This window comes from Ipomoea nil, unplaced genomic scaffold (assembly GCF_001879475.1).
Source record: "Ipomoea nil cultivar Tokyo-kokei standard unplaced genomic scaffold, Asagao_1.1 scaffold3169, whole genome shotgun sequence".
In the NCBI taxonomy this organism is placed as follows: Eukaryota; Viridiplantae; Streptophyta; class Magnoliopsida; order Solanales; family Convolvulaceae; genus Ipomoea; species Ipomoea nil.
Window position 1 is genome coordinate 1,680,249 of NW_017619597.1, and position 72,089 is coordinate 1,752,337.

Sequence of the window (72,089 nt, forward strand, 5' to 3'; positions counted from 1 at the left end):
TGAATGCTCTACTTTAATTTCTTGCTTTCTAAATTTGTGTCACTTATGAACTATATCTTATCACACTTTATCGTATATCTCCTATCATCTTTACCAGCTTACTCATTTTTATTTTAAAATTTCAATTTTTTTTCTTGAGGACGGAGACAAATTTGAGTTGCACAATTGTAATATTTTAATCTATTCAAATTTGATAAGTGTATTCTTTTGCCATATCTTTGTGTATAACTTGTTCATAAAATTTGACTTTTATAAGTCCCAAAGCAACTTTACAGCTTTACTTGATTGGACGAATATCTTTTTTGAATAGTGTGCCAATATATTGTTCTTAGGAATAAATATACCCCGTTATATTGTTTTGAACAAAGAATGTCTTGATAATCATTGAAAATAACATATGCTACTTTCATTCTCCTCTATTCATAAGTCATACTGCTTATCAAAACATCTGTTGCTAGAAAACTCATCCAGCTTTTGCCATCAACTTTTGCTATATATATATATATATATATATATATATATATATATATATATATATAATATATAGAACCTACACTGTAACAATATATGCAACATGGTCCTTTAGGAGTTAAGTCTATATCATATATGAAATATATATTTCCTATGTGTAATTAATGAAAATTACTATAAACATTTTTCCAATTTTAGTTAAATTTAAAGTTCATTCTAGAAAAATATCATACTATAATTGATTTTACTTGTAATTTCTTAAAATGGTAAAGAACTATCTATTTTCTCATTTAACATTACTTTAATGAAATAGCCGATTAATTATATGTAAACTTGAAAAAGATATTAATCTCAACTTGATAATCAATTGTGGCATTATTTCAAGTTTTTGTATGAAAATTTCAAATAATTATTATTACATACTAAAAAATATGATAATAATGCTACACCTCTCTCGTAATTTTACCTACAACAGTATTCGTTATTTTATTTTTTATATAGTGCCGTCGAATTTGTTCACGTACAATTTTTTTTGTTCTTAATGTATGTATGTATAATGTATTGATTATTTATTTTTATTATATTATTAGACATTTTACGTGAACCAAATACATAATTTGGAAATGAGTTATGCGATGGTGCAGGAGTGAATTAAATAGTAAGGTGGATCCAATACATTGACCAAATATGGAATGATGGCTCATAAAAATTTGGAATTTTAAAAGAATTGATGGTACTATATAAAAATTAAATTATGAATATAATATAATGTCTTTTTTCCCTCCCACGACGTAATAAATATCTATTTATTTATTTATTATGGTAAGTAGGTTGAAATTACAAGTGAGGTGTAACATTATTCTAATATAATATAATGGTACCAATAAAAACATTTGTGCTATAATATATAATTATTTTAAAGTTGAAAATTTCATACAATTCAAAAACTTGAAATAATGGCAGATTAATATATTTTTCAAATTTACATAAAATTAATCGGTTCTTTAATTAAAGCAAAATTAAATGAGAAAATAGATATATTGCACAAATGTTTATAGTAATTTTCATATTATTGGATATAATATATCAATACAAAATGTTCGGTTCATTTATCATGTCGAGACTAATTGGTTCTTTCTAAATGAGAAAATAGATAGATTTTTAATTCCAAATATTTTTACCATTTTAAGAAATAATCAAAAGTCATATCATCAATTAAATATAGCATAATATTTTTCCTAATGAATTTAATTATTAACTAAAATTGGACGACTGAATGTTTAATTACCATAATATTCATATTGGAACAATTGCACAGAAAACATACGTTTCGTATCTGGCATAGATTTATCTCCCAAAAGAAATTTCAAAACCAATCAGTCAAAACGTTGGATATATGATCGAGTTAGGGTTTTCGATCATTATAATCATCAATTAAAATAAAAAAAATTAAAAAAAAAATAAAAAACACAACATAAGCAAATGGATATGGCTGTGTTTGAAACTGGATGGAATTCTTGAGAAGTGCATAGAAAATGTTGCAACGAAACACGAAACATAAAATTTTAATGGAAAAACCCTAAAAAAAAAAAATGTAAAACATAAAACTTGCATGCATGAAAGACAATTGAAATTTAAGCAAAGAACACCCCCAAGAACTCCGATGCTTTGGCCGCTGAATTATTCTGCGTCAGGCGGGGGCGGCAAGTTGAGATCAGGGAGGATGAATTCTTCCACTGGCGGCGCCACCTCCTCGTTCAGATCGACGTCCAGGACCACCCTCTCGGCGGCGGCGGCGGCCGCCCTTTCTTCTTCCTCAATCTCCCGGAGCTGCTCCTCCTCCGGCTTCACCAGGAGTTCCCGGTATTCAGCGAACTCCTCCATGGTAAAAGTGGGAGGGCTGAACGCCCCCCGCCACCCGCGGTCTCTGTGGGACCGCAGGTGCCCAAACATCGCCTTCTCCGTCGGGTACCTGGCGCCGCAGATTTCACACGCGAAATCCCCGACTGCTGGAGGGGCAATCTCCCCACCCGCCACCGGCTCAAGAGGAGGCGGCGGCGCATCACCTTCCACCCCTTCCATCGCATCCGGCACATTCTCCAGGGGTGGCGGTGAATCCTTATCCTCAGCCACAACAATTTCCTTACCCCGATCTTCCACGGGTGCAGGAACCGGTTCCGGCTGGGAAGACGGTGGGGGCGCAACAGCCACCGTTACACCCTCAGCCGCCTGTTGGGAACCTCCGCTTCCCTCTCCCATGGAGGAAGAAGAGGGGATGGTTTCCTTTCCGGAAGCCATTGTAGAATAATTAGGGCGCAAAAGAGTCAAGAAGAATGGAGTTGAATGTTATAATCAGTGTGGAGGTTAAATGGAAGATTGAAATGAAATATATAGAGCAGTGGGAATGAAATGAAGGACGTGTTGTTTGAGTTTAGGCGCGTATTTTCTCTTTTCCTTTTTTTTAAAAAAATTTTTTGTTACTTTTATGTAATTATCATATTTTGGTGGTTAGCGAGATATGTTACCTTAACCGGAAGAGTGCCACCGATTGATTATGTAAATTCTTTAAAGGTTGTGTCCGCACGTGCGTTTCCCGTGCGATAGATTCAATTCAAGTGTTCTCGATCAATATCGAGTTGGCTAAAGATATGAAATGACTAATATGACCTTCTATCACCGTAACATGTTTAAACCCAACCCATATACTAGCAGGCTAAACAAATCAACACACCAACCGGCCGCTTATTTTTAAAATATATTTTTATATTATAATAGTATTTATATCTTAATTTGTATAATATAAGAATTAAACATTTAACCTCACACATAACAACTAAACTCTTTTTCAACTAATAAGCAACTTGTGTTTTTGAAACAAAACATGTATATATATACATCTATATATATAAATGTATATTATATTGATTCAACTTCTTATTAACTTATAAAGTTTATAAACTATATATTTTATATAAGAAATATATATACTTTATGTTAACTATATAATTATATTTATAAAAAATCACTCGAGACTATTCAATATGAAATGACTATTCAAAACATATGAATCATTGATAAAAAAAAAAAAAAAAAAAAAAAAAAAAAAAAAAAGTAAAATGTGCGATTAAAATTGATTTGAAAATTATAAAATGATATCAGGTACGAAAACTTGATATACTTTATGCTAACTATATAATTATATTAATATTTATATAAAAATATAATTAATCACATAATTAAAGCATGTAAACATAATATGATTAATTTAATTATATATAATTTGATTTATAATTATTTATATGTTACGTTTATGTTATATATATCATGATATTTAATTTTAATTAAATATCTACCCAAAATTTAGTTACATGATAATGAATCGTACAAATATATAATTATGAAAGATGACGCATGTAATTATAAAAAATAGGAATAAGGGTCAAATAAGCCATCGGTTAAACCATTATTTCAATTTGAAGGTTCCTAACAGGTCAACAGGTCATCCTCCCAAATTAATTATTTTTTTAAAAAAAATAAATTTTAAAAATTAATTATTTAAAAAAAAAAAAAAAAAAAAAAAAAAAAAAAACTGGACTCCTGCCATGGTTCTTCGTCTTCGGCCGGAGTCCTGTTTTTTTTTTTAATTTAAATTTTAATAATTAATAATTAATTTTTAAAATTTACTTTTTTAAAAATAATTAATTTAGAAGAATGACATGTTGGAAACCTTCAAATTGAAAGAATTGTTTGAAATTGATTAGTTTAGGGACTTAATTGTTTATTTTTTAGGTTCAATGGCCTACTTGAATTATTGTGTGCAGTTCGATGGCTTATTTGACCCTTATTCATAAAATATATATAATGCTTAAAAATGATTTATACGGGAATATATACTCATACAATGTACATACGACTAGTACTAATAGGTTAGTTGGTTGTAAACTTGTTATAAGAGTAATTAGATTAAGAGTTTATGAGTTCAATTTCTTATATGAACAAATTTTTTAAACATTAAATTTATTAAATTAAAAAATATATTTAAATAATTTGAATTAATGCGGGCTAAAGGGGTTAGCCGCGGGGTACACGGGTTGTGCTAGTGTAACTCATGGATTATACGGGTCAGACAAAAAACTAGATGGCCCAACTAACCTAAAAGGGGGTTAAATGTGCCAAGGCCAATAAGTTGCAATCGTTATGCTGTGCAACTGTGTGCACCATGCATGGTGCACACGGTTGCAAAACGATGCCGTTCCATTTAAAAAAAAAAAAATATATATATTCATTCGAATTGTCATTAACGGCGTTAGGCGGTTTCCTTTCGTATTCAAACAGTAGGATATATCAATAACTTCATAACTATATATCCAGAATTACATAACTATATATTCATAATTATATATTCATAATTTGACAACAGTACATTCAGAAATTAATAATTACACATTCATAATTGACCTTATCGATTCTGAATGTATAGTTCATTCATTCTGGATATATAGTTTATTCATTATGGATATATAGTTCAAATTATGCACGGTATAACGCTGTTAACGGCAACCAAAAATAATTTTCTTTTAAAATTGGACACATAATTTTTAAATAAAACGACGCCGTTTTACATGGTGCACACGGTTGCACGACATAATTTGCGAATAAATTATGCCTATTTTGACAACTCTATCTGACAACTCCCTCAACATAGTCAAAAAATTCATGAAAAATCTCTATTGGAAGTGCAATAATAGTATTTTTATTTTTTTTGAACACCAAAACCAAAATGCATTAATCATTAAGTGGAAAGAAATTTACAAGAAGCTTCGGCAGAGCCCCCTCCCAATATAAGGGAAAGGTTTGAGCTGCTCCTTTAGCGGCTAGACAATCAGCTACCACATTCATGGACTGGCGAATAAACTTTTTTTTTGAAAAATCAAATCTATCGATTGTATTAATTGATGAAAGCTATAATAGCATCAGGAGGGATAGAATCTGAATACATAGAATGTTTCTGAGTAAAAGCTAACGAAGCTAAAGTATGAGCATGTAAATTAATCTGTCTAGACACATAGCTTAACGAAATAAAATTAAATAAAGACATCATTGTCTTGCACTGGTCAATTATCAACCCAGCATACGAGTGAATGGGTGTATTTTGGTGATGTATGGTGGATCGCAGACCCATACAATCCGTGAGCAGATTGGCCGAATTAATACTCCTTTCAACTAACCAGGACAGTGCCTCTTTAAAAGCCATAGCCTCCGCCATGAGTGGTGAAAAACAAACGGGTTATCTACCATTCTTAGCTGCCACAAACGAGCCACCGTGCTCTACTAACACAATTCCATACGTAGCCTCCCTGGTTTCCTGCCGATACCCCGCATCTATATAGCATCGCATGTGATTGTTGGACAACACTGGTTCGGATTGTGGCTGCACATCTTCTCGCGTGGAACGGCCGTGTACCGCACCATAGGCTTTCAGCAATGTTGCCGCCCCCTTCACAACAGCCTGCGGCCGTGACATGGCCCCTTCCCACACGGCCGCATTGCGGCTTCTCCAAATACTAGTTTTTTACGCGCATTGCGCGATTAGGATAATGCCCAATGCTTTTTTGTTAAATAAGTACTTTAAAGTATATTAAGGCAGGATTTGTTGGTGATAATGAACCACAATCGATTTAATATCCCTTAAAATAATATTTATATATATACACACGAAATATATATAAAATATTATTGGATATATATCCGAAATATATATATACACACAAATATATATAAAACGGACCCAACGGTTATATATACATGTATATCTACGAAAAAGATATACCAATATATATCAACCAAAAAGAAAAATATAATCCTTAGATTATAATTCCAAAACAACAAGAAAGAACGGATTTTTGCTTAGAGCATAATCCAAAACAAGAAAGAAGGAGAAGCAAGAAAGATTCGTACGAGTTAGGCAAAGTGTCTGTCTTTCCTTAAAACCTTATTTGTCACCTCCCAAAAGTGCTAGGAGCGTTGTGGCCTAGGTCTCCCAGGATAAAACGTACAACGGTTCGACGTTTGAGCACCCAAACGAACAAACCCGGCGAACAAGAGCACGGGCAAAACGCAGCTTCAAGAATGGAGTAGAAGCAGAAGTATTTTGAGGCTTGAAAAAGATATTTTTCTTGTGTGTTCTTGTTACTTTTTCCTTAGTAAAATTCTGCTGCACTCTACCCCTTCTTATATAGGGAGTGAGGAGTGAATAGCCTTTATTATGGCATTTAGGGGCATCCTTACAACTCTTGTAACATCCACCATTTACATAGGTTTTAATTCAAAAATTGAAATTGGAATTAATTCAAAAATTAATTCCATAACAGCTGAATTAAATCCCAACAGTCACAAATTAGAAGCTGTAGGAAAACTATGTTGGCCAACACAGTTTCGGCCAAAGCCGAAACTGGCTTTCGGCCGAAACTTTGCAAATTACAAAGTTTCGGCCAAATGGCCGAAAGCTTTGCAATTGCAAAGTTTGGGCCATTTCCATGTGGCCGAAACTTTGCAATTGCAAAGTTTGGGCCATCCATTTGGCCCAAACAAAGTTTCGGCCACTTGGCCATTTACAAGTTTCGGCCAAGTGGTCGAAACTTGCACACTAACCCCCACGAAATCATCACAAAGTTTCGTGTTTTTCAGTGGCTGTGTCGGAAAATGAATACCGAAGTATTGGGATTTGATTTGCACCCCCCCTGCGCACGAGAGAGAGCCTTTATTATACTATACAATTCAATAAGCTTAAAAAGAGCTCTTGTATAAATAGTGGGGCAAATCATCTTCCCAAACCAATGTGGGACAAAAGCTCACTTTTTCCCTTCATTTTTCCAACTCAATGGGTCTACTTTGAGAATCAATATCTCATTCACCCAATATCCGTTTTGAGCGTACAATATATCAATCTCTTCGTCTCACTACGAAGAATCCGAATCCACTTTGACCCGATCCAAATCGGAAGTGGACTCCACTGATAATTGTACCACAAAATAGCCACTTAATATGCCATTTTAAGCTATTTTTTCCAACAGGATTATATTGAAATTGTTCATGCATAGATAATTGAAGGTTGAATTTGCGTATTTAAATAGGTAATTATTCTCCCAAAGGTTGAGTCCCCAACCCCAAGGGCCCCCCACACTCCGACTGATACGCACAAGGAATCTGCCCACTTTGGACATAATTCCCGCACTGCCGCCGCTGAGGTTCAAACCTTGGTCTCTTCTCCCAAATACTACCCACTAAACCATTGAGCTAAGCCCGTGCGAGTTGAATAGGTAATTCTAAGTTTACAAATGCAAGATAATATAGTCAAGATTGATTATAATTGTCAATAAAATAATTGTATAGGTATAGTTGAAACCAAATACGGGACATAAGGGAGAACAAATAAAAATTAGGGCATAAAATATTAATTATATACTAATATTGTTTGAGGAGATTCCGACATTAGGATTTGTGGTTAAGTTCTATTAATACTTTAATATTAGAATTAGATTAATGGTGTAGTTATAATTCTATATTAGACTTTAATATTAGAATTAGACTAACGGTGAATTAACGGAAAAGTTAAATGGATAATCATATAATTAAGGATAAATTAGAAAATCTTAAAATAAAAAAATTAAAACCTGAACAATATGAACCATTCATTTGATTTAATAATTTGGCCGGTCATTTTTTCTACCCAATGTTAATAATTAAATAAATTCGCTGATCAAATCCGCTAACGCTAACTGTTAACTGCTGATTGTCAAACAAGGACATTGCGAGGTAGTTCTCACTTCAATTTGTTGTGTGATTTGAATACTCTCTTTGTTACAAAATCTTTCAAGTAGTTAATATGGTTGGCTTTATTAATTATATTTTTTTTTAATTTTTTCATGGTATTAATAAAATACTTGGTAAATAAATATATAGCATTATTTTGTATTATAACTTTGATATTTAATTAGAAAAATAGTGCACAAAAAAAGATAATAGATAATGTAGTGAATATAATCAATTGATGAATTTGAATGTAAAAATTTTTACACTTGAGGAAAATTAAGACAATATAACTAATGAAAATATTTCTTTTAATTAATTTATTGATAATTAATAATTTTTTTCACTGAATAAAGACATTGTAAGGACAATGTAGCGAATATAATCAATTAATAAATTTGAATATAAAGAATTTTTATATTGAAGAAAAATAAAGACAATATAACTAATAAAATTATTTCTCTTATTTAATTTATTGATAATGAATAATTTTTTTTTTGAATAAAGGCATTGTGGACACATAATTCTAAATTAAAGAAACGCATATGTATTATTTTTTGTTGTAACTACTAAATTATTATTTATATAATTTAATAAGAGTAAAATAGAGTACTAATTATGCCAACTTTGATTGGGATGGGGTTTGAACCTAAGACTTTTTTTTTTATTGAAATCAATGAGTAAGTTAACGGTGAACTAACGGCAATTCTTAAAATTTTAACGGAATTAGTAACGGTGTGTGGGTATTTTAAGAAATTTTAGTGTAAAATTTAAATCTGATCAATCTTTTAATCAATCTGAGCCATTCATTTGATTAAAATCTGTGACCGCCATTTTTTCTACCCATTATAGGCCTAACTCTCTTGGGCTCTTATTAGTATAGTAGATTGTATAGAACTCCCACCAAAAGCTGTGTTTGTTCCTCTGTTAGAATCGCCATCGCCCCAGTTAACCATGCTGCAAACGAATCTGTAATAATATTCGTGATAGGTAATTGTGTTATATTCCAAACTAATGCAGAATATTCACAATAAATTAATGCATGCAACACATCTTCATTATTAAATCTGCACATAGGACATGTCGGGTCAATCTCCACCCTCTTATTAATTAGATTTGTGGTAGTGGGTAATATATCACATACTGCTCTCCATAAAAAAGTCTTCCATTTTGGTGGTACTTTCAATTTCCACATCCTAACCCATTTATCAAAATCACCTGGGTTATTCTCATAATCACCAATAATACGCCTATAAGCATTCTTTACTGAATAAATTTCTTTTGGGTCACCTATCCAGTACCATGAGTCATCATAGTCAGGACTAACAGGAATCATAACTATTCTGCTCACATCCCCGAGGATAAATAAATCAGATAAAATATGTGGATCCCATGTTTGTGTTTGTGGGTCAATCAAACCTGCTACTCGTGCCTCTCTTAGCTCCTCAGGCATAATTGTTTGTACCAAGGGACTTGGGTTATCCTGTAGCCATGGGTGTCCCCAAATTAGAGTTGTCTCACCATTTCCAATCCTGCGTCTTATCCCAGCTACCACTATTGGATGTGTTGCCATTATACTTCTCCAACAAAAACTTGGGCAATTACCAATAGTAGCATCAACAAAACTAGAAGTGGGGTAATACCTGGCTTTATATATTCTTGCCACCACAGATTCTGGGTTTGTCAAAAAGCGCCATGCCTGCTTGCCCAGCATAGCTAGATTAAAAGCCCTTAATTCCTTGAATCCCAAACCACCAAACTTTTTGGGGATACATAACTTATTCCATGCCTTCCAGTGAATCCCCTTATCTCTGCCACTTCCCTACCAATATCTATTCATGGTTCTCTCAATGGATTGACAAACTCTTTCAGGCACAAGAAATAAATGAATTGAAGATGTTAAACCAAGACATTCAGAAATAACAATTCCCTCATAAGAATAGTCTAAATACCACACCATATGCCACAATATTACTCCCCTAAAGATAAGCTCCATCCGGCCACCATGTACATGCAACTGCTGTGGAAATGAAATGAGGTTAGTATGCAACGTCACACACTCGCTTAATAGCCAAACAACTTAGGAATATATGATCTACATAGTCCTCCTCTGAACCACACATAGGACAAAGAACATCAACCTTAACCCGTCTCCCAACGCTACTTTTGTAGGTAAAATTAACCTGATGCATCTCCATATAAATAATTTAATTTTATGAGGAATTTTCAAGCGTCAAAATTGATTTCAGTGACTGAACTCACCAACATAAACCACCAAATAATTTTCCACAAGCATACAATATTCCTGACGCACCGAATACACACCTTGAATATAATATCAAACCCATTGCCAATAGTAATTGTTATTATAAGTGGAGTTGAGTGTTTAGAACTTTAAAAAAAAAAAATGGTCTCTTATTTGTGATGTAATTTTATGGATAACTTATGAGACGAAATTTATATTGTAAATAATTCTTAAACTAATAAAATATTTTGAAAAAAAAAAAAAAGACTAAATTTTTGTAAGATATATTAAATATAATATATATATATATATATATATATATATTATATAATATATCTATGTATTTATATATAATAATATATAAATAGGAAGAGAGAGAGAGAGAAAGATTAGAATGAATAATGTTTATTCACAGGGATGATTTAACAAATGAAAATAACCACATATTTATACTAAGAGAAAGCTAATAAATAGGAAGCTAATGCTCCATGTACTACTCCTATAATTTAGGCATGTTCCACATTAACATACATGACTCACACATGTTTGTTTTTATTAAATTCTTTGACTTGGTTTAATTACTAATAATATTAATTATTATAACATTGCCTCCTTTAAACCAAGTTGGACATATTGGTCATCCCAATTTCCTTCTTCAATTTGAAAAAATGTCTCTGTCTTCAAGTTGGATATACTGACTTGTATTTCGTTTTGTAAACCCACTTGACTCCAATTGGCTTCTTCCCAGGAGGTAAATCTGTTAACTCCCAGGTTCCATTCTTTTCAATGGCACGTATCTCCTCATCCACCGCCTTAAGCCAATGAGTTTCTGTAGCAGCCTCCTCAAAAGTTAAAGGATCACAATCAGCAAAGAGAGCAAATTGAATAATCTCTTCATCAGACAGGTCATTATCATGACCCAAAACATAATCTTGCAAGCGAGCTGGTAAGTGGCGCTCGCGCTGAGATCGCCGAACTGACGACTCTGGCTGTGAAGGAGACTGTACATTATCTGGAATCGGTTGCTCTTCAACAATATTTTCAACAGCAAGAATAACAACTGAACTTTCATCTTTAGCTAACCAATCCCAGGCACCATATTCATCAAAAGTTACATCACGATTTATAACAACCTTTTTAGTTTCAGGATTGTATAGTTTATAAGCCTTTGAAGCGTCACTATAACCAATGAATATGCATTTCTCACCTTTATCATCCAACTTCTTTCTCAATGGATCCGGCACATGTGCATATGCCAAACATCCAAAAACCTTGAGATATTTGATAGAGGGTTTTCTCTCACTCCATGCTTCTTCAGGTGTCTTATCCCGGACACTCTTAGTTGGACACCTATTCAACACATAGACAGCACAAGCAACAGCTTCTGCCCAAAAAGGCTTAGGCAGATTCTTGGATTTCAACATGCACCTTACCATATCCATGATAGACCTATTCTTCCTCTCAGCCACTCCGTTTTGTTGTGGAGTGTATCTAGCTGTCATCTGATGTTGAATATCCTTCTTTTTCAGAAAATCATCACAGGCAATATATTATGTACCTCTATCAGTTCTCAAGATTTTAATTTCATAACCACTCTGCTTTTCAACAAAAGCCTTAAATTGTTTGAAAACATCACATGCTTCAGACTTTTGCTTCAGAAAGTAAACCCATGTTTTCCTACTGAAATCATCAATGAAAGTAATAAAGTACTTACAACCTCCATGTGAGGGAACCTCCAACGAACACAGGTCTGAGTGAACAATCTCCAACTGTTTTGTAGCTCTCCTTGACTTGCCCACGGGAAAGGGATCTCTATGCTTCTTCCCAATCACACAAATCCAACATATACGATCAGGGACATTCACAACAGGTAAATCAGAAACAAGTTCCTTTCTCGCAAGATAGTTTATCCCAGAGAAATGGAAATGCTCAAACCGCATATGTCATAGCCAATTATCATCACAAACTTCAGAATTAAAGCAATCAAGGAGAGTATGCTTAATTTTCAAAGGAAATAGACGATTTTGGGACATATTTACCTTTGCAATCAAAACTCCTTTAGCATCTTCAATGGTACAACACCCCTGAGCAATATGTATCTTATATCCTTTTTCTGACAACTGACCCAAACTCAACAAATTTTGGTGTAGTTCAGGAACATAGAACACATCGGATATAAAATTGTGAGTACCATCCTTCAACTGAATAGAGATTTTACCTTTTCCCAAAATTGGCACCTTTGACTTATTGCCAAACGTTACTTCAGACCGGACTGATTCATCTAGTTCGGAAAACAATTCTTTCTTCCCACACATATGGTTACTACACCAGTATCTAAGAACCATATGTTCTTATCAGCAGAAAAACTATCACTGGCCAAAAGTAAGGTTTCAGAATTCTCACCAGACTTTTCAGCAGTGTTTTCAGCAATGTTTGCTTGATTTCCACGATTGTTGTCCTCATTATATCAACAATCTGCAATCTTGTGTCCATACTTGCCACAATTGTAGCAATGAAATGGAAATTTACCTTGTTTGGTATTACCTCCACATCTTCCTTGGTTGGGGTTACCACGTCCTCCTCCTTGATTGAAGTTACCACGACCAATTCCACTAAATCCTCCTCTTCCTCTTCCACGACCTCTACCAGATCCTCCACCTCTTTGATTAGTGCTAGTCACATTAAGGGTGACTTGACTCTTCAAAGCTTCTTCTACTAGTGGTTCCGATTTTGACGCAATTCTGTCAATATGACTTTCTACCATACCTTTCAGCTCTGCAATTGATAAGAGCTCAGTTTTGTGTGACTCTGTGATCGAAGCCACCACATGGTCATACTTCATCGGCATAGTTCGAAGAACTTTTTCAACCACTGCACCATCTTCAATTGTATCTCCGTATAACCTCATCTTATTCACCATATCAATAAGACGAGTGAAATACACATCTACCGTTTCTGTAGAGGTCATCTCACAATTATCGTACAACCTTCTCAACGACTGCAACTTAGACTTCTGCGCCCGATCAACTCCTTTGTGTGACACCTTTAAGATGTCCCAAGCTTGTTTTGCTGTTTGAGCACGAGCTAATTGCCCAAAAATGGAATAATGAACACCTTGGTGAATCTGACCCAAGGCCAATTTATCTCGTCGTATAGCGGCTGCATCAGCTCCTTCGGGTAGACCGGGATCAACAAAGCTCCAAAGATTTTGATCTTGCAAATGTGTAGACATCATAATTTGCCAATAATTGTAATCGAGTTTCTCGTCCAATTTGGGACCCGACCATACAATATTGAAATTTGTTGCCATATTTCACTACGGGAAATATTTCGGGGTTGAAAGGTTGACTGGCTCTGATACCAAATGTAAGATATATTAAATATAATATATATATATATTATATATAATATATCTATGTATTTATATATAATAATATATAAATAGGAAGAGAGAGAGAGAAAGATTAGAATGAATAATGTTTATTCACTGGGATGATTTAACAAATGAAAATAACCACATATTTATACTAAGAGAAAGCTAATAAATAGGAAGCTAATGCTCCATGTACTACTCCTATAATTTAGGCATGTTCCACATTAACATACATGACTCACACATGTTTGTTTTTATTAAATTCTTTGACTTGGTTTAATTACTAATAATATTAATTATTATAACAATTTTGCACTGAACTAAATTTATAAGGAAGAATGTGTTTTTTATCTTTTTTAAAAAATCCATTATTTTTAATTTAAAAATTTGTGTTTTCCATTTATATTTAAAAAAAAAAAAAAAAAACACTTTTAAACATCACTATTTTCCATTGTTTATCAAGTCGCTCATTTATTAGCTACGCTTTGTAATATCACCTCCACTAAAGCTTAAACCCACAACCTCCCATATAAAAGGAGCAACTTGGTGCCATTGGACCACAAAGTCCTTGGCATAAACGCTTTGTTTTATGATAATGAATATTAGTTTTAAAAAAAAAATAGCTTTTTTCCTTTACTATTTCAATGTATTTAGATAAATATCGGTAATGATTATTGGTAATTGGTTAGTATAATTAAATAAATGATAATAAGAAAGATAAATATCGGTGAAAATAGTAAGTGGTAGGTGAATAAAGGTCATAGCATATGGATCCAAAGATTTAAATAGATAAGATAAAAATCTACATCTAAGATCGGGTTTTATTAACGATTGATTTTTTTGTCTTTTTGTGGGGTCTCTTTGCCAATTAATAGGTTTGCAAAGTTTTAGAGAGAGAGAGAGAGAATGATCGTGATTTTTTCTTCTTCATTTTCTTTCTCAAACAGAAATTTCAATAGTAGATGAACTCCTCTCTACCACCTCACTCCCTCTCTCTTCCAACATAGCCAATAAATAAATAAATAAAATAAAAACAAATCATGAAAAATCTTCATCTGAAATGTCTTAACCGTTATTGTTAGGGAAAAGTGTCAAATTGGCCCCCTAAGTCAAGTGGATAGTGCAATCGGGTCCCCTAAGTGAAAAAATCTACATTCAAGTCCCCTAAATCTGTAAAATTGTTCAATTAAATCCAATATGACTTGTTTAACAGGTTAAATCGATATGGTGTTGACACGTGTCTTTCTTATTTTATTTTTTAAAATAAATACTTTTTATTTATTAAAAATATTATTTTTTTAATTAATTAATTAATTAATTAAAATAATAATAATACTTTTTTTAAAAAAAATTAAAAAAACATCCACCGGCTGTCCACGCCGGACAACCGGTGGTTGTCTTCTTTCTTCACGGACAGCCGTGGCCGGATGGCCACGGCCGTCTAAGGAAGACGGCCAGACGTCCATGGCCGCCTTCCTTAGACGACCGTGAAGAAGGAAGATAGCCACTAGCTGTCCAGTGCAGACAGTCGGCGGCTGTTTTTTTTTTAAAAAAAAATTTAATAATTATTATTATTTTAATTAATTTATAATAAATAATATTTTTAATTTTTAATAAATAAAAAATCTTTGTTTTAAAATAAGGACACGTGTCAACACCATATCGATTTAACCTGATAAACAAGTCATATTGGACTTAATTGAACAATTTTACCAGTTTAGGGGACTTGAATGGACCTTTTTTCACTTAGGGGACCCAATTGCACTATCCACTTGACTTAGGGGGCCAATTTGACACTTTTCCCTTATTGTTATTATAAGTGAAGTTTTGTGTTTATAATTTTTTTAAGGGGAAAAAAAAAAAACATTTTGTCTCTTATTTGCATTGTAATTTTATGGAAAACTTTAAGGCTAAATTTATAATGCAAATAACTCTACCTTAAATTAGTAAAAGAATTTGAAAAAAAAAACAAAAAAAAAAGTAAAATATTGCACTTTGTTTTTTAATTTGTATTTCATTTTTCATTTCCAATTTTTCTAAAAAATATTTTTTTTCTTTTATTATTCCATAGAAAATTTTAAAATGTGTTTGATAAATATCGGTAATGATTATTTGTAATTGGTTAGTATAATTAAATGATAGTAATGGGTGGGATGTTTGGTAAGATTAAATTGTAATTGGTATTCTTACCAAACTCCATGGAATTGCAATTCCATAGTTTGGTTGGAGGTAATTGCTAGAACCGTCGAAACGGTCTCGCAGGGCAGGACGGGCCAAAACACACCAAAGCCAGTCCACGGCGCGACGCGCTATAAAGCTCACCTCTTAGTGGGCTTAGAATGTGGTTGGCGTGCCCCGCCATGCCCAAGCCCGCTGGTGGGGCGGGCCAGCCCGCCAGCCAATATTTTCCTATAATTAAAAAAAAATTGTTATATTGTAGTTAGTACAATGCAACTATGAGGTGTGTACACTGATACACGATACAAACAAGTATTAGAAGTTCATGAAATCATCACCATCATTCCTAGTGTTTCATTTCCATAGCAAGGCAGAAGATATTTTAAGCTATTAATTGAAACAGAAATACCCTTGAAGCATCATCAGTTTCTTTCTTCTTTTAAAGCACCGATAGATGAATTAGTAGTTACACTTCTGTATAAGTGTGTAAATTAAAAAAATGACATGCAAACTAAGTTACGCAAAATCGCTGATGGGAATTGTTCAAATGTCGGTGAAATTTTTTTTTTAAATATATATTAGCAGGTCGCGGGCTAAACCCGCGACCCGCCTAACCCGCCCCGCCTGGGCCCATGATCCAGGCGGGGCGGGCTAAAAAGCCCGCCCCTACCTACGGCGGGACGGGACGGGTCGACCCTGCGGGTAAAACCCATTTTTTACGGCTCTAGTAATTGCAATTCCAAGGAATTACAATTTCCTCAAACCATGGAATTGCAATTCCAAACAGGGCAGTTGGTTCGAAGGAAGGAATTAGGGGAGAAAGAAATTGTAATTCGGTGAGAAAAGAATAAGGTGGGAATAAGGTAGGAGTTCAAATTACATTGTTTGGTGGGAAAGAATAGAATTATTGGGAATGAGAAGGAAAGAAGTGGTATAAAGACTAAAATGTCCTTGTGTAATAATAATGTTAATAATAATCAAGGGTAAAAAAAGTCATTTTCCTCCCTTTTCTCTTTCCTTTCCTTTCCTTTCCACATTGAATTGCAATAATTCATATGGGGGAGGGTATGAATTGCAATTCAACAAAATGAGAAATTGCAATTCCCTCCAACCAAACACTGTAATTCGGGTGACCAAAGAATTAGACTGTAATTGAATTGCAACTACATCCAACCAAACAACTCTGGGGTCCCTCTAGGAATTGAAATTTCACACTTTGTAGAATTGTAATTCCACGTTAAATTACCATTTTATCCTTCTTATGATTTATTATATTATTATTATAATATTATACAAGGATAATTTAGTCTTTATTCACTTCTTCACTTTCAATTCCCAATTATTCTATTACTTCCTACCAAACAATGTAATTTAAATTCTAACTTTATTCTTTTTCCACAGAATTACAATTCATTTCCCCCTAATTCTCTTTTTAGCCTCCAACCAAACAATGTAATTTAAATTTCCACTTTATTCTTTTTCCCACGAAATTACAATTCCTTTCCCCCTAATTCCCTTCTTCCAACCAAACGCTCAATAAGTGGTAGGTGAAATAAGCAGGTATGAATAGAACTAATAGTATATCTGAATAGTCAAATAGATGAGATACTAGTGATAGGTGTTCCTGGTACTCAGCGAACTCCTCCATGCTAAAAATGGGAGGACTGAACGTCCCACGCCACTTGCGTCTCTATAGCATCCCAGGTGCCCAAACATCGCCTTCTCCGTCGGGTACTTGGCGCCGCAAATATCACACATGAAATCCCTAGCTAGACCGCTAGGGCAATCTCCCCACCTGTCACCTCTTGACCGACGCCAGCTCAAGAGGCGGTGGTGCATCACCTTCCATCACATTAGGCACATTCTCCAGGGGTGGCGATGAATCCTTATCCTCCGCCACAACCATTTCTTCATCCCGATCTTCCACGGGTGTAGGAACGGGTTCCAACTGGGAATAGGAAGAGGGGAAGACAGTGGCGGCGCAACTACCAATGTTACACCCTCAGCCGCTTGTTGGGAACCTCCGCTTCCCTCTCCCATGGAGGAAGGAGCGGCAGTTAGGGTTTCCTTTCCATAAGCCATTGAAAATTTAGGGCACAAAAGAGGCAAGGAGTGGAGTTGAGTGTTGTAATCAGTGTGAAGGTTAAATGGGAGATCGAAATGAAATATATAAAGCGGTTTGGGAATGAAATTAAGGACGTACGCGTTGGTTTGAGTTTAGGCGCATAATTTTTTTTTTTTTTTTAAAATGTTATTTTTTTTTTGTATTTATCATATTTTGGTTGTGAGCGGGATACGTTACCTTAACAGGAAGGCTGACACCAATTAATTATGTGAATTCTTCAATGGTTGTGTCTGCTCGTGCATTCCACGTGCGGTAGGCTCAATTCAAATTTTGTTGATCGAGTTGGCTAAAGATATGAAATGACTGAAACGCCCTTCTATCGCGGCAACATGCTTAAACCCTAATTAATCTTGTTGTATCGAAGTGTGGAGAGCGATCTCAGAGCAATGGATTTCACATTTGGTGGATAACAAACCCTAAAACTATGAAATGTAATCAAAATAACTAAAACGTCCTTCTATCATCGCAACATGCTTAAACCCTAATCTTATTGGGTCGAAGTGCGGAGATATCAGAACGATAGATTTCACTTTTTGTGTGTGTGTTTATCTTTATATATATATATATATATATATATATATATATATATATATATATATATATATATATATATATATATTTCATTTTTCATTTTTCATTTATGATTTTTTTTAAATATTAGTTTTTTATTTTCTTTTATTATTCTATATAAAATTTTAAGAGAAAATTACCAAAATGGCCCTCCAACTATGGCTCTTTATCAAATTGGTCCTCCACCTATGACTTTTTCTTCAAATTGGTCATATGAATTTTAATTGAACCCAAACTGGTCCTCCAACTATTAGATTTTAAGCCAAATCGATCCTCCGTTAGTTAAGCGTGAACTTGGCCATCAAATTAGAGGGCAAAACAAGAAATTTACATTGAATAATGTTTAGACTACCAACGCCTTTGATTTTCTCCCAAATTAGCGAATGAATTGTTGAAGCCTGAACAACTCTCGGTAAATTGTAAATTGTGAATTTTGTCTAAATTTTATTTTACCCTCAGTAAATTGTGCAATTCGTTCGCTGATTTGGGAGAAAAATCAAAGACGTTGGTAGTCTAAACAATATTATACAATGTAAATTTCCTATTTTGTCCTCTAATTTGACGGCCAAGTTCACGCCTAACTAACAGAGGATCGATTTGGCTTAAAATCTAATAGTTGGAGGACCAGTTTGGGTTCAATTAAAAGTCATATGACCAATTTGAAGAAAAAGTCATAGGTGGAGGACCATTTTGAAAATTTCCTATTTTAAAATGTGTTTAGATAAATATTGGTAATGATTATTGATAATTGGTTAGTATAATTAATGATAATAAGAAATATAAATATCGATGGTGATGGTAAGTTGTAGGTGGAATGAGTAGGTAGGTGAATAAAGATAATAGCATATCTAAATAGTCGAATACATGAGATAAAAACCTAAATCTATGTGCAACCGTTGGATTTGTGACAATTTTTGTGGAGTCTCTTTGTCAAGTAAGAGTTTGCAAGTTTTTTGAGAGAGGGAGAGAGAGGGAGAGGGAGAGAGGCCAACAGTTGACAACCACTTTCTATGCACTAAGTGGGTATATCAATTGCGGTTTTTTTTTCCTTTTCTCTTCCTCAAACAAAAAATTTAATAGTAGGTGAACTCCTCTCTACCAAAGCTTTCAAAACAGGCTAGCCTCGACCCAATTGTGTCCGTCACGGTCATTTGTAAAACGGGTCAACTCTGACCCGACCCATTTTTGTATGCAATGTTGGGAACATGCACTCAACCCATATACTAGCAAGCTAAACAAGTCAACCCACCAACCTACTTATTTTTTAAAATATATATATTTTTATATTATAATAATATTTATATATTAGTTTGTATAATATAAAAATTAAACATTTAACCTCACACGCACATTAGCACATAATAACTAAACTTTTTTGCAACTAAGCAACTTGTGTTTTTATTTTCAAAAAAAAAAAAAAAAAAAGCAACTTGTGTTTTTGAAACAAAACATGTGTATACAACTACATATATAAAATTATAAATGTATATTATATTGATTCAACTCCTTATTAACTTATCAAGTTTATAAAATATATATTTTATATAAGAAATATACTTAACGTTAACTATATAATTATATTTATAGAAAATCACTCAAGACTATTCAATATGAAATGACCATTCAAAACGTATAAATCATCATTGATAAAAAGATGTTGCGATTAAAATTGATTTGAAAGTTATAAAATGGTATCACGTACGAAAACCTATAACTAGTATTTTGTATAATAAATATACTTTGTGCTAACTATATAATTATATTAATATTTATATAAAGATATAATTAATCATATAATTAAAGCATGTAAACATAATATGATAAATTTAACTATATATAATTAATTTATAATTATTTATATGTTATATAGGTTTATGTTATATATATCATGATTTAATTTTAATTAAATATCTACCAAAAATTTAGTTACATGATAATGAATCATACAAATATATAATTATGAAACATGACGTATGTAATTATAAAATATATAATGCTTAAAAATTAAATGATTTATATGAATTTATAGTCATACAATATATGTATAACTAGTATTAATAGGTTAGTAGGTTGTGACCTCGTGATAAGGGTAATTAGATTTAGATTAAGAGTTTAGGAGATGAACAAAATTTTTAAATACTAATTAATTTTATTAAATTAAAAAATATATTTAAATAAATTAAATTAATGCGGGCTAAATGGATTAGTCGCGGGTTACACGGGCTGGTTATACGGGTCAGACCAAAAACTAGCTGCCCAACCAACATAAAATGGGGGTAAACGGTACTAGGCATTGAGTTGTGCATGTTTTGACAACTATATCTTCCACGTCACTCCCTCTCTCTTTCAACATAGTAAAATAATTCATGAAAAATCTCCATTGAAAGTGCATTAATAGTGATTTTTTTTAACACCAAGACATGAATGCATTAATCTTGATTTTTTTCTTTTTCATTTTCTTTCTCAAACAAAAAAATCAATAGTAGATGAACACCGCTCTACCACCTCACACCCACTCTCTTCCAACATAGCCAAAAAAAAATTCATGAAAAACTTCCATTTGAAGTCCCTTAACATTGATTGTTATTATAAGTGGAGTTTTGTGTTTATAATTTTTTTTTTTTTAAAAAAAACATTTTGTCTCTTATTTGAATTGTAATTTTATGGAGAACTTAAAGGCTAAATTTATAATGCAAATAACTCTTAAATTGATAAAAGAATTTGAAATTAAAAAAATAAATAAATAAAATATTGCACATAAGAATTAGTGTTCTAATTCTTTATTTTACAATTTAAAAAACTAAATTTATAAAGAAGAATGTGTTCTTGAATTTATCTTTGGGCTTACTTTTTTAAAAAAAATTTGCATTTCATTTTTCATTTTCGATTTTTCTAAAAAAAATAGTTTTTTTCTTTTACTATTCCATAGAAAATTTTAAAATGTGTTTAGATAAATATCAAATTGGTTAGTATAATTAATGATAGTAAGAAAGATAAATGTTGAATATAATAAGTGGTAGCTTAAATAAATAGGTAGGTAAATAAATGTAATAGCATATCGGAATAGTCGAATAGATGAGATAAAATTCTACGTCTAAGAGCCCTATTTACTATTAAAATTTTCACTATTTTTATGGGGTCTCTTTGCCAAGTAAGAAGTTATCAAGGTTTTTAAGATAGAGAGAAAGTGGCCGTTAGTTGACAACCACTCTCTATGCACCAAGCATGCAAGTTAATCGTATTTTTTTTTCTTTTAATTTTTTTTTCTTTTTCTTTGTCAAACAAAAAAGTTAATAGTAGATGAACTCCTTTCTGCCACTGCACTCCCTCTCTTCCAACATAGCCAAAAGATTCATGAAAAATCTCCATTTGAAGTGCCTTAACAATGATTGTTATAATAAGTGGAGTTATGTGTTTATATATATATTTTTAAAAAATAGTCTTTTATTTGCGTTATAGTTGTATGGACAACTTAAGAGATTAATATTATTGTGTATAACTCTTAAATTCATAAAAGAACTTGAAAAAAAAAAAAAAAAAAAAAAAAAAAACCTAAAATTTTGCACTTAAGAATTAGTGTTCTAATTCTTTATTTTACAATTAGTTTAAAAAATAAAAAATAAAAAAATAAAAAATAAAAAAAAATTAAAAAAAAATAAAAAACAAAACAAAACTAGATTTATAAAGAAGAATGTGTTTTCTATTTTTAAAAAAATCCATTATTTTTAACTTTAAAAATTATGTTTTTCATTATTTTAAAAAAACATTTAAATAATATTACTATTTATCATTTTTAGTAACCCTAAAAAGTATCCGATATATTCCAAAAAATATATAATTAAATAATAATAAGAAAGATAAATATCGGGGAAGATACTAAGTGGTAGGTGAATAAGTAGGTAGGTGTATAAAGCTAATAGCATTTTTGAATAATCAAATAGATGAGATACAAATCTACATCTAAGAGCTTTATAAACGGTTGAAATTTCACCGTTTTTGTAAAGTTTCTAGAGAGAGGAGGGGGGGGGGGGAAGGGGGGGGGGCCTTTTTCATTTAATAGTAGATGAGCTCGTCTTTACCACCTCACTCCCTCTCTCTTCCAACATAGCCAAAAAACTCATGAACATTTTTCCATTTGTAGAATTGTAGTGCCGTGAGAATGATTATTATTATTATAAATCAAGTTTATATAATATTTTTAAAAAAAAAAAAATATCTCCCATTTGTGATGTAATTTTATGAAAAATTTAAAACGCTAAATTTATATTACAAATAACTCTTAAATTAATAAAAGAATTTGAAAAAAGAAAAACTAAAATTTGCCCTTAAGAATTATTGTTCCAATTCTTTATGTAAAATTTAATAAAAAAAATTTTAAAAAAAAAACAAAACAAAACAAATTTTACAAAGAAGAATGTGTTTTCTAATTTCAAGAAACCCATTAGTTTTTAAAAAAAAAAAATTAAAAATTATGTTTTTTATTTATTTTTAAAAACAAACAAGAGATATCAACATCTCTCTTGTGGTTTGATGGTACCCGATATAGACTTTCAAATGAAAGGTCCCAAGATCGATTCCCATCCTGAGCATAGGCTAGCATACCATTTGAAAAAATGTTCCTAGAAGGTCCCGGATCGATTCTCATCTCAAGCATGGGTCAAAATAATTTGTTGAAAAACAAGGTCCAAATAGGACTAGGTGAACTTGGAGCCAGGAACAACTAAACTAGGATCTAGGTGGAACCAGTAACCCAAAGCACAAGCAATAGAAGAAAAAGGGGACAAGAACACTCAGACTTAAACAAAAGAGTAAATGGGCAACCTTGTTTGCGGACCGATTAGCCCGATTAGCCAAACAAAAGCTAAGTTAGTAACACCTCTAGCTCATGTTTTTCATTATTTTAGAAAACCTAAAAAATATCCCTATTTTTTAATAAACCTAAAAATATTGGATATATTCAAAAGAAGCCCTGCCTTGAAGGCAAAACAGCAAATGTTTCAGAAGACCCTCTATTTGCAACATGTGTTATTGCAACGAATTTATCAACTGGAAAAACAATCCAACCTTATAGACAATATAGACTGGGATTAAATAAGGTGAAATTCATAAATATAAGAGATAGTAAGAAGCATTAATATTCAGAATGAACTTTCATGTTCAGAAAGTCGCACAAGAACAAATAGGTGAAGGAAGAAAAACTTAACATCATCGCATGTACAAGGAATTCAAGAACTTTGGTTCCACCATAATTTTACTTGAGGTCTATAGAAATGGGAATGGGGGACGACGACGGGGCTCAAGGGTTCCAAAAATCACTATTTTTTAAATTTTTTTTATTTTTAAACTAAGATTTCATATGCGTTGTGTCCAATCCCCAACAGAAGGTATATATTGTCGCACTGAACAGAATATACCAACACAGCCGAGCCTATTGACCAGGGTTTCCTAGAAGACGCTCCACTGCAGCATGAACATTCCCTGCAGTAGCTATCAGAGCCCTTATGTTTTCTTGAGTATCAAAGAACCCCATTTCTTGTAGTTGTGCTAGCTGAGAGGCATACAATTCCTCAGGTGGAACTGTGATACAACACCATTGATGGCAAAAAATTAGTAAACAGGCAAAAAAAAGAAATGAAGAGAATAGAAGACAATGAAGAAACTACGAACCATTAGGTCTGTTGGGTACACCCAAGCCACCTGTCCCGAGTCCACCAAACATATTCATCAGCATATCTAAGCCCACATTATCAAGTGAACCTGGATTTAGTCAGCATCATAAAGGAGTAAGAACCAAACAATGAATATGAGCTACCAGCCTACCAGATTCGTGGGCATCAGAATGCAGTGTCTTAAATATCTCATTATTAAGATGTCCACTAATTTACATATAAAATAAAATTATTTTATCATTCATGAAATTGCTTTGTCTAACAAAAAGTTGAATGAATGCAGCACTGACTGCATGCTTCCGTTACTACAAATTAAGAAAATATAAAAATACCTGGTCTGCCACTGTTTGGACCAGTTTCTCTGCACACAGCGAACAGTGTAGTTAGCAAATTAGTCTTAGGACAAGTATGCATACTACAAGTACATGTCAATAAAAATTCGATATAGTATCCCTTGACAAATTAGGAATGAGGTAACATCGATGGATATGTTGAAGGATTAATACGGAGTAATAGTTTAACTTACTGATTTGTCTGCTGTCGACCCAATTGGGACATAAGTGATTGCTGAAATGTTAACAGTTGCTGAAAAGGAATGAAAAAAACGAGTCAATGGTGCTAAACAGGAAAAGCAAAGAGTTTGGAAAACCTAGATGCATATTCTCTCACTTGGCCTCTAAACACTCATCTCTCCTTCCAATAGCCCCAACAGGTAACTTGAACAGAAAAAGGAAAATAGCAAGTTCGAATACACAGTATCGACCACTATTGTCTTCATATTTTGTGCGAAGGAATGCATTATATTTCTTAATTGAGCATACCTACCACATGCATAACATTAAAATTGGTTTAAACAGAACACATTCAGAATACAAAACAACAAATCAGGAAATAATGAATAGCCATACAACATAAACCAAAGTTGCGTAATACTTTATTATAATTATCATACAGGATTTCAACAATGTCAAATCAGGAGATTGGACATGCAACTGAAATGTCATGAAGCAAAGTTTTGATTTTCAGGTTTCATCTACTCTTTAAATCCAAATGAAATTAAAATTATTTTTAAATTAAGAGATTTATACTTGGTTTCTGACTATTTTAGAGCTTTTCCAAAACATATTTGCCTCCTGTCGAACACATGGTCAGGACTCGTTCTCATAGCTTATTCCCTTATATACTAAACCATTTTTTAGTTGACATTTGTGGTTAGTTTCATTGTATACGGATAGAAAAATTAGACAAATGATTTTCTATGTATGTACACTAAAAACCGTAAGTCCAAGTATATATGCTAAAAATACAATGTGATTTCATTTGATAAGCTGCTATGATTTCTCAATTGAACCACAAAGAATCAACAAAAACCTTTAGTCTTTCATCATTTAACCTTTTAAACTTGGTTAGGGTTATTACTGTCACACAAATCTCATGCAAGAATTTTAGTGAATTTCAGAGCAAGACAATATATCTGGTATAACCAGGCCATGCAGCTTGCTAAACCCAGATGATAGACTTATAGTAGCTTTTTGTTCATTTATGTCACATTTCCCTTGCAGATAACATACCTAAACACAAGGCAACCTACCTGCATTGTCTCAGGGGAAGTCAATTGACGAATGAATTCAGGGTTTTGCATCATCTCTCTCAGTTGGGAATTGGAGTCAAGCATGCTTCGCAGTTGTGGGTTGAGGCCAAGAATCTGAAAATGAAAATATAAAGTGAATACAACAAAAGTTTCAAGCATGGAGAGAAAGGGATAGGGAAAAGCAAGCTTGCAAAAAAGAAGTGATACAGTGATACACAAATCAAAATAAACCTGGTTCATGTACTGAGGGTTGGAGAGCATAGACTGCATCATCTGTGAGATAGCAGGATTCTGCATCAACTGATTTACTGCATTGGGATCTGGCATACCACCCAGAAGGTCTGGTAAACCAAGTCCACCTAAGCCACCAAGTGGAGCTGCCCTAGCTTCCCCAGCAGGGGTTGACCTAGCGGTGGTATTAGTCTGTTCAGCTCCAGCTGCAAAATCCAAATAAAGAAAAATGAGGTAATAAAGTAACCAAGAAAACTGATAAGAGCAGAAAATGCTATTAAAAGCTGTCAATCAATTCAGATATTTATGCTAAATGGAGCAAGTAGCAATTAAAAATGCAGCAGCAATAAATATCTTTAGACTTTCTCTGATAAATAATTTATTTAGACTTCATTGATAATGCAGCATCCAATTCAACATCTCAACTGAAAGTTCAATGTATCCTGATGATTTCATCAAAAAAACTCTGAAAGCAGAGAAAAATGTGACAAGAGGTAAATTATCAGGGATTGTAGATAGAAAGTCTAGAGCACTTGGCCTCCTCTGAATATCTACAAATGACAGACATGCCAACAGCATCAATACTAATAGTGTATCTCAACTTTTGATACCAAGCTTAGTGGCCAGGCCTACAGAATGATGGGAAATAAAGGTTAAAGAGAAAGAACAAAGGCCCAGGGCCTTATGAAGAGAGAATATCCCAAGTAGCAACAGGAAACAAATGAAGCACTTCTCCATTCAAATGTAGTTTCAACAAAAGAAGTTCATATGAAGACATAAGGAAAGAAAGCTTACCGCTAGCAGAGGCCCAAGGATTAGGAAGCGGATTAGTATTAGGAGCAGGAGGATTGGTAGTGGCTTCAGAACCAGCTCTTGGAGGATTACCTTGCCCACCACCCTGGACTCCCAGAAGTGCAGCAAAAGGGTTTGACCCCACATCACTTCTCGCATCCCCAGCCATGGTAGTTGCATTCAGGAATGGCTCTTGGACAGTTTCATACATACGCCTGAGCATGTTAAATCCCTCTGGGGAAGATTCAATATTGCTCATTGCCCTGTCAGTATTACGCATCATCTCTCGCATGAGCTCAGGGTTTCGTGCAGCCTCCATGGTTTGCCGTAGAGTGGCAGGATCATTTAGTATGTGAGCAAGCTCTGGATTACGATCCATGATCTCCCGCATCTGAGGATTGTTCATGATCAAGTTGCGGATGACTTCTGGGTTATTCATTAGATTCTGAACAAGAGGCATGTTCAAGATATCCCTCATCATGTTGGGGTTTTGATTCAGCTGTTGCTGTACTTGTTCAAAATCCGGAAGTCCAGCTCCAAATAATCCTCCACCACCACCACTTCCAAGTCCATTCAAATTAAGCCCAGGAAATAATGAAGCTCCAGGTCCTGATCCTCCAAATGCTCCACCAACATTTGGAGCAGCATCCCTTGAGGCATTTTGGTTAGTATTTGGAGCTCCAGGAGCAGTTGCACCTGCATTATTTGTAGAGGTAGCTGGAGCAAAGCCACGAACCAAATGAACAGTGTGATCTGCCTTCAAACCTACCAATCACGCATGAATATGATTGGATGAAATAAGATATATGTAACTCAAACAGCTCATAAAGACTTATACACGCCTAGAATTTAATCAGCAGATTCAGTACATTGTCACATAAATGCAAACTTAAAAAAGAAGCAAAATACATAAGAGAATTTGTACTGGATTTTGTTCACTCAGTAAGGCCAAGTGCCCTGCAACCATTTATAATATTTCATCATCTAAACAAAACTTCAACACATAATTTAGGTATTATATTCATTTTAACCCTCTAGGTTATGCATGTTAGGGAATGAGAGGGCATATTGAGGGAAAGGGAAAAGGAGGCAAAGAATATCAATTGAAACAGCATAACCTCATTCGGGAGGCCATTTTGGTGCTTTTAATTAAATAAACATGATTATAACTTAATTAACAGCATCTTCCAAAATTTTCTATCCTCAAAAGTTGTATACAATTATGCAAACTAATCTTATTAATGGAAAATATCTTTATGTTTTTCAACAGAATCAACATCATTAACAAAAACTAGTCAAAGTTCAAGTATTGCATTTCCAAAACTTCTAGAATAACTAAAATGCTTCCAAGTTGTTCAATTTCTTTTAATTTAGCAAAAGTTTCATCAAGTATTACCAACATAAGTAACTTTCCACAAATGAAAGCAGCCACTGCATTATGTATCAAATCAGGTAAAGAGCATTTCCATTTGTTGTTCCATGATCAACATTTATTTCTACATCAGTTCAACATCAACTAAATATCAAGCAAGTTACAAAGAAAAGCTTCAATACCCCCACTTCTACTTTTCACCTGTACAAATGGTTATTTCATATATCATGGCTATAAACATGTTTCACACAGTATCCCTACCGACAAACAGAGCACATTCCGACACCCTTAACCACTCAACCCACGAATATGTAAGAAAAAATAGCATTATCCATTTCATGAATCCAACAAAAGATAAATTAATCTCACATACGCAGAAACACCAAACAAGGCACACAGACCTGTTTATCATCTATACAATCGATAAATAAATTCAATCCGGTGGGGGGAAAAAACTTGTATAGCAGAGAAGCATCGGCAACCAATCATTTCCCGTCTACGAAAAGAAAATGAGAGATAGGTGATCATCGACGTACCATAGCTGTCTAGGGTTTGCTCATCCTTTAAGATCCGACCCTTGTAGATCAACCGCTGCTGCTCAGCGGGGATGTCGCAGTGCTGAGCGAGGAGGGACTTGAAGGATCCGACGGGAGAATCGAGGGTGGCCTGCACTGAGAATTTTGAGCCGTTGGAGCAGCGGATGTTGATATTCACAGCTTCGCCATCAGACCCGCAGGCGGCGGCGGTCGCGCTATTCTCGTTGTTCTTCGAATTGTCCCCGTCGTTGTTCCCCGCAACATTAGCATCGCCGCCCCCCATACTCAACTGGTCAAGTGGAGATTCCCCGCAACAATCCCAATTCCACCGGACGGCAATCGAAACGGAAGGATGCGACTTCGAGCTGCCGATCAATCTAGGAGAAGAAGAACACAATCGATGCCCTAGTTCTCTCAGGTGAAGAATATAGAGACACAAAGAGGAAACAGATTTGAGGATTTTTTTTTTCCCAATATGGATATATATTTATTTTATTTATATAATACCGAGTATATTATTTTTATTTATAATATTCCTATTTTAAGCGAATGAGAAATAAATGTAGGGAAACGTGACGAGTAACGACCAATAGTAATCCAAGATGCCCATTAGGACCTTGGACTTCCGAGAAGCAATTCTAAACCGGTGTCGTTAAGGTATCCCCTACATTATAAGCCGCTAATCTGCCAAAAAAAGGTTAGCATATTTCTGTCGCACGAGCTTAGGTCTCTGGTTCAATAGATGGTATTTATGAGAAAAGATTAAGATTTGAATTTATATCTTCACAAATACTCTATCGGACTGAGATGTGAGGAACCATTGGGGTTGATGATTCAACTTTTTAGGAGAAAAGGTTAACATAATTCTTTGAAAAAGTTACGGTTTTAGTATGTTAATTATGCTCCGTAGACTCAGTCCATAAATTATTATCACATACAAATTTTCCTCTTTAATTATGTGTAAAGTGACAATTTTAATCCATCACTAACAAATTATGTTAATATTAATAATGTATTTTAAAATTTTAAATAATTGAGGGATATTTTTTTTATTTATATCATTTTGTATTAAATAATTAAATAATCGTTGAGATTGACAAAATTTTTTAAAAAAATTGTCATTGCCCATTGGAGTCCAACTAAAACTTCAGGATTATTTTGGTTTTCAAATTTACTAAATATTACTTAAATATTACGGAGTATGAATTTAATTACTTTGCTGTTTTTATGACGAAAAGTTGGATTGAGTCTTAAATCATATGTCATTTACATTTTATTACAAAAAGAAAAAGAAAAAAAAAAACAGAATTGTGATTCTACCGTAATTGCATTTTCAATTTTTCATTTGCAACACCACATAACAAAGGACACGCATATTATATTAGATTGAAAGATGTTTTAAAAATTTGTTATGAAATAGTTTACTCACATTAAGAAGTGTTAATATATATATATATATATATATATATATATATATATATAATTGATATGAATATACATATTATAATTCACAAATTAATATATATTATTTGGGCATTCATTTTGCTTAAATGCTCTTCAAAAATCTAAAGTAAGAAACAAAAACATTACAAATAAGACATATTGATCATATACTACACTAATATATAAATATCAGATTACTTATTTAGAAAGATAAATTCATTTTCTAACAAGTAAATTGATATTTAATCTTAGCTTGAAGCTAAATATAAGTAGATACATGTTTATAAATCTTAAAAAATAAATAATTTTTCATTACAAATTCAGAGAATATGTATATATGATGAGTTGAGGATATTTGGAAAATTTGAGAAATTGAAGTGTAATGTTAATTTTAATAGAATTTGTCAGTAATAGATTAAAACCGCTACTTTATACATAATTAAAGAAAAAAAATATGTATATTATAATAATTCATGAATTTAGTCTATAATATAATTGTAATTAATGGACTAAAACTGCTATTTTCCCCTAAATCTCTTTGAGTATTTGAATTACGATAACCAAGGAGATTAATATATCTACTAAATCTACTAAATTATATAAAAGTCAATATTATATTATTACAATTCAAATAAAAATATAAATTATATTAATATGATCTTGTGCATTAATAATTTGTTTAAAAATAAAATATGATAACTTTATAAATTATGTTAATATGATCTTGTGCATTAATAATTTGTACATTTTAATTTATTTCTTATATAATAATAAGATATTTTTAAAGTTATCATATTTTATTTTTATCTTTTTCCTTTTATGTACAAAATTTGATAACGAAATATTCTTTTAACTTATTATTATCTTTAACTTTATTTATTACAAAATATTTTTTATAACCTTTTACTAATAATATTGGGTATTTTTTATAATACTACTATTATAACAATTACATTAGTGTACAGTTGTACACAAAATTAACTTATGACATTTTTAAATCTTCTGTTTTTCTATTCGTTTTGCAACTCATTTGTCCTTTATGATAAGAATTAAAATATAATAATATTTACATAATTTGATTTTTTCTTTTACAGTTGTCACAAAATTAACTTATGACATTTTGAAATCTTTTGTTTTTCTATTCATTTTGCAACTCATTTGTCCTTTATGATAAGAATTAAAATATAATAATATTTACATAATTTGATTTTTTCTTTCAACCATTCTAAAAGGTTAAACGTATTATGTTTAGAATCATCACCTTAATACATACATACACACACACACATGTGTGTGTGATACTAGAATTATTCTATTAATACATTTCCTTCTCTTTGTTTAAATCAAATATTAATTGTTATAGTACAAATTTTAATTTTTTATTTCAAAACTGTATTGTTTCAATTTGAATGTACATTTCATTATAAGTTAATTTATTATGTCTAGGACAAAAAATTTCTCTGTTTTAAGATTTTAAAAGCAAAAAAATTCATTATCAAATAAATCGTATTGAAAAATTAGTACTTGGAAATATCAATAAAAGTAATTTAACAACAATTGAAGTCTCAATTATATTCAAAATGAAAAATCTATGAATTTGTATGATTTAACTTAATTGCATTACACTTTAATTACTGCTCGACATCATCAATAAGTCTATTATAAATATGTCAATTTTAAAACAAAACAAAAAAAGTTAAATTTTACCGACTTACCAATAGTCACCAAAATTGCATTAAGAATACATAATTTATTTTAATATATAAATTGTTAAAATATTATTTTTATTTTCAATCATAACTATCTACAACAATGTTCATATTTACTGCTACTTTTATCATAATTTGAAAATATTCATTATAAACATTTTGAAATTAATTAATTTTATTTTGTACTAAATAACTTTAATATTTAAATACCATATTAATTATTTATTTATTTTAATTTTTATATTGGGCATTAGTTTAATTGTACAATGCGTGTATGATAACTAGTTATTTACAAAAACATTAAAAAAATAAAAAAGTGTTAGTTATGATTGTTACTAATTGCATAGGTGTAATTAAAAGTAAACTAACAAATTTTGGACTTTGTAGGACATCACTGCTGGAAATTATGGAATTTTCAACCACCTGAAAGTGATCTTAAATCAAGTCGAAAGTCTTGTTTCGACCACTTTTGGTATTTCCGAAAAACCTTTGTTGCTATTTCCTACCACTTTTTGCTTTCGACTTAATTTAAGATCACTTTCAGGTGGTCGGAAATTCCATAATTTTCAACAGTGTGTCTTCACATTTTTCATTATTTTTAATATCATAATTCTCCACTAAATCAATTATTTTGTTAAACTCTTGCTAATGATGATGTTGGATTTATTTTGAAGAAAAAAAAAACACAACAAAAAACACATACACGTTATGCATGTAATACGGATTTAATCAACCCACATTTGACCTTGTTTGCTTAGCCATTGAGTCATCATGATTTACATCCCCAAATGCTTTATCGACCGAAATATGGAGGCTCTTGGCATTGAGAATTCAACATTTTGGGAGAAGGATCTAATCAACCTAGGTATTAAAAACAATACTTAAGATGTCAAAAATAAAATATGTTAAGAGTCTAATCTAATGATACATAATAATGCTTGACTATCAAATGTTATTAAAATGTACGTTTGGTTCAAATATTAGAATTAGACTCGTAATTTAAATTAAATATTTTATAATTGCAATGGTTTAAATGAAATAATTATCTTTATTTGAAACCTAAAAGCATACTATGTGACAATCCATATTATTTTATTGTTTTTGTCCATTTTTTTTATGTGTTTGTAGATGTATATATTTTACTTTAAATGTTGTACATTTTATTTTATTTAAGAAAATTATCATTATTACATTTTGTAGACAAAATTCCTCTTATAACGTTATTATTTTATAACTCAATCACAATCACTATTATCATAGACCTACACCCATCATATCTTTTTCTCATTATTTAATTATCATTTCATTAAAATTATCATATCACAATTAATTTAATTGAAGATTATATTAAAATTTAAAAAAAATATCTATGAAATTGCAAGATATAATTTAAATTAATTTTTTAAATTTTTTATTTATTAATATTTTAATATTTGACATGATTTTCGTGCATCGTAAATACAAAATGATAATACAATTATAAATATGGGTTTAATTTCTAGATAGTGCTTTGCTTACTCTGTTGTGACAATGACTTTGCGCGTGAGCATTAAATGCTAATTATCATTGTATGAGACCATCATTACCTCTTTTCAAGGGTGTGAATGGCAATCTAGCGTACCGTGACATATTATATTATATTATATTTTATTAAATTTTTTTTACCCATATTCTAAACTATAATCTACGAAAAATGAGATTAACATGATTCTTTTTTTAGTATTTGAGTTATGGTGAGAGAGAAGATTAAATATATCTACATCCCACAAACATAATAGGAGTTAATACTTAAGAAGAATAATAAGAGTCAATAAAGTTAGATTCCTAACGAAAAGTAAAAAATAGTCTGTAATTGTCTGTTGAGATGAATAATTCATATTATTTTAATTTTAATATTATTAATCTGCTAAATGAACTAATTAATTACACTTTTTTTCTTTTTGTATATATTTAGTGTTTGAATGGAGTAAAAAATAATAATTAATTAATGGCTCAATTGCATTATTATAACTATTTTGAGTGCTTATTTGACACTTATCTCTATTTTGAAAATAAGTTTGAATCATAGGAATTTAAAAAGAAAAAAAAAAACAAAAAAACAAAAAACAAATTGCATGATATATAATCGGAGACCCCAGTTTTCAAAGTAAAAGAGTATTGCAAAAATGAACAAATTATATCATGGACCATAATTCATTATTATAATATTGTATGTTCATTAAAAAGTATCATTGATTATGTTTCATTATTATAATATTGTAGATTTAATATAATAATATTGTAGTTCATTAAAATAACATCAATTTGCATATTACAATTTACACATATTACTCTGTATTTTTTATATAAATAAAATCAATGTTACAAAATATCTTATTAAAAGTATCTCATTGAGATATTTTGGATGATAAACATAATACTATATTTTTTTAATATACTTGCAATATTGATAAAATAAACATTTTATATTGTGAAAATGAACACTCAGTATTCTTTTTATGAACCTATTGTAAGTTTGGTATTTGCAATTTACAATACTTTGAGAATGAATATAATGTAGTGAGTTAATAAATGTAAAGATTTCATTATCTAATCAATCTCAGGGAAAAAAAAATAATATTTCAAAATGAGAGTTTACAAGATCAAATGAACAGTTCACATATAACAACAATTGAGGTTTCAATCATAGACATAAGGAAAAACATATGAATTTATATGTTATAACTTAATTGTATAACTCTTTAATTACTATTCGATAACATAAGTGAGTCTAATATAACCATGTTACTTTTAACAAAAAATATGTTTAAGTTTTACTAATTCATCAATATTGTATTAATGAGACTTAATTTGTTTTGTTTTTTAATATGAAAATTGTTAGGACATTATTTGTATTCTTTATTACAACCATCTACGACAATATTCATCTTTACTACTATTTTTATTATAAGTTGAAAATACTCATTTTGATTATATTGAAAATAATCATTTTTATTTTATATTAATTATTTAATATTCAAAAATTGTACTAAGTATTTACTTATTTTAATTTTTGTTGTGGGCATTAATTTAATCACGTAATGTGTGCATTATAACTAGTTATTTGCATAAAAATTGATATGGAATATTTCCCGTTCATAGCGGTTGTACGATGGTCAGTATCGGGTCCTTTACCCGAGATGAGCACGACCTGGCTTGAACCAACCATATCCTTTACTTATCCTGATCATCTTGGCTACCGAGCTACGGTAATTAGCACGCATGTAGGTCCCTCACCACTCATCACGCACTCAACCTATTCCGGTTGTGGACGAGATAACGACATGGACCCGACATTAAGATGCTTACCCTCATAAATATTAAGGCTCATTTATGAGCCCCTACATAAACTTGTGCATGGGCTCCACGTGCCCTTCATGCCGCAAAGACCGGAACATGTTCCCTCCCTACTATTATAAATATCATATTTATTACTGAGATGACTTTTTGGTTATTTCTAGACACTGACCTTAAATTCGAGAACCTCTTAATCTATAGTGAGTATTCTGAGCCTTTCATTTAAACCATCAAGCCAACTAAGCAAAAGGGCCGAACTCGAGACTGACCTTAGTACCGTATTATATAGTCAGTACCATCTGTATATACTACATCAACAATATAAAAAGAAAAATAAATTTAAGGTGAAAAAAAATAAAGAATTTAATTTGGTCGACTTTTTAAGTTGGACCACGGTCCAACATGGTATAACAAATCGTACATATGTGGATAGTTTAGGTAAATTATTCTGTGGAACCAGGTCCACCTTGTAAGGTAAATTCAATCTAAATGTCTACAATTTACATATTAAATGTCCATAATTTATCTTTTAAAAATTCATAATTTGTATACTAAGAACACACAATGTTAACATATATGTAATTGATTACCTTGTTTTGTATTTACAAGTTTTTTTAAATACTACAGTCACATAATATTAACAGACCATGTATTATATTCACAAATTCTCTTATACATGTGCAATGTGTTTTGACTTAAACACAAATTATATTCTAAAAGTTTACAATTCTAATATTAAAAATACACAATTTATATGCCGTTTAGGACCATGATCCGCCTTGCAAGGTGGACCAGTGGTATAACAACTCGATAGTCTAATACCAATTGTTATGTTGTGGAATCGTGTCTACCATATGTTCAATAATTATGAACATAGAACCGTGTCCACCTTGCAAGGTGGACACGGTTCTATGTTCATAATTATTGAACTATATGTTCATAATTATAAAACTATATATTCATAATTTTTGAACTTCATATTCATAATTATTGAACTCTATATTCACAATTACATAACTCTACGTTGATAATTACTCAACATAGAAGCATACCAACAGCCAACATTTCAGCCTGGACAAAAAGTTAATTGTCATGACTATCTTTTTTGGATTGAATTTATTGGACTAACATGATACCCAACATTTCAGCACATACTTAACGTATAAATTTAAGATATTGTTTAATAAAAAATCAGATTTATACCATTTGAACCCTGTGGCGATGGTAAAGAGGTTAGCATATTTGGCCAAACTTGTTAAAATTTAGTAAAAATATTAATAATTAATTAACATGGAATATTCATAAAATTTATATCAAAATTTATTTGGAAAATACTAAAATGTTATTATAATTGGCAGTATAAATGTATGATGCATCCATGTATAGCTATAAATCCAATAATATGGCTTGTTTCGTTATTAAAAAAATGTTCTATTTAACAACATAGAAGCATTTAGACATTTGTTTGCGCAGATCATGGTTTGCTTTTCTATTAAACTACATCTAATGGCGACTATAAGATGATGGAGTGTGCTGCATACGAGCCTGAGGCTGATCCATCATTTTATCGAAGAATGCAGTTGCAGGAGGATTTTCGTTTTATAAATATGTATGTATGCATCTTCAAATGATCGCTTGGGCCAAAATTGCAGTCCCTTTGTGGTACCAACAGCAAGAAGTACTCTGTGCTCCTTATCATGGAAATTTATAGTGCATATACTGAATGCAACTTCATTGTCGTGAAGTTATCTAAATTGCCATTAACCCCCATTCCAGCATCAACAAAGCACTCCTTTTTAGCATGAGTAATACTACATGTACTCTCACTTTCTACTCCATTTTGTACTCCTTGTTGAAGTGTCATTATTTGATTGGTTTAAAAACAAAGTGGACCACTGTTTTTCTTCATTCACTTGAATTTATTGGTACACGTGGCGGGAGTTTATACTCCATGGGAGTACATATATCATTTTCCTTTTAGCATTTTCACGGTCTTCTGCAGTAAGTGCTCATTGATCACTCTTAATGATTACTGTCAGCTTCTGTTTAGGTTGAAGCACAAATTTCCTTGGGGTATACCTCAAAGGTATAGCTGTTTCATTGAAAATGATGCTACCGGAGTGGATCTCGTTCCTTCACCACCACGGCCACTACCGTCACCGCGACGACGGTGAAGAGAAGCTCGCAAAGTATGCGTCAAAATACTCATCGATTCGATCACGAGAAAATAGAGAAGAATTACGTTTCGGAAAGCGAACTCGCAAGTTCCTAAAGCAGTATCTTGATTGAAGATCATGATTAGGGGGACACTCACACATATGGAGGACCAAAATTGTCCGTGCCACTATAAGTCTAGGACTAAAAATGTCTTTTACTCAACTAAAAAATATGTTAAAATGCAATTATTTTAATTTTTTAGTTTTATATAATTTAATATTATTTGAAATGTAATTGTTTTTCATATAAAATGTTAAATGCAAGTAATAAATACTAATTGTATGAGACAATTATGGCAGGATCAAGTTTGATCCCAAAGCATAGCTCAGGCTATGCCAATCTTCACGATGTCTTGTTTTCTTCTGCCGAGGACTGCATGTGATTCTATTGAGAGACTGATGAATCAGTTTTGGTGGCAGACTGATAGAGCAAATTCGAGGGGAATCCACTGGATGTCTTGGTCTCGGTTGCAGTGCTAAAGTCAGAAGGTGGAATGAGGTTTAAAAGATTAAGGGAATTCAACTTGGCTCTTTTGGCAAAGCAAGGGTGGAGGATTTTGGCTAACCCGCTTTCTCTGGTAAGCAGAATTCTTAAAGCTCGTTACTTTCCATCAGTAAATTTTCTCGATGCACCGTTGGGTCACAACCCTAGTTACATCTGGCGAAGTATCCGAGCCAGTCAGGATCTGTTACGTAAAGGAGTGATGCGTAGAGTGAGTGATGGGAAGGACACTGCGGTTTGGGGCCAGCCTTGGCTTTTAGACATTACGAATCCTTGTCTTCTTACGCATGAAATTGAGGAGCTTAAAGATGCTAGAGTTTCGAACCTTTTGGATGGTAATGGAAGATGGGACGAGGAATTGATAAGAGACATTTTTTATCCACAGGATGTCCCTAGAATCCTAGCTACACCGGTATCTCCAGAGTATGAAGATTCGTGGTGCTGGTTTGGAGATATAAGGGGGGTGTATACGGTTAAACATGGTTAAGAGCTTAACAGAAGGGTCTGTGGGGGCTGGTACAAGTTTAGATTTTAAAGTTTGGAAATCTCTTTGGAGCAGTAAAGTTCCCCCGAAGATCTGCAATTTCATGTGGCGCTGTGTTATGAATGTCCTACCGGTGCGTGAAAATCTAAGAAGTAAGAGAGTGTTTGTTGGTGGTGGTTGCCCGTTGTGTTCGGTGGATATGGAAACGATAACACACATCCTATGTGAATGTCCAGTAGCCATGTGTTTGTGGGACTGCACCGACATCCTGCAAGGGAAAACGTTCGTGCATTTTGTGGAATCAGTTTATGAGAAACCAGATGCACATGATGCAGTGTTGATGGCGACAAGATTCTGGACGTGTTGGCTCGCCCGGAATGACAAGGTGTGGCATGGCAAAACTTGGTCTTCATCAACGCTAAAAGAGAGGGTGACGCAGTTGGTTATACAATGGCAACGGGATGTGCATGTCAATACGGCCACTAACCAGTCATCTAATCCGCCTCCTGCTACCTGGTCGCCACCTCCAAATGGCTTATTGAAATGCAATGTTGACGCAACAGTAGCCGAAAATTTCTGAGGGGCAGGTGCGGTGATTCGTGATCATCATGGTGATTTTGTAGCGACTTATGCATCCCGCCTATCTTGTGGTCGTGACCCGTATATGGCCGAGGCGCTGGCCATAAAGGAGGCTTTAACATGGATTAAGGTTCGGGGTATTACTCAGATTATTATTGAAACTGATTGTTTGAACTTCTGTAACAGTTTTCATTCTTCGTACCTTGACCTATCCTATGTTGGTGTGGTTATTAGGCAATGTGTTGATATTGTCAGGGATATTGGGGATGTTTCAGTCCGCCATATCTTAAGGTCAGCAAATCATGTAGCTCACATGTTAGCACGAGCGACTAATTCTATGTCTGTCCTAGGTGTTTGGGACACAGTCCCTCCACTTTGTATTTCATCGTTGTTTTAATGAAGTTGATTGTGTTTGGTTTTCAAAAAAAAAAAAAAAAAAAGTTTGATCCCAAAACGAATTTCAATATAGAAAATACTACTTGACTTTGAAGATAACTTATATATTTTGTCACATCGATGAACGTAGGAGAATTGTAATGTTATCTAAACATCTGAAAGGTAGAGTAGAGTACATGATATACACGCTAGAGTCCAATACAATATACACATGTAACAATAATATAACACAAGATATATAAGGAGTCCTAATACGCCCCCGCAACTCAAGGTGGTAAAGCAACAACATTGAGTTTGACATGCAAGAATGAGAACCGAGATGAACCAAGAGCCTTTGTGAAAATATTTGTTAGCTGATCTTTAGTGGAAATAAACTGAACCGCTAAGTCCCCTGAAACCACTTTGTCTCGCACAAAATGGTAATCTATCTCCACGTGTTTGGTCCTAGCGTGGAAAACTGGGTTTGGATAGAGATACATGGCCCCCAAATTATCACACCAAAGGCGAGGAGGAGTAGGCAGTTGGAATTTGATTTGCACCCGCCCCCCCCCCACCCCCCCCCCTCGCGCGAGAGAGCCTCGAGCCTCTATGCTATACAATTCTACAAGCTTCAAAAGAGCCGAAACCAACCTCAGTGGTTTCGGCCACCTCTAGTGGCGTATGTTGGAAAATGATTCTGTCGTTTGGCATAACGTAGCCCGCAAGGCCAGCCAATTTCCGGACGACATTCGTGCCCGCAGGTGAGCTCGGGCTTGATTCAAGCCTTTTTCAATCTCTGCTAGTTGGAATTTGATTTGCCCCCCCCCCCCCCCCGGAGGGTGGCCGTATGTTGGAAAATGAGGAAAATGATTCTGTCGTTTGGCATAACTTAGCCCGCAAGGCCAGCCAATTTCCGGATGACATTCGTGCCCGCAGGTGCCGGCGCACACGAGCTCGATTCAAGCCTTTCTCAATCTCTGCTAGTTGGAATTTGATTTGCACCACCCCCCCCCCCCCCCGCACGAGAGAGCCTCTATGCTATACAATTCTACAAGTTTCAAAAGAGCTCTTGTATATAAGGGGGGAAAATCTTCATTCCAAAGCAATGTGGGACAAAAAGCTCACTTTTTTCCTTCATTTTCCAACTCAAATGGGTCTACTTTGAGAATCAATATCTCATTCACCCATTATCCGTTTTGAGCGTACAATATATCAATCTCTTCGTCTCACTACGAAGTATCCGAATCCACTTTGACCTGACCCAAATCGGAGTGGACCCCACTGATAATTGTACCACAAAATAGCCACTTAACATGCCTTTTTATGCCATTTTAAGCTATTTTTTCCAACACAATCTAGTTAAGAGTTTTGGTTTATCTCTGGCTTAGCAATTGTTGTGCTGTGCAAACAAGTTTGAAAGTCTATTAACTCCCCCCCCCCCTCTAGACTTTCACCTTACCTCTTTTGGGACCAACATGTGCCTATTTGACACTTAATTTAGTTCGTGGTGGGAATTGAGCACTTCGCAGTAGTAGATGGGTCTATTTGACACTTCTGCCTTAAATTAATCAATTAGTTAAGTTATGTTTAATCCGATTTAATCTTGTGATCATGTTTAGAACGCCTAGATCATTATACCTATTTATTTTAATGGTTTAATGTCGGTATACAACTTAGTATTTTGAGGGTCCTTGGGCTTGAAGACGGTGATGTAGACGATGAATACGACGATGAGGATGAAGATCAGAAAATAGTGGCGACAATGCAAGAAGCTAAATTTGTATGCCCACTCGGCGCTTTGTTTTATATATATATACTAGTTTTTTACACGCAATTGCGCGATTGGAATAATGCCCAATGCTTTTTTTTTTTTTTTTTTTAAATAAGTACTTTAAAGTATATTAAGGCAGGATTATATTGAAATTGTTCATGCATAGATAATTGAAGGTTGAATTTGCATATTTAAATAGGTAATTCTTCTCCCAAAGGTTGAGCCCCCAATCCCAAGGGCCCCCCATATTCAAGTGCGGCAGTGCGCTTAGGTGCGGCAGTGCGGTTAAATGTAGGTCATTAGATTAGATAAATTCAACGAATCACATTCATCCAGGCTTTTTCGATATTTTCGCGCACGTTCTCACACTACGCGAACTGCAAGGTTAAAGTCGTCATTGGGCACCTGAATAGATCAAATCATAGTGTTGTGTGTTTTATGTTCGTTATTGGTGCATTATTAACCTTACTGTGGTGTATTTGAGGATTCGTGTTGGTGCCAAGTTTAGGTGCGCCCGTGCCTTCCCATGCGGTCAGTGCGGGTGCACTAATAGTTATACAAATATACACCATCCATGTTAGAAAATGCACACCAAAAAAACATGTCACAAATTAGATATGCATCACCAGAACGCACCATTAGGTATGAATAAAAGCACCACACAGTGTTCAGAAATACACCATTGGGGTGGTGAGTTATATGGTGTATTTTTTGAGTGTGTTGTGTGTTTTTTGATGTATTTGTGCATTTCATTGTGGTGCTTTTTCCTAACACTATTGGTGTCTTTTGTTAACACTGTTGGTGTATTCTGACAAGCGGCCAATATAAATGACCACTACAATTACCATAACACCCCCCACTTATTAGGACGCGCTTAAATCTTTAAATCTTCAGAAATTAGCCGCTGCCGTTAGATTAAGCAAAATGGACGATGCTGATATAGCCGCACCGCCGCACCTAAAGCCACTGCCGCATTTGAGCGTTAATATATATATATATATATATATATATATATATATATATATAGGAGTTTACTCATTTACCATTGGATTTAACTCTGTTAATATTACATCTATCTATACTATATATAAAAACAAAATTCTCCATTTTAATTTCCCGCCCAAAAGACTCCTTAAGGTCAATTCCTATTCGTACTACAATTGTACATTTGAAATATGGTAATACAATTCCTAATACAATATATTCTTTCCTACTTTCCTAATACATTTGTAGATTAAAATTACTAATCGTAATAATAATAATAATAATAATAATAATAATAATAATAATAATAATAATAACAATAATTTATACTCTATACTATTTATAAAAGTAAAATCAACGTCTTCAACTTCCCCGCTCAAACTAATATGAATATTAATTAATTAGTAAAAAAAAAAAAAAGTTTAATTGGTAACAAAATTTTGATTATGAAAATTAATTAATATCTAATGAATTGTTATAAGGACATTCATAATAATAATAATAATAATAATAATAATAATAATAATAATAATAATAATAATAATATTATTATTATTATTATTATTATTATTATTGTTGTTGTTGTTGTTGTTGTTGTTGTTATGCAATAATAAAATAAAATATATAATTTATAATAATAATACTACTACTACTAATAATAATAATAATAATAATAATAACAAAAATAATAATAATAAATGAATAATAATAATAATAATAATACAAAGCAAAATAATATATAAAATAAATTTTTTTTTAAAAAAAAACTTAACGTAACTGATGTGGACTAAACTTTGATGCCACATCGTTAATGACTGAAGACGAGCTCAAAGAGATGCTCTATATAAGAGGAACATTGTTCCCTTAATGATTTACGAAACGATTTGCTTGCCAATCACTTCCTAGCAAGCATTGAGAGCCTAAAAGACTTCTTCATTTAAGGAGCCTTTAGTGGCTTCAGTTATAAGTATTTTTTTTTTCTTAATATAATACAAGGACATTTTGCAAAAAAAGTTATTCTTTACCTAAAATGTCAAATTCAAATGCTGCAAAATGTAGCATTTCATTTTTAACTTTTTACTATTAGCGGTTAAATGTTAAAAGACATAATAATAATAATAATAATAATAATAATAATAATAATAATAATAATAATAATAATAATAATAATATATTATTATTATTATTATTATTATTATTATTATTATTACTACGCAATAATAAAATAAAATTTATTATAATATTAATAATAATAACAAAAACAATAATAAAAAATGAATAACAATAATAATAATAATAATAATAATAATAATAATAATAATAATAATCACCATCACCATCACCATCACCATCATCATATATAAAAACAAAGCCCTGCATTTTAACTTCCCGTCCAAAAAACTCATATACTATTAAGGTTTGCGTAATATTGTAAAAACATGATAATACATGGGTTGTTGAATTTTTTTTTTTATAATTATTACAATTAATTTTTTGATTTTATACATACATACATATATATATATATATATATATTATTGAGGACATTATAGTAAATTGATCCATATAACCTAACATATAAACCTTAACCAAACAAGGTAATATTATATAACACAATCCAAACCAAACACATAAGAGTATTCAAAAGAAGTCAAAGAGTTTGACTTTCCTAGAACCTGCTTCATACAGTTGGTGTGTGAATTAGAGTTCAAAATTTATCTAACCCGTGAGTTCAAGATTCATATCATTCTCGGAAAAAAAAATTACTCAATGTCACTACGTGTCAGTTCAAGTTCTCAAACACTGACGTTAAAATCAACTCGGTTGTATTGCTCAGACATTATCCTTTCTAGCCTTCTACGTTGAACGTGTGGAGAATTGTTGGGAAAAATACGTTCAAAGCTGAAGGACTTTTTCCTTGTCCTAATTTCATGGGTGCTCATGGTTGTTATCCACACAATTAAACTCTAAGGTTTAAGGTTCCCTTGAAATTAAAACTATTGTGAAGTCAATAATTTCAATGACCGTTCAAAGTAAAAACCTAGCCAAAATTAAACTCTTCTCATAAATTTTAAAACATCCAAATAATGCTTGACAAATCGATCATACTAATCTTCTTCCCTCAAAAGATTGAATTCTCAATCCCAAAGGGTCCTTACACCTCGGCCTGACATAGCATTTGCGATGATGTAAATCACGGTGACTCAAGGACCCAGCAAACAAACATAACCAAATGTCGGTGCGCACAAGGGATCCGCCCCCTTTAGGCAACATAATCCTAACCGCTATTGAAATTCAAACATTGATCTCTTCTCCGATCCAAATACTGTCTATTAAATCAGTGAATTAAGTCCGTACAAGTCAAATCATACTAATCTTATTTGACTAACAAGATGAATAAATTCCGCTTAGCAGATTATTTATAATCTCCTAATTTAATTTTTACTTGTCCACACGTTACAAAATTAAAAAGTTAATATCACCAACTTTAGTGGTAGAAGTAAATAAAAGTCATACACTCATATTCAAAATGAAGAGCCTTCCCTGCTCAAGCTATGGATACTATATATTCAACAAGTGGGCAAGAGCCAAGAAGTGAGAAGTGAGATAACCCTCTCATTAATTATAATTAATTAATATAATAATCAATAAGTGGCAGAACTGGCACCCAAAGTTTAAAAAATAAAATTACCAGTCTCGAAAGCAATACTCTGACTGCCGACCACTGACAAATAGATTTTAGAAAATTAACTACTCAGCATAAATCATTCTACCTTAATACTTGTTTGTTTTATTGTTTATTATTATTATTATTATTATTATTATTATTATTATTATCTTTGAGTCTACTCTATTATAAATATAATTCATAACTACTTTTTCAATTTATTAAAGCAAAAAGGAGTAAAACTAGTTGTTTAACACTAGGTTGCAATTCAAACTACGAAGATGCCGTCCGTACACATTCAAAATTCAAAGCTAATCCCCTTTTTTGTTCACATACGGAGAAGTATTATTAACGGAAGCGGCAGAGCTGTACAGCTGCACGCCTGCACCTATAACATGTCACCTTCGTTGGCTGAATTAATATTTTAAACCAATTTTAATACCTATAATCTTTTTTTATTTTTAAAAAATTTGTGTGACCCACAAGCATATTTTCAGCCCTGACCTTAGCCCGTAGCGCTAGCTCGATCCGTCCTGCCACAATGGTTGAGGGGACTTTAAATTTTATGGCTCATATTTTGACGGGGTTTGACGGGCCAGCATGGGCTACCAAACCCGCCTAGTATGTATGCAATCATATATCGTGAGCTAGGACACAATACACTGTGGACCCTAGTCCAATAAATATAATTTGACTTCATAATATACAGAATTCATGGTCATAATATACAAAATTTATGTTCATAATACACATACACATAAACATGATATAATGAACATGAATTTTGTACATTATTAACATGAATCTGTACATTATGAATATGAATTCTGTGTATTATGTTAAGTATTTATGTGTTTTCATTATATCGTGTTTATGTGTATTATGAACATAAATTCTGTACATTATAAATCAAATTATATGTATTAGACCAGGGTCCACGATATAAATTGTCGTATGTATACATTATTAATTAAGATTAGTGTATATATAATATATACATCATTATATATATATATATATATATATATATATATGTTAATTTATTTATTTATATTAAAAAATGTATTAGTAAGTATGTAGTACGGGGTATATTGTATAAATTATTTGTTATTGCCTTATAGATTCACATATGATGTATTTGATTATTTATTAGGACTTATTATTATATTAGTTATTATTGTGTTCAACAAATTACAAATGCATTAATATATTTTTAAATTATTCAAATTATTTTAAGTATACACTTATTAAATTTTTCATATTAATTTTTATTTAAATTTAGAACTTTTTAAATTTGGTGGGCCCTGCCAAGGCCCGTGGGCCTAAGGCGGGCGACCTATTTTAGGTCCATATTTAGTGGGCTTTGGCGGGTCTGGGGTGGGCCTCGCCCTGTCGGCCCATTTCGACAGCTCTAATTTATGTTTCATATATAGATTGTAAATGAGTCAAATTACTTTATCTAAATTTGATAAATATTTAAATTTGATTCGTCTATTATCAATCACTATATGAGGATATAAAACTCGCAAATTACAAAGGAAAAGTAAATTGCACTAGAAAGACCTTGTGTGACGAGCTTGACCGAGAGTGTGGTGACAATAATTAAACTTATGGCCTTCAATTCAAATATGATAATCATGTTTCACTCACTCACCTACCCCTTTCAGGATGATTGTAATTTTTGATTTTACCATTGATCTTGCTTTAAAAAGATTTGCATTACCTCAAAATTTTACATAACAGTATTACCGAAGTAATTATATAACTTGAAAAAAATAAAATCATACTCCGTATAACAATATTATGCTCATAGTAATGTTACATAATTTGAATTAAACGCATCATAAGTACATATGCATGAGAAGATTTCAAGATTATATATCTACTATACTAATAAGAGCCCAAGAGAGTTAGGCCTATAACGGGTAGAAAAAATAGCGGTCACAGATTTTAATAAAATGAATGGCTGAGATTGATTAAAAGATTGATCAGATTTAAATTTTACACTAAAATTTCCTAAAATACCCACACACCGTTACTAATTCCATTAAAATCTACTTATACTAATAAGAGCCCAAGAGAGTTAGGCCTATAATGGGTAGAAAAAATGGCGGTCACAGATTTTAATAAAATGAATGGCTGAGATTGATTAAAAGATTGATCAGATTTAAATTTTACACTAAAATTTCCTAAAATACCCACACACCGTTACTAATTCCATTAAAATTTTAAGAATTGCCGTTAGTTCATCGTTAACTTACTCATTGATTTCAATAAAAAAAAGTCTTAGGTTCGAACCTCATCCCAATCAAAGTTGGCATAATTAGTACTCTATTTTACTCTTATTAAATATTTTACACTAAAATTTCCTAAAATACCCACACACCGTTACTAATTCCGTTAAAATTTTAAGAATTGCCGTTAGTTCACCGTTAACTTACTCATTGATTTCAATAAAAAAAAGTCTTAGGTTCGAACCTCATCCCAATCAAAGTTGGCATAATTAGTACTCTATTTTACTCTTATTAAATTATATAAATAATAATTTAGTAGTTACAACAAAAAAAAAAATAATACATATGCATTTCTTTAATTTAGAATTATGTGTCCACAATGCCTTTATTCAAAAAAAAAATATTCATTATCAATAAATTAAATAAGAGAAATAATTTTATTAGTTATATTTTCTTTATTTTTCTTCAATATAAAAATTCTTTATATTCAAATTTATTAATTGATTATATTCGCTACATTGTCCGATCCTTACAATGTCTTTATTCAGTGAAAAAAAATTATTAATTATCAATAAATTAATTAAAAGAAATATTTTCATTAGTTATATTGTCTTTATTTTTCTCAAATGTAAAAATTTTTACATTCAAATTCATCAATTGATTATATTCACTACATTATCTATTATCTTTTTTGTGCACTATTTTTCTAATTAAATATCAAAGTTATAATACAAAATAATGCTATATATTTATTTACCAAGTATTTTATTAATACCATGAAAAAATTAAAAAAATATAATTAATAAAGCCAACCATATTAACTACTTGAGAGATTTTGTGACAAAGAGAGTATTCAAATCACACAACAAATTGAAGTGAGAACTACCTCGCAATGTCCTTGTTTGACAATCAGTAGCGGTTAGCGTTAGCGGATTTGACCAGCGAATTTATTCAATTATTAACATTGGGTAGAAAAAATGACCGCCAAATTATTAAATCAAATGAATGGTTCATATTGTTCAGGTTTTAATTTTTTTCTTTTAAGATTTTCTAATTTATCCTTAATTATATGATTATCCATTTAACTTTTCTGTTAATTCACCGTTAGTCTAATTCTAATATTAAAGTCTAATATAGAAATATAACTACACCATTAATCTAATTCTAATATTAAAGTCTTAATAGAACTTAACCACAAATCCTAATGTCGGAATCTCCTCAAACAATATTAGTATATATTTAATATTTTATGCCCTAATTTTTATTTGTTCTCCCTTATGTCCCATATTTGGTTTCAACTATACCTATACAATTATTTTATTGACAATTATAATCAATCTTGACTATATTATCTTGCATTTGTAAACTTAGAATTACCTATTTAACTTGCACGGGCTTAGCTCAATGGTTTAGTGGGTAGTATTTGGGAGAAGAGACCAAGGTTTGAACATCGGCGGCGGCAGTGCAGGAATTATGTCCAAAGTGGGCAGATTCCTTGTGCGTATCAGCATTTGGCCCTGTCTGCTGAACCATTAAGTCACCGTGATTTACAACTTCCCACAATGCTCTGTTGGGTCGGAGTGTGGGGGGTCCTTGGGGTTGGGGACTCAACCTTTGGGAGAAGAATTACCTATTTAAATACGCAAATTCAACCTTCAATTATCTATGCATGAACAATTTCAATATAATCCTGCCTTAATATATTTTAAAGTACTTATTTAACAAAAAAGCATTGGGCATTATCCCAATCGCGCAATGCGCGTAAAAAACTAGTATACTTATAAAAATAAAATATTATTTTCCATTTGCAGTGAAAAGCATTACACTATATTACAAATAAATAAATAAATAAATAAAATTCTAGTGCCTAATTAAAAGGTAGAGTTCTGTTTAAAAAAAAAAAAAAAAAAAAAAAAAAGGTAGGAGTTCTATTACAAGTATTATCTTGACATGTTAATTTACTAATTATTGCTTTTAATGGAATGATTTGTTTTTCTCTTGTTAAACGATATTAGGCTATCCATACCTCTTTTATTTAGTGGTGCAGATTTCAATCTCATGTATCGTGCCACAGAACATTTATTACTATAATCCAATTAAGCTCTTGAGGTTGGTAAGACTCTTACTCATTTTTATATTGGCGTTATTTTTTTTATATTATATTATATAATTTATTTAAATATCCCCAATGCAAATAAGTAAATAACTAAATACTCCGTAATAATTCTATATATACATAACCATATATTATTTTATATATGTATAAATATATTATTGTTGTTAATAGTATTATGTTTATATATATATATATATATATATATATATATATATATATATATATATAAAAGTATAGTCGATAAGTGCAACATTTAAATATTGAAAAGTAATAAAAAAAAAAAAAAGAAAATCAAATGCATCATCGGCGATTAGCAATTTTTCTTTGGGTTTTTCATGGGCTTTTAGTGATATGGATGAGGAAAAAAAAAAGTTAAATTTAGTCAGTATTGTAAAAATTAACCTAGAAGTTAGGCGCCCTTAGGTCAAGAGAATTTTACCCTAAGCGCCTTTTAGTCGGCTGGCTGATTAGACGCCTTACTTAGCTCGCCGAATTGGGTCAATTTTTTTAAGGGTTTAAGACAACTATACTTTATTATTATTGTTATTTTACTCGGTCGTGCCTTGGCCATTCATCCCGATCTCCCTACTAAGTACTAACGCCGAATGCGTTATACTTTATATGTTACATTTGAGTTTTTGTCAAAATTTATTTATTAAAAAAGAAAAAAACTAAGTAAAATCACTCGTGGGTGCGTTAGGTGGCTGTATGTCAACTAACAACTACTTTAAAATTTATATATATACTAGTTTTTTACGCGTATTGCGCGATTGAGATAATTTCCAATGCTTTTTTGTTAAATAAGTACTTTAAAGTATATTAATGCAGGATTATATTGAAATTGTTCATGCATAGATAATTAAAGGTTGAATTTGTGTATTTAAATAGGTAATTCTTCTCCCAAAGATTGAGCCCCCAACCCCAAGGGCCCCCCACACTCCGACCCGACAAAGCATTGTGGGAAATTGTAAATCACGGTGACTCAATGGTTCAGCAGATAGGGCCAAATGCTGATACGCACAAGGAATTTGCCCATTTTGGACATAATTCCCTCACTGCCGCCGCCAAGGTTCAAACCTTGGTCTCTTCTCCCAAATACTACCCACTAAACCATTGAGCTAAGCCCATGTGAGTTAAATAGGTAATTCTAAGTTTACAAATGCAAGATAATATAGTCAAGATTGATTATAATTGTCAATAAAATAATTGTATAGGTATAGTTGAAACCAAATACGGGACATAAGGGAGAACAAATAAAAATTAAGGCATCAAATATTAAATATATACTAATATTGTTTGAGGAGATTCCGACATTAGGATTTGTGGTTAAGTTCTATTAAGACTTTAATATTAGAATTAGATTAATGGTGTAGTTATAATTCTATATTAGACTTTAATATTAGAATTAGACTAACGGTGAATTAACGGAAAAGTTAAATGGATAATCATATAATTAATAATAAATTAGAAAATCTTAAAAGAAAAAAATTAAAACCTGAACAATATGAACCATTCATTTGATTTAATAATTTGACGGTCATTTTTTCTACCCAATGTTAATAATTAAATAAATTCGCTGGTCAAATCCGCTAACGCTAACGCTAACCGCTAACTGCTGATTGTCAAACAAGGACATTGCGAGGTAGTTCTCACTTCAATTTGTTGTGTGATTTGAATACTCTCTTTGTCACAAAATCTCTCAAGTAGTTAATATGGTTGGCTTTACTAATTATATTTTTTTTTTAATTTTTTCATGGTATTAATAAAATACTTGGTAAATAAATATATAGTATTATTTTGTATTATAACTTTGATATTTAATTAGAAAAATAGTGCACAAAAAAGATAATAGATAATAGATAATAGATAATGTAGTGAATATAATCAATTGATGAATTTGAATGTAAAAATTTGTACATTTGAGAAAAATAAAGACAATATAACTAATGAAAATATTTCTTTTAATTAATTTATTAATAATTAATAATTTTTTTTTCACTGAATAAAGACATTGAAAGGACAATGTAGCGAATATAATCAATTAATAAATTTGAATATAAAGAATTTTTATATTGAAGAAAAATAAAGACAATATAACTATTAAAATTATTTCTCTTATTTAATTTATTGATAATGAATAATTTTTTTTTTTTGAATAAAGACATTGAGGACACATAATTCTAAATTAAAGAAATGCATATGTATTATTTTTTGTTGTAACTACTAAATTATTATTTATATCTACTATATCTACTATCTACTATACTATACTAATAAGAGCCCAAGAGAGTTAGGCCTATAATGGGTAGAAAAAATGGCGGTCACAGATTTTAATCAAATGAATGACTCAGATTAATTAAAAGATTGATAAGATTTAAATTTTACACTAAAATTTCCTAAAGGGAAAATGGCACTTTTTCCCCCTAAGTTATATACTTATAGTCATTTTTCCCCCTCAATTATTTAGGTAAGCACATTAGCCCCCTCAATTATTCTAAAAGTGGTGATTTTTCCCCCCTGATATATTAAATTGACATTTCTACCCTTAAAGTAACACACATTTTATTTATTTTACTTCTCCAACAAATTATCGCGTATACGTAGGGATGACCACGGTTCAGATCAAACTGAACCGGACACTATAGCAATTGAATTAAAAGTTTCCGGTTATGATTCAGATCTAGAACCTAATATTTGGATTTCAATTTATTAAAATTATGAATAAAAAAAATTGGATCTTGAACCGTGAATCGGCGGTTCTGGATCCGGTTCGCAATTTTGAACCGTCTTTATTTTAAAATTTTATTTTTTATTTTAAATAGTCTAAATTCAACAATAAATATATTTTATTTTTTCAGTTCGGTACATGAATCGTCCGTTCCGGTTCGCGATTTTAATAAACTCTAAATATCGAGTTTCGATTCTAAATTGTAATTGAAATATTTCGGTTTGGTTGCTATAGTGTTTGTTTGGTTTGAACCAAATTATTGTCATAATTTGTTGGAGAAGGAAAATAAATGAAATATTTATTTTAAATATTTATTTTAAGGGTAAATATGTCCATTTAACATTTCAGGGGGAAAAATAGCCACTTGAATAATTCAGGGGGAGAAAGTGCTATAAGTATATAACTTGGGGGGAAGAAGTGTCATTTTCCCTTTCCTAAAATACCCACACACCGTTACTAATTCCGTTAAAATTTTAAGAATTGCCGTTAGTTCACCGTTAACTTACTCATTGATTTCAATAAAAAAAGGTCTTAGGTTTGAACCTCATTAGTATTCTATTTTACTCTTATTAAATTATATAAATAATAATTTAGTAGCTACAACAAAAAATTATAGATATGCATTTATCTAATTTAGAATTATGTGTCCACAATGCCTTTATTTAAAAAAAAATTATTCATTATCAATAAATTAAATAAGAGAAATAATTGTATTAGTTATATTGTCTTTATTTTTCTACAATATAAAAATTCTTTATATTCAAATTTATGAGCCCAAGAGAGTTAGGCCTATAATGGGTAGAAAAAATGGCGGTCAATTTTTTTAATCAAATGAATGGCTCAGATTGATCATATTTTAATTTTTCTTTTAAGATTTTCTAATTTATCCTTAATGAATATAATTATCCGTTAACTTTTCCGTTAAATATTATTTTTTCCGTTGATTTCGGTTAGTTCACCGTTAACTTATACATTGATTTCAATAAGAAAGGTCTTAGGTTCGAATCTCATCCCAATCAAAGTTGGCAATTAGTACTCTATTTTACTCTAATTAAATTAAATAATAATTTAGTAGCTACAACAAAAAATAATACATATGCATTTCTTTAATTTAGAATTATGTGTCTACAAATCTACAATGCCTTTATTCAAAAAAAAAAATTATTCATTATCAATAAATTAAATAAGAGAAATAATTTAATTAGTTATATTGTATTTATTTTTCTCCTATATAAAAATTCTTTACATTCAAATTCATCAATTGATTATATTCGCTACATTGTCCCTACAATGTCTTTATTAAAAAAAATTTATTCATTATCAATAAATTAATTAAGAGAAATAATTTTATTAGTTATATTGTCTTTATATTTCTCCAATGTAAAAATTCTTTACATTCAAATTCATCAATTGATTATATTCACTACATTGTCTATTATCTTTTTTGTGTACTATTTTTAAATTAAATATCAAAGTTATAATACAAAATAATGCTATATATTTATTTACCAAGTATTTTATTAATACCATGAAAAAATTAAAAATATATAATTAATAAAGCCAATCATATTAACTACTTGAGGAATTTGTTGACAAAGAGAGTATTCAAATCACACAACAAATTGAAGTGAGAACTACCCCGCAATGTCCTTGTTTGACAATCAACAGTTAGCGGATTATATTAGCAAATTTGACCAGCGAATTATATCAACGGTTGGTAAAAAGATATTTAAAAAAATTAGCTGTTTAGATTAACATGTAAAATGAAAAAATTGCATATATATATATATATATATATATATATATATATATATATATATATGTAATTGTTTTAAAAAAATAAAAAAAAATATAATTAAGCCAATCATATTAACTACTTGGGGGATTTATTGACAAAAAGAGTATTCAAATCACACAATAAATTGAAGTGGAAACTATCTCGCAATGTCCTTGTTTGGCAATCAGTAGTTAGCTCTTCAATATTAGTATATATTTAATATTTTATTTTCGAATTTTTATTGTTCTCCCTTATGTCACGTATTTGGTTTCAACCATACCTATACATTTATTTTATTGACAATTATAATCAATCTTGACTATATTATCTTGCATTTGTAAACTTAGAATTGCCTATTAAATACACAAATTTAACATTCAATTATCTATGCATTAACAAATCTAATATAATCTTGTCTTGATATACTTTAAAGTACTTATTTTAAAAAATAAAACATTGGGCATTATCTCAATCGCACAATGCACGTAAAAAACTAGTAATTTAATAAGAGTAAAATAGAGTACTAATTATGCCAACTTTGATTGGGATAAGGTTCAAACCTAAGACTTTTTTTTTATTGAAATCAATGAGTAAGTTAACGGTGAACTAACGGCTATTCTTAAAATTTTAACAGAATTAGTAACGGTGTGTGGGTATTTTAGGAAATTTTAGTGTAAAATTTAAATCTGATCAATCTTTTAATCAATCTGAGCCATTCATTTGATTAAAATCTGTGACCGCCATTTTTTCTACCCATTAGAGCATCTCCAACCCATACTACTCCAAAACACCAAATTTTTCCAGCAAATGTCACACCATATTCTCACACCAAATTTTATTCATCTCCAACCCATTTACACCAAAACATCAAAACACCAAACTTTTACACTAAAACAATTTTATTTTTCAATTATTAGTTCGAATTTAGTTAGTTTAAAATAATTTAGTTCGAACTTAATTAGTTTAATATAAAATATAATTTGTAATGTAAATAATAATTTTTATTTACATTAATTTTTTTATAACATTAATTATTTTAAAAAATCGAATTTAACAATATTTTTAAAAATTTAATTTATTCCACAATAATAACTTTTATTATGTTTGATATATTTGAAATTTTAATAAATATATATTCAATATTAGTCTTGTTTAGATTGTCTCAATGAGATCTTTAAAATGGTATAATTTTTATTTTATTATACAAATTTTAAATATAAGTATTTAACAAAATAAAAAATTACATATAAAACAAATAAAAGATATATTTGTAATTAAAAAAAAAAAGAAAGAAGGGCAAAAGAGTCCATTTTCTCCCCATTCTCCATTTGGCGTGAATGAACAGTGCTACGCCAAATATGGCGCGGCACTGTTCACTAACACCAAAAGAAATGGCGATATAGCGTTATGCAAATACACATTAGAGATCAGAATTTTGCCAAAATAACAAAATGGCGTTAGAATTTGCAGATATGAGACCCCCCTTGGAGATGCTCTTATAGGCCTAACTCTCTTGGACTCTTATTAATATAGTAGATATATATATATATATATATATATATATATATATATATATATATTATTTTGTTTTGTTTCTTCATTTCAACTCTTACAAATCAGACCACCACTCACCCCCCCCCCCACTCCCCCTCCCCATCCCAAATAAAAACCTTCAAATTTTGATTTTACCATTGATCTTGCTCTAAGAAGATTTGCATTACCTCCAACTATTACCTCAAAATTTTGCATAACAATAAAATAAGATCACTGAGATAATTATATAACTTGAAAAAAATAAAATTATACGGAGTATAACATTATTATGCTCGCTCACATTACTTAGGTAACGTACGTTACATAATTAATTTGAATTAAACGCATCATAAGTACATATGCATGAGAAGATTATATATATACTTATACAAATAAAATATTATTTTCCATTTGCAGTCAAAAGCATGAGTGCGAGTTTGAACGTTGGGGGTAGCATGGACCAGAATAGCACGCTCCTCTTGTTTGTTTTCAAGTGCATGCATAATCCACTTCATTATTTTTTTTTAATTAATTAATTTTCCAATTCCTCTCACAACGTGATCCTTATACTTTACTCTACCCGGATTTAATAAATTCATTCAAAACTTTAATTTGCTCCTTCTCATTTATCTCTTCCAAAAGATTGAATCCTCAACTCCAAGGTCCCTTACATCCCAATCCGACAGAATATTTGAGAGGATGTAAATTACGGTGATTCAATGGTTCGACATACAGGATCAAATGTTAGTGCACACAAGAGATCCCAAATACTGTTTACTGAACCAGTGAATTAAGCTTTGTGTGGGCTGCTCCTTCTCATTATCTATCTTTACTACAAACTATTAATACTAACGGCTAGTTAAAATAATTACTGCAATCGGTTATAAGCTAATTGTTAAATATTCCTATAACATTATTTTCTTTTATGTATAATTGTAAATGTTTAACTATTAAATGTAGATCTTCTTTCATAAATAATTGTTGTAAAGGTTTAACTCTAAATTTATATTTGTTCTTCTCTTCAAAAAAAAAAAAAAAAAAAAAAAAAAAACAAACTTTATTAATTTGGATGGCACACTTTATGCCTTCCAAATACAAGTAAGAAAACGGAAAGTTTGATTATTGCCTATTATTAATTATTATATGAAAAAAACAATGTTAAATTTTGTTGTATGGGTGGGTACTTGAATTGTTAAAAAAGTATTAGAAGAATTATAAAATTTCGTAAATTTAATGTTCATTGATTTATGTAAATATGACTGAAGTATTAAAGCAATTACTCCTTATCTAAAAAAAATTATTTTTAAATTGAAATGTCCCATAATTATCGGCAAATTATTGTGTGGACCGTGGTCCACATAGACCAGAGTCCAAAACGACGTCGTTGAATTTTATGAGTTAGAATAATGTATACTATGAGTTAGAATAATGTACTTTATGTGTTAAAATAATGTACATTATGTGTTAGAATAGTGTACTTTATGCGTTAAAAGAATGTGTGTACATTATGTGTTAGAATAATGAAACTTCTGAAGTAAGATAATGTATTTTATGTGTTAAAATAGTGTACATTATGAGTTATAAAAATGTATGTTGCAATAGATTGCGTGAAAAAAATTTACGCGAAATGATGTCGTTTTTAAATCGTGGTCCACACAGCCGTGTAGACCACCGTCCACGCAATAACTATTTGTTAATAATGGCTCCCATATAATAACTATTTGATTACCTCATTATTCTAAATATACTCTTTAAAAACACTCTACTTTTATTATAAGGCAATGCATTTATTATTGGCAAAACATAAATACATTGCTAAATCAATACATTAAATATTTTCTTTTAAATCCGTGTGTTCAGTCAAAATTGACAAATATTTTTCAAATGGAGTACAAAATATTTTTTTGATGTAAATCACGAGCTCACTCCGAGAGGCACGGAAGCTGATCCAGGAGGAATCGTCACTTGTGAAAATTGAGCCCAAATTATCCTAAAAAATTTTTCCACAAAGAAAATTCATTTGCCATTTGAACTCCATGTTTGATATTTGATGATTTTAAGACATTTATTAAAACAATTCGTTATACATTAACCTTTTTTTTTAAAAAAAATATTTAAGTATCAACTGAAATTATTAAGACGTGTATTATTGTACTAATAAAGTAAAAGCATTATACACAATTCATAAAATTTCACAATATATGATAAGTTTTATGCAAACTCAGCCTTAATTTGTTCATCATCAAACCCTAAAAACAACCTAAAATACCACATAAAACTTCCCATTTGACTCTGAAATCAAGGAAATTGTCTAACTCATGCATGATTTAACAACAATCTAAACAACTTAACAATGATGTCCCCCAAATCCAACCAAAAAAAAAGTATAAAATTCTTTTCAACACTGAAAATGATCCATAGGAGACAGCCAAATGCAATAAGAACCCTACCAAACAAGGCCCAGCACTAACCATATATATAGTGGGCAAGCTCCATATATATATATATATATCATCACTCCATGAATGAATCTTCTAAATTAAAAGCAAATCACCAGTACTATTAACTCTGATATTGTTTAGAAATTAATTAAGGATGGTAGTAAATGTCACGGGTATTTAGTAAAAACCTTAATCCGGATTAGGAAATCGCTAAAAGAAAAATAAAATATGCTGTCATCCATAATTTGAATGCAACGTCTCCTAGACACAGCCACATGGCAGAATTAAGTGACCGTTGCGGCCCGAACCGCAGTCTTCTTTTACGAGATCGCATCCAACGGCCACATTTCCATAACTAGCCGTTGGATTTGAATAAAGACCCTCGCTCTACCCCCTCTGATTGTATGCCTATCCAGCAGACAACGCCCCTTCAATCTCTCCCTCTCTCTCTCTCTTTGCTCTTTCCCCTTTGGGGTTTTTGGCAAACACAGTCTTCTCTTCTCTATCTTCTCGGGTCCTTTACTAGAGCTCTCTCTGAGATTTGGATCTGGGGGCTTGGAGAGAAGGAGGAGAGAGAGAGAGCTTTGTTTTCTTGGGTTGTTGTTGTTTGTCGATGAGTTCTGAAATTAGGATGGATCAAGAAAACATGATTGCATCTGACGAGAACAATGTTGCTTTGATGAAACCAACTAATGCTCAAGGTAATTGCCGGTTGAGAAGATGTGGGGTAGTAGCAAAAAGATTGAATCTTTTTTTATTGTTTTTCCTTTTGAGATTCAAATTCATAAAAATGAAGTCTTCTTAAAAGGGGTCTTGACAATTCAAAATTCAATCTTTATTTATTTGTTTATTTTAAAATCTTTTCTGAATTTAAACCCTAAGTCTTTGGCAAAAAAGATCAGATTTTGAAATGTGTCTTCCTTGTTATTGTTGGTTGGTGTCATGTCTGTATATCTTTCTGAATTTAATTTTTTTCTGTATGGGCAAATGAAGGTGGGGGAGAAATGGGTGGAAGGAAGTTTGGGATGGAGATCAGGCACAACAGGAGAGCACTGGGAGTGATAAACCAGAATTTAGGAGCCCATCCATGCCCATTTGTTGTTACCAAAAGAGGATTATCAGAGTAATTCTAATCTCAAATCTAAAGATTTTTTTTTGCCTCTTATTTCTGTACAAAACTGATATCTTGAAAACACTTTTCTTGTGTCCAGAACTACTAATGGGGTCTGCAATAACAATCCTCCTGTACCATCTCATAGGCCCATCACAAGGTCAGCTAAGAAATTCTGAAGATTTCTTCTATTTTTTTTTTTTCCTAATCTATGGTTCTTTAAGCCTGATTATTCAAATTTCATTTTAAAATAAAGGAAATTTGCTGCCCAAATTGCTACCTCACAGCAACACTATCATGAGGTATTGTACTGTGAATTCCCATTTAAATTTCTTTTAAAAAAAAAAAAAGTTTTTGAAAATAAAAAATGAATCTCACTGGAAATGGCTCTCAATGATGTTGAACAGGAAACCAAGAAAGCAAAGATTGCAGCTGAAGATGAATTCACAGTATGGGAGGATGTTCCCCTTCATGAAGTGGGTAAAGACCAAGCTGTCCCCATGGCTTTGGAACAGGCAGAACATGAAAAATCTCACATGGTAATAATCTTAAAGCTGTTCCTAAATAATATAATATTTGAAGCCTTTATATGAGAACAAACTGAAAAATTCCATATGTTGTTTTTGCAGGAGGTTGAAATGGAGGATATATTTGAGGAAACCATAGTAGACATTGACAGTGGTGATGAGAAGAACCCACTTGCAGTTGTGGACTATGTGGGTGATATCTATGCCTACTACAAAAAAGTTGAGGTACCCAAATTAACATTATACAAAGAATGTTTTTTTAATGTTATAAACAGTTGTAATAGATCAATCAAGCAACAGTTGTCAGTTCAACAGATACAGTTTCAAAATTTTCTTTTTTTCAAATCATTTGTTGTTTAAAAAGAAGTCTAATTTAAAGATTAAGTCTTTTGTGGGTATATTGGATTTCAAAGTTAGGGACATTTGAGATCTTATTATTAGGTAAAGAATACTTTAAAAAGATGCTTTTTTGAATTCAAAAAATCTAAGCAGTACAAAATGGTCTTTTATGAATGGGTTAGATCTGAGGTAAGAAATTCTTACAAGAAGACTTTCCTTTAGGTCAATGCTTTCCTGGTTTTTTGGGTCAAGTGAACACTGTTAGCAGTAAAACATGTTCTTTTTTACCAGAAGTGGGCTGTCATTTTTGAAATTTATTTAATCATAAATTAAATATAATATATAATTGGATATAGCTAATAATTTGGGTTTTTCTAATGCAGCACTGTAGCTGTGTTTCACCAGACTATATGGCTCAGCAGTTTGACATCAATGAGAGGATGAGGGCTATTCTGATTGACTGGTTGATTGAGGTAAAAGAAAAATGGGATTTTGAGATTTTTTTTTTTTTTTTTTAATTTTAATAAATAGTGGAATTGGGGTATTAATTATGTGTTAGGGGTAATGATGAAACAGGTGCACCACAAGTTTGAACTAAGGGAAGAGACATTATTTCTGACAGTTAACCTAATCGATAGGTTTCTAGAGAAGCAGTCTGTTGTGAGGAAGAAGTTGCAGCTTGTTGGACTGGTTGCCATGTTGTTGGCATGCAAGTACGAGGAGGTTTCTGTTCCTGTCGTGGATGATTTGGTGTTCATTTCAGACAAGGCTTACACAAGAAAAGAAGTGCTAGAAATGGTAAGCACCCGTTTCAGTTTTCTTGAAATTGCCCACAAAATGCAAAATTCTCAACGACCAATTGAGTTGCTTGGGGAGCAGTTTTTTCTTGAATTATTGATGGAATAAATTGCTGCTTGCTGAGCATATAGTCATTAATGTGCAATCATCAGTTGGTATCAGAGCCAGACCAAAAGTCATGGTTTCGAATCTCAGCGCCAATTCTGTTGCTATTGTCATCAATAAATGCACAAGTCAATAATAATGGTGACTTGATTTTGGTTGCAGGAGAGTTTGATGCTGAACACGTTGCAGTTCAACATGTCAGTCCCAACTCCATATGTGTTCATGAAGAGGTTCCTCAAGGCGGCTCAATCCGACAAGAAGCTGGAGCTCATGTCCTTCTTCTTGATCGAGCTTTGCCTGGTGGAGTACGAGATGCTCAAGTTCCCGCCGTCCTTTCTGGCGGCGGCCGCCATCTACTCCGCCCAGTGCTCGCTCTACGGCGTTAGCCAATGGAGCAAGACCTGCGAGTGGCACACTGGCTACACAGAACACCAACTTCTGTAAGAACAATATATATATATATATATATATATATATATATATATATATATATATATATATCCCTCCATTCACTTGCTTTCTGCAGATCAATTTTCTGATCCTTTAAGGTTGTTTTAATTTGTTCAGAGAAAGCTCGAGAAAGATGGTGGGGTTCCACCAGAATGCCGCAACGGGGAAACTTACAGGAGTACATAGGAAGTACAACACATCAAAATATGGGTATGCTGCAAAATGTGAAGCAGCCAGTTTTCTTCTTGTACAGACCCAATAACAGACAGGGAGATTCAGGGGGGGCATGTACAGTGCACTCTAACTATACATGACTTTCTATAATTGGGGGATACAGCTTTCTGGGGTAATGCATGCTAATTTACAAGAATAATTTGTTAGCAACTATCTGTTGCCCCGGGGGAGGGGGGATTTGATCATCTGATTTTTATTGTTAGAAGAAGAGAGGGAGGGGGTTGTGTTGTTTGCAATTGCAAAACAACCATGATCATTTTCATTTGTTATTTGGAACAGATCTCTTTATTGTATTTCTGCATATTTTCTTCTTCTTCTTTTAATAATCAAAGAAACACCAGAATTTATCCGTTTCTCTTGAATTTCCATGCAAGCACTGTTTTGCTATTTGGGTTCTTGACCACTGAAATGGGCAGGCAGATTTCACGAGGGATGGACTGGCTTGAAATTTGGACAAAAGAAAGAAAAACTCATTTGGGACTTGAGATTCTAGTAAAAGACAACAAGTCCACTTGAATTCTTGTACATGACAAATGAAAGTGAGCACTTCCATTTGTCGAAAAGAAATAAAAAATTAAAGCTCTACTCCAGCATCCTTAATTTCTAGGATGACCATGGACTTAAAGTGTACTAACTATTTCTTCTGCTTATGCAGATGGCGAAAGCCTTTAAGTTCTTCACTATGAAGAGGCTACAAGTGGTTTCAAAAAAAAAAAGAAAAAAAGGCTACAAGTACGAACCCCACTATGATGATTACTTTGCTGATGATTTTAACGTTAAGAATATAGGCCAACGAGTTACCACACTTCTTATATGCTTTCGGCGGGTGGTATCATTAGCCACCATTGAATCCTACTTAAATTTTAACATGGAATCAGAGCAATATCATTAGTCACTCTGGGATGAGTTGACTACATAGTACATATCAAGTATCTAATGACCATCTAGCGTCTCAGTGTTTTTTTTCAAAGTATTTGTTTTGGCATTTTGTTTTGACATTTTGGTATTGTCTGTTGCCATATTACTTTCCATAATGAGTTTCCTGCGGGTTTTGGAGTTCAATTTTGACATTGCTGGCCAGTAGATTTTGTTGGCTGCTGGTTGAGGATGAGTTGACTACATATTATGTTATTTGCAAGCTTTTTGCATCCATATGCTTTAGCTTGAGAGGCTTGTTAAACGTTACTATTAGAGTTTTTTATGATATAAAATTTAGTTTGTTGAGATTTTAACTATATTCTTAGATTTAGTTGTAGGGCTTATACGTCCGACCCTTTGACTAGCCTCCCGACCATTACTGACCTGGTCCAAGCATAATCAAGTTCGCCAGTTACATAGTTATGTGGTGGTGCTTGTCCCGAGCACCCGATCGGGAAGACTACCACGTAGCCTGGTTAACAAGATTCGGATCTTTCCTGGGATTATTGTTTGGATTTGTAACTTCTCTCAAGCTCATTAGAAAGGACTTGTAACAGTAACAACTTTTAGATTTAGTTGTTCATGCTGCCTTTTCGGCAGGTGGTATCATTAGCCACTGTTGGATCCTACTTAAATTTTAACATGGAGTCGGATCAATATTCTTCAAACTTCAACTAAATTTTCAGGTATCTAATGACATCTAGTGTCAATGTTTTTTTCAAGGGTTTTTGTTTTGGCATTTCGATATTGTCCGTGATTTCCTAATCTGAAGCAATTTAAGGGACATGCAAACTAAAACTTTCAATATATTAGAAAAAAACTCTAGATTTGTAGATTTTAATTAAAAAAAAAAAAAACCCGAGCGTACAACTAAGACAAATCGTATGACATATCAAACAATTAGTATACCATTATATCACATTATCACGAAAAGGTAAAAATATAATATTATGATTTTAAAAATTACTTTGTTTCTCCAAATAATCCAAAGGCTTTGAAAATTATATAATATTCGTTGTTATAATTTATATAATTGTATATTGATCCAAATATTTTAAAAATATTATAACAAATTTATTTCATGCAACGCACGGTAAAAATACTAGTAATTTTTAAATTTAATTTTTTGTATTTAAAAGTACTTTTAATATAATTTTAAATATATAAATTTATATATTAATTTAAAAATTAATATTATGAAAAAATTTGACTTGTAAATAAATTCAATCAAATTAAGAGAATTCATTTTCATTGTAAAGTTGCCAAGTTGGCATGAAATTCAAGCGTATAAGAATATATAGAGTTCACAAAACCTCTTGCAAGTTGCAATATTGGATCTCCATTAAAGAATATCACATTCTCCAAACTTAGGTAGAAGTAGAAGCTTAAACATGGCCGCCATGTCCGCCGCTACCCTGAAAACAGCCACCTATCACCACCACCACCACCTGAATTCCGTTACACATATCGCCACCTTCCCCCACACCGTTTCCCCTCCCTCCACCACCAAGGCTGTCGCCGCCAAATCCATTTCCATCACCTGCAACTCGGCAGCCAATGCCGCCGCCGCCGCGCCAGTCCAAACTCCGCCGCCGTCCGCCGTCTCCTCAGATCGCGTCTTCAACTTCGCCGCCGGTCCCGCCACTCTTCCCGTGAACGTCCTCGAGAAGGCCCAGGCTGAGCTCGTGAACTGGCGCGGCTCCGGCATGTCTGTCATGGAGATGAGCCACCGCGGGAAGGAGTTCGTCTCCATCATTCAGAAAGCCGAGGCAGATCTGCGGGCTCTCCTCGGCATCCCCGAGGATTACGCGGTCCTCTTCCTCCAGGGCGGCGCCACCACCCAATTCGCCGCCGTGCCGCTCAACATCTGCGCCCCTGACGACACCGTCGATTACATAGTCACCGGTTCGTGGGGAGACAAGGCCTACAAGGAAGCAGTAAAGTACTGCAAGCCCAACGTGATCTGGAGCGGAAAATCGGAGAAATACACCAAGATCCCCAGCTTCGACTCGCTGGAACAGACCCCGCACGCCAAGTGTTTGCATATATGCGCCAATGAGACCATTCACGGTGTGGAATTAAAAAATTACCCGACCCCCAAGAATCCGAACGCCGTTCTTGTTGCCGATATGTCATCCAATTTTTGTTCCAAGCCCGTCGACGTTTCCAAATTCGGTATCATCTACGCCGGAGCCCAGAAAAACGTTGGCCCTTCAGGCGTCACCATTGTAATAATCCGTAAAGATTTGATCGGAAATGCACAGCCAGTTACTCCTGTAATGCTGGACTACAAGATCCACGCGGATAACAATTCGCTGTATAACACTCCCCCTTGTTATGGGATTTACATGTGCGGCCTAGTTTTTGAAGATCTGTTGGCTCAGGGTGGACTGGGAGAAGTGGAGAAGAAGAACAAGAAGAAAGCTGACATTTTGTACCAGACTATAGATTCTAGCAATGGGTTCTACAGGTGCCCAGTTGAGAAATCTGTAAGGTCATTGATGAATGTGCCCTTTACACTGCCAAAATCTGAGTTGGAAGCTGAGTTTATAAAGGAGGCTGCTGCAGAGAAGATGGTGCAGCTCAAAGGGCATAGGTCAGTAGGAGGAATGAGAGCTTCAATCTACAATGCTATGCCCTTGGCTGGAGTGGAAAAGCTGGTTGCTTTCATGAAGGATTTCCAGGCAAGGCATGGTTGAGGACTTGAGGTCTTGTTAAATACTGCCATGATCTATTTGGTTCAAGCTTTAAAGTTACTTTTTTCTTTACATTGCCTATCATGAATCTGCTTTATGCTTTACCTCTATGATTCTACTTGTCTATATGGGTAGAGTTTGGCAGCTTTGGGAATATGGTTGATGCTAAGCAATGCAATTTGTTTAGCTTATCTGTTCTTGTTTTCTATGTAAGAATTTTGAAATGTGAGCAGCATAAGAAGCCTTATAAGAAAAAATGCATTCCCCTTTTTGGTTTTCATTCTTTGCTCTTGGGTTCTTGAATTGTTTATTAGAAAGTTACAAATAAATGTCACAATGGCTTAGAGTACTCAAAATATGATTCATTGGTTTGCCCTGCCGGGTAGCTCAAGTGGTAGATATCTCAACATTTAATCGGTAACCCGAGGAACTGGTAAGAAGAAGTAAATTGTCTCCTGTATGCTGTATTGCTGTAGTGCCAAAATTTTCAGATCTTCAGACATTAATAGGTTACTGAACTGCAAGAATCTGTGACAGGGTTCCCACTGATTTTTCAAGTTTCATGGACTATAAATTTTATTAGCACTTTGTCCCACAAAAGACAAAATTCCTGGGGTAAACTACGGTGACTCAACGACTCATTAGGTTGGAGGATCAATGTCTGGTGCCTAGAAGGAACCCACCACATTAGCTGTAACTCCCTTACTCCCATACTGCGACTATCAGAACTTATTCTTGTGTCTTTGCTCACAATCTATTATTCACGAATCAACTAAGCTGCCCGTGTGAGTTTTATTAGCAATCTTACTTCAAGTAGTTGGTGATGTTGACCAAATCAACTAGGTTAAATGTAAAATTGTTGAAATCTTGTGTGATGTTTTCTTGATGATGATCAAGAACAAGCAACATGCAACCTACATGGGTTTAGCAGAGCGAATGTGTTCATCATTCACCAACCATCATTATTAGATTCAGACAGTGACAATTCCCTTTTTTCAGCAAATAATGAAATAAATTTGTGCCCATTTAAATATTTTCTAGATCTCACACTGTAGCTAGCCAAGACAAGAACTGATTTATGACTTGACATTTAGTTTTTGAATTGGGATTCAGATCTCTTTTAATTCAAGTTGCATGTGTAGAATTTGATAGCATTGGCAATGTACAAAAACTCGTGTAAAACTGTCTCACAGATAAAATCGATCTCATAGATTTGAAAATGAGTTCTCACAAAAAGAAAGTATTTAGTTTTTAAAAGTATTATCTTTTGACTTAAAAGTAATAAAGTACATTATTCTAACACATAAAATATATTATTCTAACTCATGTACATTATTCTAATTCATAAAATTCAACGACATTGTTTTGAATGTTCATATAGTTGTGTGGACCGTTGTCCTCTATGGACGTTAAAGCTTTCTTGTGGGGTGTTGTTATCCCTTGTTAGGTCACGTATTCTTAGCCATGACAACAGTTTCGGTTCTGGAAATGGCCGAACCGGTGGAACCTTAATATAAGGTTTTGATTTCGATTTTTGAACCGACGGTTTCAGTTTGAACCGTCTGATCAAACCGTGATGAGAAAATGATACTTTTTCTCCATGAGTTATATGCTTATACCACTTTTCTTCCTGAGTTATTCATGTATCCACATTTGCTGCCTCAGTTATGTTAAAAGTGACGGTTTTCTCTCTTTATTGTTAGATTAGATAGATATTTTTACCTTTAAAATATAAGTATTTCATTTTTTTTCTCAAACAAATTATTGTTTATATGTAGGGATGAATACGGTTCGATTCGAACCTAATTGGACATTGTAACAATCGAACCAAAATAGTATGGACGGATTTGGTTACGATTTAGAATTAAAATAAAATAAATAAAATAATTGTTGAATCTAGATTGTTTTAAAAATAAGAAATAGAATTTACAAAAATAAATAAATAAATAAATTTTGAATCGGCGGTTTAAAATCGGAACTGGAAGGTTCACATTTATTCTAATTCCACATATAAGTAGATATGACCGCGTTTTGGTTCCTTTTAGGAAGGTTCCAGTTTCGGTTTGAACCGCCAATTCAAAATTTATTTTATTTATTTTTGTAAATTCTATTTCTTATTTTTTTAAATAGTATAATTTAAGCAAGTATTTTATTTTATTTTATTTTTTTCTGGTTTCTTAATCGTAATCAAAATTGTCCCTACTGTTTTGGTTCGGTTGATACAGTGTATGGTTATGTTCGAACCGAACTGTAGTCATCCATACATATAAGCAATAATTTGTTGGGGAAGAAAAATAAATGGAATACTTACTTTTAAGGGTAAAAATGTCCATCTAATATAAAATGAGAAAAAAGCGTCACTTTAAACATAATTTAGGGGATAAATATAGATACATAAATAATTAAGGAAAACAAATGTTATAAGTATGTAACTCAAGGGAAAAAGTGTTAATTTTTCTTTCTAATTTATGTTTTCAAGATTTTTTGCCATCGGCGCAAATGGCCTCTGCGCCAGGCCATGGAGCCACTGGGTCGCCTTCTCCGGTTGAGAAGGCGACCACTGTGGTCGTCATTTCTATGGAGAAGGCGACCTTGGTCTCCTCTTCCGTGATCAACGATCATTCGTCAATCACTTTTTTGCCATAGCAGGTCATTTATCAGTTTGTGAGCTTCATTGCATCAAAATGAATTGTTGATCGGTGTAATTGTACACTTACAAAGTTAAGGGGATTAATTAACTTTTTAGTTAAAGTTCGAAGGTCTATTTTAACATTTTCCCTAAAAATATATTGAATGATTGTACTATTTGTTGTTGATGAAGATGAAGAATTGGTAAACCGACAAGGGGTTTTAATTGTGGCAATATGCCATTATTTATGAGTCAATATTCAGTATTGGATGAAGACAGTGATGCCTCGTGAAAAAGTGTCCAATCAAATTTGTTATAGGTCTCATACCCAATCAAAGAAATGAATTACTTGTTTCACTTAATTTCCAAGATTTTAATTTTACTTTTAAATTTATGATAGGTCTTCCAATTCAACTTTGCTTCTTCAATTACGTTATCCCAACTGCACAAGGAAAACAAAAATACACAAGAAAACACAAATATATTAATCTAGGCATTTGGTCTAGTGGTATGATTCTCACTTTGGGTGCGAGAGGTCTTTAGTTCAATTCTTGAAATGCCCCATTCCCATCTTTGTTGCTCTAGTTAACACCTGACAAAAGTTTCCGAGCAACTAAGTACATTAGAACGGATCAACATATGTATCCACAAACATTGATAAATTTAGAACAATATGTATCCACAAACATTGATAAATTTAGAACAAAAAATAAAATAAATTGTGAACTTTTAGTATGTAAATTGTGTATTTTTGGGCTCGGGTCCATAAAATAATTTGCCGGGTAACCCACTCCCTACAATCCGACATAGAAACAACTTCCAGAGTGATTAGATGAAACATTTACAACAACAATAAGGGCATTTGGTGTAGTGATATGATTCTCGCTTCGGGTGCGAGAGGTCCTGAGTTCAATTCTCAGAAAGCCCCTACTTTTAGTAATTTCAATTTTACGATACTCATGTCATGTCAAGGAAAACAAAAATACCTAATAATACAAATCTCCACTGCACCAGAAAAACAAAATACCCAATAATACAAATATATTAATTTGGGCATTAGGTCTAGTGGTATGATTCTCGCTTTGGGTGCGAGAGGTCTTTAGTTCGATTCTTGAAATGCCCCACCTAACAAAAGTTTGCGAGCAACTAAGTACATTAAATTTAGAACAAAAAATAAAATAAATTGTGAACTTTCAGTATGTAAATTGTGTATTTTTGGACTCGGGTCCATAAAATAATTTGCCGGGTAACCCACTCCCTATAATCCGACATAGAAACAACCTCCAGAGTGATTAGATGAAACATTTACAAAAATAACAAGGGCATTTGGTCTAGTGGTATGATTCTCGCTACGGGTGCGAGAGGTCTTGAGTTCAATTCTCAAAATGCCCCTACTTTTAGTAATTTCAATTTTACGATACTCATGTCATGTCAAGGAAAACAAATACCTAATAATACAAATCTCCACTGCACAAGAAAAACAAAATACCCAATAATACAAATATATTAATCTGGGCATTTGGTCTAGTGGTATGATTCTCGCTTTGGGTGCGAGAGGTCTCAAGTTTGATTCTCGGAATGCCCCATTCTCATCTTTGTTGCTCTAGTTAAAACTTGAAAAAAGTTTGCGAGAAGTACATTAGAACGAATCAACATATGTATACACAAACATCTAAATTGTGTATTTTTGGACTCGGGTACATAAAATAATTTGCCGATAAAATAATTTGCCGGGTAACCCACTCCCTACAATCCGACATAGAGACTACCTCCAGAGTGATTAGATGAAACATTTACAAAAATAATAAGGGCATTTGGTCTAGTGGTATGATTCTTGCTTCGGGTGCGAGAGGTCCTGAGTTCAATTCTCGAAATGCCCCTACTTTTAGTAATTTCAATTTTACTATACTCATGTCATGTCAAGGAAAACAAAAATACCTAATAATACAAATCTCCACTGCACCAGAAAAACAAAATACCCAATAATACAAATATATTAATCTAGGCATTTGGTCTAGTGGTATGATTCTCACTTTGTGTGCGAGAGGTCTTTAGTTTGATTCTTGAAATGCCCCATTCCCATCTTTGTTGCTCTAGTTAACACCTGACAAAAGTTTGCGAGCACAACTAAGTACATTAGAACGGATCAGCATATGTATCCAGAAACATCGATAAATTTAGAACAAAATATAAAATAAATTGTGAAAAAAAAATAAAATAAATTGTGAACTTTCAGTATGTAAATTGTGTATTTTTGGACTCGGGTCCATAAAATAATTTGCCGGGTAACCCACTCCCTACAATCCGACATAGAAACAACCTCTAGAGTGATTACATGAAACATTTACAAAAATAATAAGGGCATTTGGTCTAGTGGTATGATTTTTGCTTCGGGTGCGAGAGGTCTTGAGTTCAATTCTCAGAATGCCCCTACTTTTAATAATTTCAATTTTACGATACTCATGTCATGTCAAGGAAAACAAATACCTAATAATACAAATCTCCACTGCACAAGAAAAACAAAATACCCAATAATACAAATATATTAATTTGGGCATTTGGTCTAGTGGTATGATTCTCGCTTTGGGTGTGAGAGGTCTCGAGTTCGATTTTCGGAATGCTCCATTCTCATCTTTGTTGCTCTAGTTAACAGCTAAAAAAAGTTTGCGAGAAGTACATTAGAACGAATCAACATATGTATACACAAACATCTAAATTGTGTATTTTTGGACTCGGGTCCATAAAATAATTTGCCGGGTATCCCACTCCCTACAATCCGACATAGAAACTACCTCCAGAGTGATTAGATGAAACATTTACAAAAATAATAAGGGCATTTGGTCTAGTGGTATGATTCTCGCTTCGGGTGCGAGAGGTCCTGAGTTCAATTCTCGAAATGCCCCTACTTTTAGTAATTTCAATTTTACGATACTCATGTCATGTCAAGGAAAACAAAAATACCTAATAATACAAATCTCCACTGCACCAGAAAACAAAATACCCAATAATACAAATATATTAATCTAGGCAATTGGTCTAGTGGTATGATTTTCACTTTGGGTGCGAGAGGTTTTTAGTTCGATTCTTGAAATGCCCCATTCCCATCTTTGTTGCTCTAGTTAACACCTGACAAAAGTTTGCGAGCACAACTAAGTACATTAGAACGGATCAACATATGTATCCAGAAACATCGATAAATTTAGAACAAAAAATAAAATAAATTGTGAAATTTCAGTATGTAAATTGTGTATTTTTGGACTCGAGTCCATAAAATAATTTGCCGGGTAACCCACTCCCTACAATCCGACATAGAAACAACCTCCAGAGTGATTAGATGAAACATTTACAAAAATAATAAGGGCATTTGGTCTAGTGGTATGATTCTCGCTTTGGGTGCGAGAGGTCTTGAGTTCAATTCTCAGAATGCCCCTACTTTTATTAATTTCAATTTGATGATACTCATGTCATGTCAAGGAAAACAAATACCTAATAATACAAATCTCCACTGCACAACAAAAACAAAATACTCAATAATACAAATATATTAATCTGGGCATTTGGTCTAGTGGTATGATTCTCGCTTTGGGTGCGAGAGGTCTTGAGTTCGATTTTTGGAATGCCCCATTCTCATCTTTGTTGCCCTAGTTAACACTTGAAAAAAGTTTGCGAGAAGTACATTAGAACGAATCAACATATGTATACACAAACATCTAATTTGTGTATTTTCGGACTCGGGTCCATAGTAACCCACTCCCTACAATCCGACATAGAAACTACCTCCAGAGTGATTAGATGAAACATTTACAAAAATAATAAGGGCATTTGGTCTAGTGGTATGATTCTCGCTTCGGGTGCGAGAGGTCCTGAGTTCAATTCTCGGAATGCCCCTACTTTTAGTAATTTCAATTTTACTATACTCATGTCATGTCAAGGAAAACAAAAATACCTAATAATACAAATCTCCACTACACCAGAAAAACAAAATACCCAATAATACAAATATATTAATCTAGGCATTTGGTCTAGTGGTATGATTCTCACTTTGGGTGCGAGAGGTCTTTAGTTCGATTCTTGAAATGCCCCACCTGACAAAAGTTTGCGAGCAACTAAGTACATTAAATTTAGAACAAAAAATATAATAAATTGTGAACTTTCAATATGTAAATTGTGTATTTTTGCACTCGGGTCCATAAAATAATTTGCCGGGTAACCCACTCCCTACAATCCGACATAGAAACAACCTCCAGAGTGATTACATGAAACATTTACAAAAATAATAAGGGCATTTGGTTTAGTGGTATGATTTTCGCTTCGGGTGCGAGAGGTCTTGAGTTCAATTCTCAGAATGCCCCTACTTTTAATAATTTCAATTTTACGATACTCATGTCATGTCAAGGAAAACAAATACCTAATAATACAAATCT

General features: G+C 32.4%; 4 protein-coding genes and 9 non-coding genes across 14 annotated transcripts; 12 read left to right on the forward strand and 1 right to left on the reverse strand.

The window, feature by feature from the left end:
- Nucleotides 1-23,858: 23,858 nt before the first annotated feature.
- On the reverse strand, nt 23,859-29,432 carry LOC109167662 (ubiquitin domain-containing protein DSK2b-like). Of its 2 annotated transcripts, none has more exons than XM_019316743.1 (8): nt 28,963-29,432; nt 27,058-27,819; nt 26,263-26,468; nt 26,032-26,145; nt 24,967-25,025; nt 24,773-24,801; nt 24,439-24,504; nt 23,859-24,348 (listed from the first exon to the last, which is right to left on the reverse strand). In XM_019316743.1, exons 1-8 carry the CDS (start codon nt 29,243-29,245, stop codon nt 24,200-24,202), a joined length of 1,668 nt encoding a protein of 555 aa, XP_019172288.1. In that variant the 5' UTR covers nt 29,246-29,432; the 3' UTR covers nt 23,859-24,199. The 2 variants fall into 2 exon arrangements, with proteins under 2 accessions (XP_019172288.1, XP_019172287.1); XM_019316742.1 differs by having other exon boundaries at nt 24,439-24,528.
- An 8,728-nt stretch (nt 29,433-38,160) lies between these two features.
- On the forward strand, nt 38,161-39,232 carry LOC109167528. The gene is made up of 2 exons (XM_019316549.1): nt 38,161-38,612; nt 38,728-39,232. The coding sequence occupies exons 1-2, from the start codon at nt 38,161-38,163 to the stop codon at nt 39,230-39,232; spliced, it is 957 nt and encodes a 318-aa protein (XP_019172094.1).
- A 19,025-nt stretch (nt 39,233-58,257) lies between these two features.
- Nucleotides 58,258-61,775, forward strand: LOC109167489 (G2/mitotic-specific cyclin-2-like). The gene is made up of 10 exons (XM_019316509.1): nt 58,258-58,559; nt 58,852-58,981; nt 59,070-59,129; nt 59,226-59,271; nt 59,377-59,508; nt 59,599-59,721; nt 60,219-60,308; nt 60,412-60,633; nt 60,901-61,178; nt 61,306-61,775. The coding sequence occupies exons 1-10, from the start codon at nt 58,472-58,474 to the stop codon at nt 61,448-61,450; spliced, it is 1,314 nt and encodes a 437-aa protein (XP_019172054.1). The 5' UTR covers nt 58,258-58,471; the 3' UTR covers nt 61,451-61,775.
- Nucleotides 61,776-63,646: 1,871 nt separating this feature from the next.
- LOC109167741 (phosphoserine aminotransferase 2, chloroplastic-like) lies at nt 63,647-65,314 on the forward strand. Its single transcript, XM_019316864.1, has one exon. The coding sequence runs from the start codon at nt 63,732-63,734 to the stop codon at nt 65,037-65,039; it is 1,308 nt and encodes a 435-aa protein (XP_019172409.1). The 5' UTR covers nt 63,647-63,731; the 3' UTR covers nt 65,040-65,314.
- A 3,671-nt stretch (nt 65,315-68,985) lies between these two features.
- On the forward strand, nt 68,986-69,057 carry TRNAP-CGG. The gene has a single exon. It is a non-coding gene; the product is annotated as a tRNA-Pro (tRNA).
- Nucleotides 69,058-69,178: 121 nt separating this feature from the next.
- Nucleotides 69,179-69,250, forward strand: TRNAP-UGG. The gene has a single exon. It is a non-coding gene; the product is annotated as a tRNA-Pro (tRNA).
- A 223-nt stretch (nt 69,251-69,473) lies between these two features.
- On the forward strand, nt 69,474-69,545 carry TRNAP-CGG. The gene has a single exon. It is a non-coding gene; the product is annotated as a tRNA-Pro (tRNA).
- Nucleotides 69,546-70,024: 479 nt separating this feature from the next.
- On the forward strand, nt 70,025-70,096 carry TRNAP-CGG. The gene has a single exon. It is a non-coding gene; the product is annotated as a tRNA-Pro (tRNA).
- Nucleotides 70,097-70,217: 121 nt separating this feature from the next.
- Nucleotides 70,218-70,289, forward strand: TRNAP-UGG. The gene has a single exon. It is a non-coding gene; the product is annotated as a tRNA-Pro (tRNA).
- Nucleotides 70,290-70,496: 207 nt separating this feature from the next.
- TRNAP-CGG lies at nt 70,497-70,568 on the forward strand. The gene has a single exon. It is a non-coding gene; the product is annotated as a tRNA-Pro (tRNA).
- A 455-nt stretch (nt 70,569-71,023) lies between these two features.
- TRNAP-UGG lies at nt 71,024-71,095 on the forward strand. Its single transcript has one exon. It is a non-coding gene; the product is annotated as a tRNA-Pro (tRNA).
- Nucleotides 71,096-71,481: 386 nt separating this feature from the next.
- On the forward strand, nt 71,482-71,553 carry TRNAP-CGG. Its single transcript has one exon. It is a non-coding gene; the product is annotated as a tRNA-Pro (tRNA).
- A 392-nt stretch (nt 71,554-71,945) lies between these two features.
- TRNAP-CGG lies at nt 71,946-72,017 on the forward strand. Its single transcript has one exon. It is a non-coding gene; the product is annotated as a tRNA-Pro (tRNA).
- Nucleotides 72,018-72,089: the final 72 nt, after the last annotated feature.

Bases quoted from the DNA above. Each gene is read 5' to 3' on its own strand.
- LOC109167662 (XM_019316742.1), bottom strand. From the start codon at position 29,245: ATGGGGGGCGGCGATGCTAATGTTGCGGGGAACAACGACGGGGACAAT. The intron at 25,026-26,031 runs GTAGGTTGCCTT...ATTCCTTTTCAG, and splicing joins CTTCCCCTGAGACAATGCAG to CAACTGTTAACATTTCAGCA. The intron at 24,349-24,438 runs GTTCGTAGTTTC...GTTGTATCACAG, and splicing joins TGTACCCAACAGACCTAATG to TTCCACCTGAGGAATTGTAT.
- LOC109167528 (XM_019316549.1), top strand. From the start codon at position 38,161: ATGAGGTTTAAAAGATTAAGGGAATTCAACTTGGCTCTTTTGGCAAAG. The intron at 38,613-38,727 runs GTTTGGAGATAT...TCTTTGGAGCAG, and splicing joins TATGAAGATTCGTGGTGCTG to TAAAGTTCCCCCGAAGATCT.
- LOC109167489 (XM_019316509.1), top strand. From the start codon at position 58,472: ATGAGTTCTGAAATTAGGATGGATCAAGAAAACATGATTGCATCTGAC. The intron at 59,130-59,225 runs GTCAGCTAAGAA...TTTAAAATAAAG, and splicing joins TCTCATAGGCCCATCACAAG to GAAATTTGCTGCCCAAATTG. The intron at 60,634-60,900 runs GTAAGCACCCGT...TTTTGGTTGCAG, and splicing joins GAAAAGAAGTGCTAGAAATG to GAGAGTTTGATGCTGAACAC.
- LOC109167741 (XM_019316864.1), top strand. From the start codon at position 63,732: ATGGCCGCCATGTCCGCCGCTACCCTGAAAACAGCCACCTATCACCAC.